We start from the raw sequence: 63,469 nt of genomic DNA, 5'->3' as shown, positions 1-63,469 counted from the left end.
CGTCCTCATCGTTTCAAAGGGGGCAGGGGATCAAAAGAAAAAGGCAAATAGCCAGAAATTAGGGGTCAAAAATAACTCCAAGAAAGGAAACTTTTATTGTTCGTAGAGGATGACATGGGGGACCCATGAGCCAGCAGCTTACTCAACGTTTCAAAGGCGGCATTTTGCATCACTATTTTATATCATAATTTGTTGTTATTCATTGATATATTTCATATTTAGAGATGATACTTATGTTATTTCACCTATTTTGCATGTTTCATGATGATTGGAGAATTATTCACCGGAGTCAGGATTCTGCTGGAAAAAGCACCGTCGGGACACCATATTTCTGAAGATCAACAATTGACGGAAATTACACAGAACATCTTATTTTTCCAGAAGACGAAGCCAGCCAAAAGGAGGGACCGAGGAGGGCAGCCATGGGCCCCCCATAGGCCGGCGCGGGCCTAGGCCTGGCTGCGCCGCCTTGTGGGGAGGGGGCCCACAGCCCCCTTCGGCCGCCTCTCCTTCGCGTACTTCTTCGTCCCGAAAACCTAAGGCACGGGGGATAAGCGAGAATAGACACAGCCGCCTCGCGCGGGCGGAGAAACACCAGAGAGAAAAGAGCTCTCCGGCGGGCAGGAATCCGCCGAGGAAATTCCCTCCCGGAGGGGGAAATCGTCGTCATCGCCACCATCATCGAGCTGGACTTCATTGGGATCATCATCATCATCTCCACCATCTACACCGCCATCTCCACCGCTGCACCTCGTCACCGCTGTAACATCTAGGGTTGAATCTTGATTGTTTGATAGGGAAAACTCTCCCGGTATTGATTACTACTTGTTATTGATGCTATTGAGTGAAACTATTGGATCAAGGTTTATGTTCAGATTGTTATTCATCATCATATCACCTCTCGATTATGTTCCATATGATGTCTCGTGAGTAGTTCGTTTAGTTCTTGAGGACATGGGTGAAGTCTAAATGTTAGTAGTGAACTATGTTGAGTAATATTTAATAGTTTGATATTTAAGTTGTGGTGTTATTCTTCTAGTGGTGTCATGTGAACGTCGACTACATGATACTTCGCCTTTATGGGCCTAGGGGAGTACATCTTGTATTCGTTTGCTAATTGTGGGGTTGCCGGAGTGACAACGAACTCGAACCCCCGTTGGTATATCGATGCAGGGAGGGATAGTGGGATCTCGAGTTTAAGGTCGTGGTTAGATTTATCTTAATTACTTTCTTGTATTTGCGGATGCTTGCAAGGGGTATAATCACAAGTATGTATTAGTCCTAGGAAGGGCGGTGCATTAGCATAGGTTCACCCACACAACACTTATCAAAACAATGAAGATTAATCAGCTATATGAAGCGAAAGCACTAGACTAAAATCCCCATGTGTCCTCAAGAACGTTTGGTCATTATAAGTAAACAAATCGGCTTGTCCTTTGTGCTAAAAAGGATTGGGCCACTTGCTGCAATTATTACTCTCGCATTTTACTTACTTGTACTTTATTTATCTGCTATATCAAAACCCCCTGAAAACTTGTCTGTGAGCATTTACAGTGAATCCTTCATCGAAACTGCTTGTCAACACCTTCTGCTCCTCGTTGGGTTCGACACTCTTATTTATCGAAAGTACTACGATACAACCCCTATACTTGTGGGTCATCAGTTGGTTCAGGTGTAGTCCAATCATCATGATTTTGGCTTATTTTAGCCAATAATTCTTCAGCTTCGTCCGGAGTTCTTTTCCTGAAAACACAATCAGCACAACTATCCAGGTATGCCCTAGACTCAATGGTTAGTCCACTATAAAAATATATCAAGTAAATCATGCTTTTCCAAATCATGTCCAGGCCGAGCTCTAATAAGAGAGCAAAATCTTGCCCAAGCTTCGAGCAATTTCTCTCCATCTTCTTGATCAAAACTATAAATTTTCTGCAAAGCAATATGTTGAGCACTAGCAGGAAAATATTTTCGAAAGAAAACATCAAGCAAACAACTTGGACTATCAATAGAATCAGGAGGCAAACTATTATACCAAATCTTAGCATCATCCTTTAATGAGAAAGGAAAAAATTTAGCAACAAAATAAGTACGTATCTTAACATCATCAGAAAACAAGCTACTTAAAGTAGAAAGCTCATTCATGTGCTCTACAACACTTTCTTTTTCAGTACCACAGAAAGGTGTTTTCTCAACAATAGATATATGAGATAAATCAAGAGAAAAATCATAATCCTTATCCTTAATGTTTATAGGAGATGTGGCAAATTTAGGATCGGAGACAGCTTTATATCTAACAACATGTTGTGCAAGAAGCTTTTTAAGGTTACTTGTACCAGTAGTAGCATTACATTTATCAATAAAATCATCATCAAGTTCCACATAATCTTCATCGAGATCATCGGACTCGGGTGAATTAACAGTGTAACGAGTATTTTCATTAGGGATTTCAAGTATTTTCAATTTGTCTAGACCTAGCAATTGTAGCATCTAGAAAATGACCTAATGAACCATTTTCATCAAGCACGATAGAAGCATCATCAAAATTATCGGAGGAATTTTCAGATTCAGCAGAAGTACCAACACGTGAAGCTTGTGGTGGTGAAACAAGTTGACTTATCACGAGATGGTGAATCAAGAGCAACGAGAGGTACTCGTAGTTGTACCTTTTCTTGTAGTGGATGGTAATATGGCGACTTTAGCATCGCGAGTTTTACCCATGATGGAGGATTTGCAGCGAACAATATCAATTCAGGTGAACTTGCAAATAAAGCTATGCTCCCCGGCAACGGCGCCAGAAAATAGTCTTGATGACCCACAAGTATAGGGGATCGCAACAGTCTTCGAGGGAAGTAAAACCCAATTTATTGATTCGACACAAGGGGAGCCAAAGAATATTTGTAAGCCTTAACAGCGGAGTTGTCAATTCAGCTGCACCTGAAACAAACTTGCTCGCAGTAGTTTATCAGTAGCAACAGTTTTATGGCAGTAGCAGTAGTAAAATATAAGCAGCAGTGTAATAAAGACAGCAATAGTGATTATAGTAAACAACAGGATTAAAATACTGTAGGCATAGGGATGGATGAACGGGCGTTGCATGGATAAGAGAACTCATGTAATAATCAAGGCAGGGCATTTGCAGATAATAATAAAGCGGTATCCAAGTACTAAACAATCCATAGGCATGTGTTCCGTATATAGTCGTACGTGCTCGCAATGAGAAACTTGCACAACATCTTTTGTCCTACCAGCCGGTGGCAGCCGGGCCTCTAGGGAAACTACTGGCAATTAAGGTACTCCTTTTAATAGAGTACCGGAGCAAAGCATTAACACTCCGTGAACACATGTGATCCTCACATCACAGCCTTCCCCTCCGGTTGTCCCAAGTTCTGTTACTTTGGGGCCTCGGGTTCCGGACAGCAACATGTGTATACAACTTGCAGGTAAGATCATAAAACAATGAATATCAACATGAATCAATAACATGTTCAGATCTGAAATCATGGCACTCGGGCCCTAGTGACAAGGATTAAGCATAACAAGTTGCAACAATATCATAAAAGTACCAACTACGGATACTAGGCACTATGCCCTAACAATCTTATGACTATTACATGATCAATCTCATCCAATCCCTACCATCCCCTTCAGCCTACAGCGGGGGAATTACTCACACATGGATGGGGAAATCATGGATGGTCGATGGAGAGGCGTCGGTGGTGATGATGGCGATGATCTCCTCCAATTCCCCGTCCCGGCAGGGTGCCAGAACGGAGTTTCTGGTCCCGAGGCGGAGTTTCGCGATGGCGGCGGAGTTCTGGACATCTTCTGGAAATATGGTCGAACCCCCTGGCGTTTTTAGGTCGAAACCCTTAAGTAGTCGAAAGGAGGGCGTCGGAGGCTGGCCGAGGCGCCGCCACCATAGGCCGGCGCGGCCCAGGGGCCCACCGCGCCGCCTTGTGGGGTGGGCGCCACGTGGCCCCCCTCCTTCTGGTCTTCTGGCTCCGTCCATCTTCTGTGAAAATAGGCCCGCTGGAATTAATCCCGGGGATTTTTCTGAAAGTTGAGTTTCTGCACAAAAACAAGACACCAGTGCAATTCTGCTGAAAACAGCGTTGGTCCGTGTTAGTTGTATCCAAAATACACAAATTAGAGGCAAAACAATAGCAAAAGTGTTCGGGAAAGTAGATACGTTTTGGACGTATCACGGTACTACCGCTCTGAAGCGGCACTACCGCTCGAGGTACCGCAATGGTACCGTAACATGTTCTGTGGGTCAAATCCCGTGCATATCACCAGAGCGGTACCGTAGGGCGGTACTAGTAGACGTAGCGGTACTACCGCTACTAGTACCGGTAGTACCGGCCTGACGAAAACTGTTTTCTTCTCTTTTCCTCTCCAACCATGTTGCCTCGCGATACACACACAAAACCAGAAAACCTAAGCTACGCTTCAGTCCTCGATCTTGACGCGTCCCGCGAGGTCACCGTGCACTTGCACAACGACACTTTTGCACCCGGTGAGATAATTCAAGTGTTGTCATCAAACACACAAAACACGGGTCTTAGACTTTGCTCTTTCAGCCGCCTCCACCGTCGAACCCAAGGCTGCTGCCCCGGGCGACCTCGTACCGCGGGAGAAGCCCAAGATCATCGCCCCTTACCAGCGAGAGGCGGAGGGAATGGCGCTGTCCGCCACCACCAGCCACCACCGGCGTGCCGCCGATGGGAGGCGGGGAGGCCGCAGCGCAGGCTCTGGCCACCGTCCCCGTCCATCCATGCGGGAGGCGGGAGGGCCGCCGTCGCCCCTCCATCCTCGTCAGGCAGCCACCGCCCCGGGAGGCGGAAGGAGGAACTACATGGCCGCCATCCCCGACGCGTCACAAGGGAAGGCCCCCGCCGCCGCCACGCTCGAGGTCTTTGCCCCGGCGGCGCTGCCGGCGGCGAGAGGAGGGTTGGGGGTGCGGGCGGCTAGGGTTGGGAGGGTGGGGAGGGTTGGGGAGGGTGGTCTCAGATCAGCCAAGCTAGGGTTTACAAGAGTCCTAGTAGGATTCGTATTGGAGTCTTCTTTCTTGTTATTCAAGTTGATATGCATTGTGGGTCCAGCTTGTTGAGTCCTTGTGCTGGTCCATCTTTATAATCTCGGGTATAGCAATGTCGGGCACCCGAAGGGTAATGCCCACATCAACCGAGTTCCGGAAGATTCCATCGGTGAATTCCAAATGGATGACATGTCTGGAGTGTGCTGATTCTGATGGTGCTTCGGTCGCGCACAACCAAGTTTTTTTTTACCGTTTGGTTTCAGTGGGTATTGTGAATCTCTGCGGTCTGTTGCCAGCATGGAACATGCCTCAGTTCACGGTGAAGTCAAACGCAGACTGAGAATGGAAGTTTTAGTCGTTGGGGGGGGGGGGGTGTTGAGATTCTCCATTGGAGCAGCGGAATTGGCAAGTGGGGGCGAAAATTCACTGTCTAAACCTGCCCTATACGACAGTCTATAAGATGATACCGGCCGGCGGTCTACTAGCATCCATCGAGTAGGAATTATAATTGTGTGTCCATCTTAATTTCTTTTAGCAGTGGACCAGGGCCTTGTGTACTTTTAGGAGACGAACATGCGTGTGTCCTCCATGTGCGTGCTTACTTGAAGCTGGCTCGGGCAGAATCAAAATTCTTAAATTCAGAATTAAAGGGTGTGAAAGAAAGAAAAATCTGTGTCAGCGCGCGATCGAGAAGAAGAGAAGCAGGCGTCTCCGTCGCCTATATATTCGCACGGTGGTCGGATGATGCAGCACACTCGCTCCTGCAACAACATACATACACACTTACCCGCAAAAAAAAACATACATACACACCAAGCAGAATGGCTAGAATCAGGCTGGATGTAATTATTATCGTCGCAATATTAATATATTCCCTTTAGTAAAAAATGTTTAGCTTGAATGTAATTGAAACAATAATATTATTTCTAACTCATAGATTTCAATAATACTGCCCAACATAATAAAAAATAATAGTTCAAGTTTAGATTCCGTTAGCCTTTTTTCTCAACCAGGTCTGGAAACTGCATTAGTCAAGTGGTGGGCACTTACATTGAGGACCTCAAAGAAAATAACAGTATGGATCCATCCTTAAGCTTTGCAAACAGACCTCTCAGGAAAATCTGGAAAAGCTATCAGGTCCATCGCCTTCACCGCCGGCCGTCAAAGATCTCAAGGCGCAAGCACCGGTAGCACCAATGGGGACAAGACCACTTAGGATGAATCATCGATGATCCTTGGCCTGAGATAGAAGATCCCCCGGATGAGCATATTAGCATGGAGGAAGACTAATCTCGGTCCTAACAATACCCGAGCGTGGAGTGATCTTTCTTGCCGGAGATTGCGTCAGCAAATAAGCCTCCATGGACGGCCGTCGGGAAGCAGAGCCAGCGGGCACAAGTCGGCGCTTACATACGCCAAGGCCCAGCTCCATACTACGTACCTTCATAAAGGCAACATCATCTCTAAAGCTTGCCCTAAAACTACTCTAGAGAGGGAGTCTAGCATCCTAATCCATCTCTACACCATGCAATGCAACCGAGTGATCGGATCTGCCAATTTTTGTTTGACTCCCAACGGGGTTTGGAAGGAGGTTTCGGGAGAGGTGGAGGATGCGACCGAGGTGGTGGTGCATCTAAAAATGATATTTGGAGAGAAAAAAAAGAAGGTTAGAGCATACTATTAAAACAATCTCTAGTTCAATTTTGACCTACTTTCTATGAAATTGAAAGAAACTCACAAAAAACTAGAAATTGAGCAATAACAATAATAATAATAATAATAATATTATTATTATTATTATTATTATTATTATTATTATTATTACGGTGTATTGGGAAGAATTCGTCCATCTTTGGACTTACATTTTTTTTTTGTCTTGTGTGGTCTGTTTGAAAGTGATTTCTACTTTGAACTGAGAAAGTCCAGACTGGGAGTAGAGATTTAGGCATGCTAGCTAGTTGGGCCAGGCCCTAGTAGTAGCGATCTAGGCCGTTTGGTTGTGCCCCTACCCCTAGACGACAGTCTATAAGATGATACCGGCGGGTGGTCTACTAGTATAATTGTGTACTCTCAAAAAAAAAAGGTAATATAATTGTGTGTCCATCTTAATTTCCTTTAGCAGTGGAGCAGGGTCTCTTGTACTTTTAGGAGCCGAACATGCGTGTGTCCTCCATGTGCGTGCTTACTTGAGGCTGGCTCGGGCAGAATCAAAATCTTGAAATTCAGAATTAAAGGGTGTGAAAGAAAGAAAGAAAAATCCGTGTCACCGCGCGATCGAGAAGAAGAGAAGCAGGCGTCGCCGTCGCCTATATATTCGCACAGTAGTCGGATGAGGCAACACACTCGCTCCTGCAACAACATACATACAGACCAAGCAGAATGGGTAGAAGCTGCTCTCTTGCGCTTGCCCTTGCCCTTGCCCATGTCCTGCTGGCGCTCACCGAAGCCTCAGCGGTGGCATGGAGCACGGCGCCGCTGTGGGTGCGAGCCGGGGACAGGAAGCTGTTGGACTTGGGGGTCCGCGACATCAAAGTGGACGTGGTGGTCGCCAAGGACGGCAGCGGCAACTACACCAGCCTTCAGGCGGCCCTGCTGCATGCAGCCCGGCCGGTGAAAGGTCAGCGACTGGTCATCCACATCAGAGCCGGCCTGTACCGAGAGGACGTGGAGGTAGCCATCAACAAGGTGCTCCTGATCGGCGACGGCGTGGGCAAGACAGTCATCAGCGGCAACCGCAGCAAAGAAGGCGGCCTGGAATCTGACAACACACCTGTGCTTTGTAAGTTTCCTTGCTCTAACGATACACCTGTGTTCTTCAGATATATACACACACGCACAGTACCTGCCTCGATCTCTAGCTAGCTTGTGTTGCTACATAAGTAGAGTACTACGTACGTATGTTGCCTGCTCGGCTCGCATTGATCAGCAGCTCTTGATATGTTTAGATATGTTGGTTGCCTGGTTGCAGATGCGAAAGGCAACTACTTCATGGCCCGTGACATAACAATAGAGAATACGGCGGGCAAGGAAGCGGGTGCAGCCGTAGCTCTCAGATCAGACTCGAAGCAGTCCGTGTTCTACCGCTGCGAGTTCATAGGTTACGAGGACACGCTCCTCGCTAAAACCGGCCGCCAGTTCTACCGGGAGTGCACCATATCGGGGACAGTCGACTTCATCTTCGGAAATGCTAAAGCCGTCTTCCAGAACTGCCTCCTACTCGCGCGCAGCCCGGTGATAGGAAAGTATAACGTGGTAACTGCTCAGGGCAAGGACGGTGGCAGATCTGACGCAGGCTTTGCGTTCCAAAACTGCGAAGATCTCCATGGCGCCGAGACTTACCTAGGAAGGCCCTGGAGGAAGCACTCGCATGTGGTCTTCCTTCAGTCCTTCATGGACACCATCGTCCATCCCAGGTTGGATGCATATACTAATTGTTTATTTTGTCTAGCAACTCGATCTGCCTTAATTTAGGATATTATATTGCTGTAATGCATGTTTTGCTCACAACCTTGAATGAAATATGAACCGCAGGGGCTGGGTTGCGTGGGACAGAGCAGACTACCGCGTCCCCTCTACGGTGTACTATGGCGAGTACGCCAATAGAGGCCCGGGGGCGAACACCAGCGCGCGCGTCAGCTGGTTCCACGCCATGAACTCCACTGAGGCTGAAACCTACACTGTGCAGCGTTTCATCAGCGGCCACAAGTGGCTCAACGCCACGGGGGTGGAGTACCAGCCCGGCCTGATCTAAATCGAGATCAGGCCTAGCTTGCTATTCTATATAGCTATCCGATATATCGAAGCTACTGCATCATGCATGCAGTCCAAATAAAGCCCCGTCTCACGCGCAGTTCTTGAGTATGCATGTATGCATGTGTGTATGCATGCATGTATGCTTGGTGAGGAAATGATTGTGTGTATCTCTAGCAGTTCCACTTGCATTCGTGATTTGCCTTTTTGTCTACTTGTAATTTTTCTGTCTTAATTAATTAGCAATTATGCATGCTCTTGCTGAAATGGACAAACACATCTACTTGTAAAGTATTGACGATTAACTAGCTAGAATTAATTAGTAGTACATTTCTAGTATCTACACAAATTAAGACATGGAGACATTCGGTCGTGTCTCCTGAACACGCACTCTGCTAAGTAGTACTTACTCTTAGACTAGTTATAATGGGAACTATCGTACACTAGTGTTTTAAAATTTTGTATGCAATAAATAGATTTTTGACATAAATGGTGGACACGGTGTGTGAATCCCTAGCCCCACCCCAGTTCCTCTCGCTGAATCGGACTTAGGGACGTGACAAACCCTAGCTAGCTAGCAGCAGCGGCGGCGCAGCCATGTCTAAGGCGACGGGAAAGCTTCGGCAGGACAAGTTCTACCGCCTCGCCAAGGAGCAAGGTTACCGTAGTCGCGCGGCCATGAAGCTGCTCCAGCTCGACAGAAGCTTCAGCTTCCTCCCGACGGCGCGCGCCGTGCTTGACCTTGGGGCCGCGCCTGGAGGGTGGGTCCAGGTGGCCGTGACCGACGCCACCGCCGGGGCCCTCGTCGTCGGCGTCGACCTCAAGCCCATCTGGCCCATCCGTGGCGCGCGCCTCCTCAGGGAGGACATCACCGCCACCGCCAGGTGCAGCGCAGCCGTGCGGAGGCTCATGGACTCCAAGGGCGTTACCGCGTTCGACGTCGTTCTCCACGATGGGATAGGACGAAATAACAAGAGAAAGCGCGATGGGGCTCACAAGACAACCAGGCAGTCAGCGCTCGTCATCGATGCCGTACGCCTAGCAACCATGTTCCTCGCTCCCAAAGGCACCTTCATCACCAAGGTATTCAGTTCAGGGTGTATTTGTTTCTGTTTCAGCGGGGCATACTAATGAGGTCAATATATATTAGGCGTTCATATTACTTCTCGCGATCTAAACAAAATGTTCTGGTGACTTCTTGGACAGTTTATTACTTCTCGCTATCTAAACAAAATGTTCTGGTGACTTCTTGGGCAGTTCATTGCCTTCTTGCAACACTCATGTGCTATATATATATATCTCGTATAGTTCTTCAGTCCCCTATGCCATGTACTATTCATTAACTGCTCAACTCTGGCTCTTGATGTTTTTGTTCACCTATCTGAAGTACACGTCTCAGATCAGTTTCTTTTTCTCTTCAACAGAGTTCATTGGGCCTCATGATTTCACAGCTATCATGTTCTGTCTCAATCAGGTCTGCTTTCATCACAGGCTTTTTAAGTGTTTGTTATGCTTGTTATTTGATACTAGTCAATTAATGTATCAGATGCACCTACTTGCAGCTATTTGAGAAGGTCCAGGTGGCTAAACTTGAGGCAAGTCGGTCCATGTTGCCTGAACATTATTTTGTCTGTCTGGAATATAAAGCCCCCGCAAAGATTCAACTAGTACTTTTTGATCTAAATCACATGTTAAATGCGAGTCTAAAAAACAAGGTCCATTGAAACATTCGCCGCAGCTATCTCTGCCCTGTTTCTCTTCTTTTTTACTAGGTGTTAGCATTAACATTGCAGTTTTTTTTTTTGAATCTGCAGCCCAGGGATGAAGTTCGTAATTCTATGGAGACCAAATCGAGGGGGTACATGTTCCTTCTTACATCAGATAGTCGTTGGACTTTGCCTGTTCTTTTCATTCTTTTCTTGGTAGCTCCAGTTGCTAATGTGATTACTATTTTTGCAGGGGAATTGGGAATCTTAGCTTAAAATCAAATAAACACTTTAGATGTTTAACATTTCAAAATTTAGGATGGTAAATTCATACCCATTATCCCTTTTAGAGTAGTAATTTAAATTAAAATTAGCTGGTTTTTGCTTGCAGGATCACTATGCATGGAAGCTTTCCATCCTGGAAAGCTTGGAACGCTGGTCGAGCTTTAGATTTCATATGGTCTGAGGCCCAGACAATGCAGGAGTTACTTGTTTCTTTTATGGGAGTTTCATTTGAGGATCCAGAATCTCTGCCTATCAAGAATCATGAGCTTACAACTGAAGAGGTGGTGGAGTAATGCCTTCCTAGCTTCTCTTCTATCCCAGTTTTATCTTCTTAGTTATGACCTTGTCTGCTTGTATTCCATGCTTTCTATCAGATACAGATGTTCTGTGAGAATTTGGATATCCAGGATAAAAAAAACCTTAAATCATATCTGGGAGTAAGTATCTTTCTCATATTCTATCTAAGATTTATAAACATGTCTATTTAGTTAGTGCAGAGATTAGCCTGTCATCCTCATATGAACCTGATTTACAAATGTTAGATGGCGGCATGGCGCATGCGCATAAGGAAAGCACTGTCTTCATGTTCACCAGTGATACCAAAGCCTGATGTTACTGCGGTGGATGCTAAGGTCAAAGATGATGGCCAACCTGTAGACAAAACGGAAGAATTTACAAGCATCATTGATAGAAAGACAAGGGAGAAGTGTGAATCAAGCTGTCGTGCAAAGGTATTTCCATTATGAAATGTGTATGGATTATTTGCTGCATGCATGCATGTTGTGGCATTAACTTGAATCGTGCACTAATATATAAGTCTTGGTTCCAGGATGAAGCACACAAGACACCGGGAATGCAAATCGACGCTACAGAAGATGCTTATTGCGGTGCTGACTTAGAGCATGTCTAACAGACCCCTTAAATTTCTGCCCCGTATAACACGAGTAGAGGGCCCTGTATTCAATTTCGATCGGCCGAAAATTTGTCCGAGCTAGCAGACCCCGTATCCCTAAACTGTAAAAGAGAATATTCTAGGAATATACCAAATTAATTTTCTTTTCTTTTTTTTCTCTTCTTCCTCCTCTCCTTCTTCCTCCTCCAGCCACTCCCAAACTATGATGTAGCATCAAATTGAACAGAGAGCAATTGACCGAAATTAACAGTAGAACAAAAGAGGGCTGGGTACGTGTTGCTCTGACTCCCAGAGATTTGTTTGCTCCCAGAGACGAGCTGAATTGAGAGCAATTGGAGAGCTAGCGGAAGCCACACGCGCATGTGGATTGTGGAGAGCTAGCTGAATCGAGAGATAGCGGAGAGTAGCTGAATCGCGGGCTAGCTGAATCGAGAGCTAGCGGAATCGGCAGATCGGCGTGTTCAACGACGCCTTACGCGCCGCGCTCAGCGACACCTACGCCGCCATGTCCGGCTGGGTCGCCGCCTCCTGCTCCGCGCCCTGCTCCCGGCGCAGCGTCGCCTGCTCGCCCACCGGCGCAGCCGGCCGCGTCATCGAGCTGCAGCTCCCGCGCCTCCGCCTTGCGGGCTCGCAGGATCTCGATCTGGTGCGATTGACTGCGTGCAGGAGAGTCAACGAGGCGAAAGCAGTTGCGATTTCCTGAAACTTCAGCGCGCCACGAGTGGGGGGTTGGCCCTGTATTCAGCCTCCCACCCCGCACAAGTAAGGGGCGAAAGCCCGCCCCGTAATCGAAAACAGCAAAAATCGGAGCGGGGGCCGTTTTTACGGGGTCTGCTAGACGGCCGGGTAGAGCCGAAACCCGTATAATGACGGTTATTATACGGGTTTGCCCCTTTTACGGGGTCTGTTAGACCTGCTCTTAGCTTCTCTTAGTTTTATCAAGGTATCCTCCTGTTTCCATAGTCTGTATCTGCCTATCTTTGCGTTGTTGCACCCCAGAAAATGCAAGCTTTCTGCTCCAGAGTAGTCCCATCTACCTATCTTTGCTTTGCACCTGCAAGATTCGAGCATCCCGTAAGATAGTTTTCTGTTAATTGGGAGAGAGAAGTCCTTGCTTTCATAATCGGTAATTTCCTTGTTGTTTATTCTTTATTTTTTATTATTAGGCAAACGCATCACTTTTTAAAGTTGTTTTGGTTCTGTTAGTATTTCTTGAATTTATCTTCATAGGACGATATGACTGTTTTGGCTTGTACTACTTATTATAGTAATTAGTTCTTGTTATTTTCATGTGTGTTTTTTTTGAGGACTTTTACAGTACCCCGAAGTAAACATGGGCCATCCATTTTAGCCTATCGGGCGGCTAAGGAGCCTCCGTACTCCACTACCTGGACATAGAGTAGAGCAAAAATCAAATCAGATCTGAAACACGCGGAGTAGTACCTCCACCGGAGGGTCAAAAGATAATTTCTCATACAGTAGTTATTTCCTCCCGGTAGGGGTGTTGGCATGTACTATATTTCTTTGTGTGAGGGTGTTTTTGCATTTTCTACCTAATTCGTCTCAAACTACATCTGGGCATTCCTCGGGCCGGGCCGGGTTTCGGGCCAGGCCCGAAAAAGCCCGAACCTTAATTCCCAAGCCCGAGCCCGGCCCGGCCCGACCTTCGGGCTTACAAATCGGGCCCAAACCCGGCCCGAATAGAGAAAAGCCCGATCCGGCCCGACAAGCCCGGCCTGAACTAGGCTTAAATCTCATTTTCTGCAAGCCTGAACCCGACCCGGCCCGACGTTCGGGCTCCGAAATCAGGCCCGAACCCGGCCCGACGTGCAAGCCCGACCTGGCCCGGCCCGGGATTTTCGGGCCAGATCGGGCCGGGCCGTCCGGGCCGGGCTTCCCATGCCCAGCTGTATCTCAAACACTCAAACCATCTGATTTCCTGGCGGCGGCGGGGCAAATGGAGGTGGAGCCGACCAGGAGGGGCCGTGGCTTGGATGCGCGCAGGAGGAGGCGACCTGGTAGGGCGACGAGGCTCCGTCCGGGCGTCGCATCCAGGCCGTGGAGGTGGGCGAGGCGCCGCGCGGCTGTTCAGCCTTCGGCTCCCAAACGAGGCGCCACTGGGGCTTGGCATCCAGGTTAGCCGCCGAGGAGGTGGGCAAGGCGACGCCCGACAGTTCCGTCGTCGGCTCCCTGCGGCGGGGGCAAAGAAAGGAGATTAGCCGGCCTGGAATGTGGGCGAGGCGTCCGGCCCTCAGCTCCTAGCGGCGATGGGTGGGCGGGAGTGTTGGTTGGCTCTCAGCGCCAGCGAGGATGGGGAAAGGGAGCAGCGGCCGTGGCAGCACCTCTTCGAGCTGAAAATGTGAGGATCTTCCCAATCCCAATCCCAATCCCTCTTTTTTTTTCCGTACGTATTGCTACCTGTCAATTGCTTAGCTATGGAGTTCGAATTCACTACCTCAGGTGCTAGGATTGCCGGCACTTTGGTGCCCGGCACTTTCCTATTCTGCCTCCAATAATAACTTTTAGCGGCACTTTTCAGTTAGTGCCACTAATTACTACTTAATTAACGGCAAATTAGTAAAGTGCCTCTAATGTTTTGGTAATTAACGGCAGAGCTGGAAAGGTGCCGCTAATAATAATGCAAATTAGCGGCAGTTTAGCAAAAAAGTGCCGGCAATATTTCACTGATTACTGTTTGCACATAAACCCTCGGAATACTTAGATTCTCCGTGTGTGGTCCTCAGCCCGACCCCCTCTCGGTCATTCTCTCTCATCTCACGCGCACGCACACGACCTCAAATGCCGCCGGCCGCCTCCGCCTCCGCCGGCCGACTGTCCCCGTCTCCCTCTGCCGCTCGCCGTCCCAACTCCGCTCGGATATTCTCCCTCGATTTCCCGCCACTGCGAGGCTGCTCTCCTCCCGTTCTCGCCCCCACGGCAAACCCTAGCCGTCGCCGCTCGGGTTCGGCCGGCGTGTCCCGGATGCCGTCGGCGAGGACGGCGAGGCCGTAGAGCTCGGCGGCGCGGGTGGAGGCGATGGCGGCCGTGTCGCGGAGGCCCCGCGCGGCCACGTGCCGCGCGGCGCCGGCCGTGTCGTCGTGCGCCTTGCGCGCCACGTCGAGGCCCATCCGGGCCGGCGTGGTGGCGTCCGGCCGGCGCCGGCTTGGTGGTCCGGCCGTTCACCTTGGGAGCCGGCGCCCGGTTGTCGGTGGTCGCCGGAGAGGATGGCGCGAGTGGTCCGCCGGTCCCCGCGGGCCGGAGGGCCGGCGCGCGCGGCCGCGGAGGCGGATCTCGCCGCGCGGATCCGCGGCGCCGGTGAGGCGAAGGACGCCGTGCTCCGGATGGCCGCGGCCGCGGCTTCCATGGCCGGCCGGGGGTAGCTAGCGAACTCGCCTCCGGGCCGCCGATTTGGTTCTTCCGGCTGGCGGTGGAGGGTGGGTGGCTGGTGGCGAGCGTGGTGGGGTGCGGTGCGGCTGAGCTCCGCTGTTCGGCACCTCCAGCTGCTCCCCTCCAACCACTACGACTCCTAACATTGTATTCGACCCTTCTCCGACCTCCGGTACCATAGCTGGTCCAGCCCGACATGTCTTTGAGTTCATAGTCTCGTTGCAACTTACTTTGACTAGGATAATTAATCCTAGCAGTGTTTGTAGTTGGTTGGCTTAGCTGCTTCATAGTTACGATTACTGTAAATTGCAGGATCTGCTACTTGAGTTGCTGGTTTAGCAACTACATATTTATAGGTGACATGTCATATTGTTTGACCGGTGCTTACCTAGAGAACCAAAATAAGCAAACACTTGGTATTCGGATGAAGAATTAACAAGTTTACTAAGCAGTTTCGTGTTTCCAGTTTCCCTAGCCATATTTCATTAGCTTAGTACGAAACTATATTTTTTATTTTCCTAGAAGTATTTGCTCCTTAATTGGGCCATATTATGATGAATCTATCCCATTTTCCTCATTCTCACTACCTTATTTTCGCTGAACCATCCTAGCAGGGCAAACAACTTTTTGGTTGGACAGATACCTCCCTTTCTACTTCCCCGTCGAACCATTGATTGATCATAATTGATCCTTTCTTAGCTTCATGCCGCTGTTGCTGATCCAATCGATGTGAGGGAGCCGGTTCCTCTTCGAGCAGTGGAGAGTTTTCATGCTCAATGAGAGTTGTCGCAAATAGAATCAAGCGTACTCTCTTCAAACTCAACGAGCTCACTGTATGTTCTTTGCACGCTATCAGTTTTCACCTCACGATTTTTCTTGCCTTGATTAAGTAACATGGAGTTGTTTATGAAATTAAACATGACCTCTTCGTTGCTGTAGTGGATGAACCACTAATTCATGCTTCTCTATATGTTTTAGATTCAGACCCTAAGAGAAATTCTCATACTTCGTCTAATTCTAGGACATCTTCACACTCATGGACTCGGTGCATCCAGGATAGAAGACCGATATGCTTCAGTACCGACATTGATCTACAAGTAATTAGTTCTTTCAGCAACAAATGCAAATGCTTACATGGTAAAACATGGACATGCATTGGACCATTCTAGAGATGTCTCATTGCTTCAGCTTTTCTTTCTAGGTATCCTTTAATTGCTGGCCATTCTCAATTAGTTTATTAACAAATTAATTAGTATGTGAAGTATTCCTATTCCTTACAGAGTACCTTGGTTCTGCTCCTTTGTCCAATTGTACTGTGCTTGCATACATAGCTGAAAACCCCCAAAACTATTCCATGTAATTTGCAAGCAGTTCAGAGACTCTTTGAGCATGTGCATTGTTCAGAGCATGTGTCCTTAGGTCTCCCATACTTGAACTGCATGATATGCATCTTGATGCTGAAAAGAAGATGATGTACATATGTGTGTGGCTCTTCTGAGCAAGTTTATTAATATCTGGGAGGCTACTGTTAGTTATATTTTCCTGGTAGGTGCCTACATATGATTTTGTGCAGCGTATCTACTGATGTAAAACTATTTTATCGGTTTTCGCATGAGGATATGTGTAATGTTCAGTGAATAGATTTTAGAAGGCTCTATCTATTGCCTAGCTCATACTGAAATTGCATAAATGATCAGTGGGGAGATTTTAGAAGGCACTATCTATCTATTGCTAATAGTATGATAAGACACAACATGGTAAATATATTAGCATCCCGTTCAAATGACTGGAGGTCTTCCTAAAGGGACTCTTTTCTAGCAAAAAGTTAATCACACTAACAATACATCTATACAATGTGATATCCAGTCAGAAGCATCACTACCCACACCCAGTTGTTGCTTTAGTATCAAATAGAACTGCAATTTCTAAACTTCCACGTCTTTTTTTTGTCAAGAGCTACTAAACTTGCCTCTTATTTTTTGGATGAGGTGCTCAGTTCTTTCTTGGTTGGGATTGACACCGAGCACTACCCAGAAAGTTTCCTAATATTATCGTACTAACTGGCCTTATAAGTTGAGAACGTCAAGGTGTACTGTATCTTGTGAAGATGCATCTCTTGCCAACGTTGTGCATTTCTGGAACAAGGTTCACACCCATGTCCATATTGTTTCACTTGCCTTTTTTTCTGTCCAATCTCTTATAATTTTAATGCATGATCATGTTGCCATGTTGGATTAAAACCTCACTATAATGAGTGCGTTGTTTTGAATTTCCTGGAAGTTTTAAAAGATGCATGAAATAATCAATGGCAGTTCTTAATGGATTCCATAGCATCATTAAAAAATGCCTAAGAAAATAATCAGTGGCACTAGAATTAAAAGCCTGAAAAAGTAATTGGAGACATCCTCTAAAAGAAGTGCCGGCAAAAGGTTTGGACGGCATTTTTTTAGAAAAGTGCCGCTAAAGAGATTTTGTGGCATCTTCGGAAAAGTGCCGACAAAAAGTTTTCGCGGCGTCTCTAGCTTGTGCCAGAAAAAGATTCCGCGGCATCTTCAAAAAGTGCCGGCAAAAACCTTCCACGGCACATACAAAAAGTGCCGACAAAACTCTTAACAGGCACAAACTGATCTGCCTCAAATAGTTATTACTGGCACCAGTAATTGTGCCTTAATTTACATACGGCGGCATTTCTCGAAAAGTGCCGGCAAAGACCTACCTCGACTGGAATAAACGCAGCACTTTTTTTTGTGCCTTGAAAAATCTTTGCCGGCACTTTTTTGTGCCGGCAAACTGGGTACCTGACGCAGTGATTGTTGTTAGAGGCCGTCTCTGTTTTGTTTTGGTCATCGAAATTTCTCCCAACAGACAATTTTGAGTTGCACAAAATTCAGAGTAACCAACTCAAGTTCTGGCACAAGAAGTAGAACAAAAGCGCCTCCACCTTAAACACACTGTCCACGAGTAGATCAGCAATTCTCCTGAATGGCTGTTCTGAGACCAAATGCAGACGAACAAAGTCAAGTTAATAGAACATAAGCGCATTCAGCATAAACGGACTGTCCACCACAACTTTACCCCGCAAAATCATTTCGTTTTAGCTGTCCAAATAAACCAAGCAATAACAACAAGTATCGACAGCGCAACATGATTCAATCTGGATATACAATGTTAGACCCAGATCCCCACATTGGTCATATTTGCTGAGACCACGTTATAGGAAGTGAGGAAGCAAGCTAGACACGAAAACTCAGGATAGACGCGCTGCTCTTCTAGCTTAATACAATGAATTTCGGGCTGATTTTTTGCACACTAGTAGACTTTATTATTATATACATCAAGAATTTTTGTTCCGATTATTTTGAAACTTTCAAATGCTGTTCTCAAATTTCTCCAAAAATGGGCTACATGTAGCTCAGGAGCCATTTGGCCGCTCTCGAGTCTCGGCTGGGGTCTGATATTTCACTGGCACCACCCACACCTAGCCTACACTTTGCACTGTTTCTAGCCCTCAGCATCCTGGCTCTCCTTTGCCGCATTGTTCTTCTTGTCCCTATGGATGCAGCATCGGCTAGGAAACTTTCAAATGTTTGTACTACCTCCGTTTCACGGAATAAGGCGCCCTTGTTTTACGTGATTTTTGTTTGACCAAGATTTACTTCAAATAGATAAAGATTGTTTGTATGAAATTATTATCATTAAAAAGTGCTTTTCAATACGAATCCAATGATACTAATTACATATAATATAATCAAGATTTTGTTGCTCAATTTTTATGGTCAAAGTTCGTCTTAAATATGCGTCGCCTTATTCTTTGAAACGGATGTAGTAGTAAACTGCTTTGTTGTGCCGTCAGGCTGATCTACTTTTCAGGACTTGAACTCCCGGAAACATGTTCTTATGAAGTTTTTCTTTTTCTGCGAGAAGGTTGTCGAGCAGGAACCACGTCTGTTTTTTTGACATCTTTCGTACTTTGATCTTGTTCCTCACAATATTTTGACATATCCTCTTGAATTGCATTGTACTAACTTTTCTCTGGTCTGATGTGACATGCAGGGTTGTAGTTTGTCAATCTGGACCTTCTCACCAAGTATGCTGCACTGTGGCTTCAAACAGTAGTCTGCATGATGCAATGGATTCATCTTTATATCTTGTGAACGAGAAGGAATAACACATTTTACAATTGTAATCACAACTGTCTGATTACAAGTAGAAGCACATAGCACATGACAAGAGACTCGGAGACAGGAGACTTGAAGACGAGAAATGCAAATCTAGGAAATACTGTACACTTTTCTGGTTAATGCTAATATTGTATGTAGCTAGTGTAATGATTCCTACTGTGTAGAGTAGTCACTATCTATGATGTAACCCTTTCTTTTCATGCAATATTCATTTGATTCTAATACAGCTGAAGATTCAAAAAAATTGAACTGAAACGTGTCTCACTATCAACACAATGAACAAACAGGCAGTATGCATTTGTCCATAAGCTTGACTCGATGAAAACACTCAGGCTGAAGGTTGAAGAATTTCAAACTGAAACATGTCTCACTGCCAATACAAGAAACAAACAGACAGTATATATCATCTTGTCCATAAACTTGACAGAGCACATAGGCTGAAGGAGAAACGGGTCAACTGTGCCATCTTAAGCAACCAAACTGAATGTAGAAGGAACCTCTCTTATAATTCCTCTGATCAACCTCTCCTGTAATACAAAAGTAAGGTAGATAAGGTTCAACTAGAGCTCGTATGAGAAACAAGTCAATTTTCTATGGGCATGGCATTTCCTCTAAGTTGAAGCTGCTACTGCAGAGCAGTTCTTATGTAGAGCTCGTATGAGATGGTCTCACGTTTAGTTAGATGTACTTAGATTTTCTGTAATGAAGTAAATTCATTTGGTATTTCGCACGAGCAAAAAAGTTGTTAGCAGTAAATCTAGCTTGATAAGCCACAATCTGAACATCTAATCAAATCTAGCTTCATAAGCCACAAAGTTGATTCATATTGTTGCAGGAGCCACATTCTGAACATCTAAATAAATCTAGCTTCATGATATGTATGCATCATTGAGATTAACGTTGTAGTAATCTAATTGTTACCAATAAGCAAAAAAATGTTAACCTGATGCAAGCAGCAAATACATGATTAAAGCCACCAAATTAGTTAAACTATGTCCTGCTATGTGCAAAAGATCTATATATTCCAAACTGCTGGCTTTTTCAACACTTATTTAGTTCAAATATCAAAACCAAGTACACCCAAGCTTAATTCCATGCGAAAATATGAATTTATACAAGTTGATGCCTGCCTTTCAACTACATTTAATTCTGCACACAACTATTCAAGAGGCAGTAGTGAACTGAATGGAATTCATGAGCCAACACTCCCAGCGTGGTACGAGAATTAATTATGCTAGTCTATAGAAGGAATCAACAATACGAATATGGCTATGCAAATCTACAAACTACACACAAGGTCACCGTCTCTACCAGATTACCCAAGTCGAGGAAGTACTTACAGCTTACAGCGCCCTGGAGGTCGGGGCTGCCGGCGGCGAGCTGCTGGTTCAAGAACGCCAGTGCGGAGGCTTGTATCGTGCGGCGACGACGTCCAGCTGCACTTGTGCGGCAGGATGTGGCTCACGGGTACCGGGGCCGAGTAGGGCTGGGAGACGTGCGTGGGCGAAGCAGCGCTGGGTGGACGTCATCGACGTGGCGCGAGGCGGGCGATAATGGCGGCACAGTGGATGGCCACGCGAGGGTTTGAGCGGCGCCGGAGGCAGGGCCGCGAGGGTTGCCGATCGCGGCAGACGCAGGGGCGCAGAACAGGGAGAAGGGAGGCGGCGCTGCTCTGTTCTAGGCTATCGTCACGGGGTTGAGGGTAAACATGCAGATTGACCTTTTAGCAATTTCAAAAATTTATATTAACTCTTATATATTTACATTACACACTTGTCCCTGATCACGGACGGCCAGATCGTCTTGGTACTCCATCCTAGAGTTTTTGGAGTACCGGGTACTGTAAAATTCCTCGTTTTTAATAGCATGGGAAGGACCTTCGAGCTTTTGATTCAGCAGAGCAAGATATGGAATATGGTATTGGAGACGGTGGGCAGGAGGAAACTCAAACTCACGAGGGCTCTAATGAGGAAGTGGATTTGGATGAAGAACAACATAGGTATTTCAGACACCAACACCAGCAAAATTACAATAAGCCAGTCATAAATTCCTACCATTTTCAAAATTTCTGGTTAATCTCATATGTAGCATGGTATCATCCAAAGTAGGTACGAGGGGATGCTGGATGAAACTCGTGAGGGTTTCATGATTAAAAACGACAAAGTAAAACGGCAACGCAAACATGTGAATCCAATCAATCCCTATGCTAATGCAGATTTGTTAGAGGTAATATCTGAATCTAATACAAGTGAATGTTAACTCGAAGAAGGATTGGTGATAATAGATGTTCTTGTTATGCCTCAGAAGCCCAGTGAGTATGTCGTTGCCAAGAAGAGGGTCCATGCCAGGGAGCCATTGGTGAATCCACTGATGAAGGACAAGAATACCGGTGGGGTTGGTGGAGAAGGGGCCAAACGCCGAAGGGGAAGGGCGCCACAGGCCAGAAACAGGTGTATTCCAGGAAAAGCTGACAAGAAGGCTGGATCCAATCATGTCGACATGACTCGTGCTGAAATTTCGAGCTAGCTGTTCTGTTGTTGTATGCATTGCACAATCTATTGCACGCTGGGTTGACATTAACTATGTTTTTTTCTCACATTAATCTATGTTTTAGTTTTCGTTCAAGTTAATTGTATCGTGTAAGATTGTTATTTAAATCACTTGAGTAGGAGTGACGAATGTCAGAGTGAATTAATTTGTGTATTATGAGCTGCTTTCAGATTGTTTTTTTTTTGACAACTTGCTTTCAGATTGTTACTTGCTACTTCCTCCATATTTGGTTTATTAAATCGCCAATTTGATCGATATCATATAAATTAGAGTGAATTTCATTTTTACCTCTAGTTATACATTTGTGAGACTAATTGCTTCCTGTGGGGAAACATTGTCTAAATTTCCTGTTTTGGACCCCTATATTGAGATGTGTGTTCATTGGGAAAGTTGTGAGATGATGACCAGTGTTTGAAAATATAAGACAGATTGATGAGAGAAGTTTGTATATCGTCGATGATGACCTCCGATCTTTACACATTTTATTGTCTAAATTTCCTGTTTTAGAAGCGTTGGACCCCTATTTTGAGCTGTGTGTTCATTGGGAAAGGTGTGAGATGATGACCAGTGTTCAAAAATATCAGGAAGCAGGATAGAGGAACAAATGGATGAGAGAAGTTTGTACACGATTGCTGAGGATGAACTCCGATCTTTACACATTTTGTGGTGTCACAGTGTCATAATATGGTAGTTCCATCTAGTAACAAAAACAAGTAAATGCTAAACTAGGATAAAACTATGTTTGGAGTCTCTTAGATGAAATATTTCGGTGCAAGTACCACTAAATAGGGTAATATGTTCCCCGCAAAAAAAGGGTAACATTTGTCACAAATACACGATTGCAGGGTTATAAATTATATAGAACAAATATTACACTATTAAAAATATATAATATACAAAGTTCTTAGTGATTTTTTAAAATATATATACCTGTCAGATTGATAACCTAACTAATAAACATATATGGAGGACAGATATGGATGGAGTACTTGCGTCCTGTGGCCTTGCGTAGATGGGCTTGGACGGTGCCTAGCATTGTCTCACTCCTACCCTTTCTCCTCTCTCTCCCTGCCCCCGTCGGTGACGGGAAAAACAATGGGGCAAAGCCAGGCGTCCTCTCCACGCTCTCTTCCTGCCCCCCCCTCTCCTCTCCTCTGGACAAGATCCACCGCCCCATTCTTCACCAGCGACGGCTGTCGCGCGCGACTGATGGGTGGGGAGGAGAGGCACGGCGAGATCCCCGTAGAGCAACTGATATTGGCGGCGTAGACGACGTGCCGCTGCTCCGCGCTGCTGCTCTCCCTGATTTCGCCACGGCGCTGCTCCCCCTTGCAGATGCCACGCCGCTGCTCCGACCTACAGGCTCGACGCTGCTTGATCCCACTTCAGATGACACGCTGCAGCCTCGCGGCGCCCCAACCTTGCGTCGCTGCGTTGGGTTTTGTCCCATGGCCCTGCCTGCCTTCGCCGTTCGACCTGGCCCTTTCCATGCCCCGCGCCCCCGCCACTCCGCCGCTCATCCCCGTCCTCATACTACCCGTGTGTTTTAGGATAAAAAAGGAAGTCGCATGTGTTCTTCATAGTATTTCATATTATCTGTTGAATATGGTTGGCCCCTACTCAGCTTCCTGAATGTCTGATATGCCTGAACTATTTGCTGTTGATTTCCACTTTCCTAAGATACTGAACTTTTTTTTCCTGTGATCATTGGATGGCACGTAACATGCTTTGCCGAAGCAGGTGGGCAGTATGTTTCAGAAATGGCACGGGCACTGGAATTGCCTTGGATTGGGTGCATGCTTGACAGCGTCAATAATGGATTGTGGTGATGGGTTACCCCCAAATTGGAGTTCTTGACTGCATTCAGGTTTTTCTTGCCATTGGGACTACTTTTCTTGCACATAGGTCTGGTCTTTATAATTATCTCTGTGTTTCATTTCCTTTGTTATTAGTTTTATTTCTGATTAAGTACATATCATGGTATTGTGACCAAATTTAACAAGAAATGTGATTTTCTTAGTGAAATCTCTCGAAAGCTCATGTTGTAAGCATGCTTTACACTTCGATTGCATTGGTTGCCGGAGAATTTTCTATCTACCTACTATTGTTTAGTTTGGTAGTTCAGAAGAAGGCAGTACAAGCCATGGTAAGGTGAGCAAATTTTATGGGGAATCAGAACAATTTTCATTATTGACACAGAGGAAAATTACAATGTTTGAAAATATAAAGATATTCCAGATATAGGAAGTTCATTACTGGTAAACTCATGATTCTCCTGGGTTTCTGAGATGAATGCCTTTTTTGCTGCAAGGTGCACATGCTCCAAATTAAAGGAGGGCATGATTCAATTATGTCCACCGCACTAAATGGTTTGAGGAAAGGGAAAGAATTATTCAATTATGTATCACTGTACTGATAGTTTGAACTGCTAGGACTTCCCACCACTTACTGATATAGGGGTTAGGAACCAAGTTCTATCGTTTTATGCTTGAACATAGAACTATTTTCATGTCCAGCTGATATAGGAGGTATTGGTATTCAATCTAATTCTTTATGGCATTCAGATAAATACCTGAAGGGAGTGTGCGGTCTTATAAAGGAAGTTTCTTCAAGATATTTGTTTTAGTGCATTTGTTAAACATGAAAACCTCTTGAGATGGTGAGGGTGCGCAATATAGTGCAACTGAGTGCATCATAGGCCAAAGTTGCATCCAATGTTCTTACACTATAATATCCGATAACATGAAGTGTTATGCAAAGTACTAAAGTTGGTCCTTTCTATTGAGCATAACAAGAACTCACTTCTAAATTATTATGTTTCAGGATTGCGTCTTTTTTTGTTCCCTACTTGATTAGAAGTATTTCATTGGTAGCATGACTATAGGATACATCTGTTGAAGCTATGTTGTTTTCAACACTGTAATATGATTTGTTAGTGTTTTTGACATAATAAAAAATGATACTTTTTTGCATAATAAAATGAATTATTCGGAGTGCTAATTTGCAACGTCGGAGAGAGAACATTGTGTATGGTCACAAACATGTGCTAATGTTCCGTCCATCATCATTGTGCATATTTTCAAAGAACCAGCAGGTCACGTGTATGAAGTTGGCTGATAGGACGATTAAATTGCTAGATTAATTGTTTAGAGTTAGATAGTGCATTTGTATGTAAAGAATTCGCCTTCACAACTCTTAAGTGCATTTTGTTCTTCCTTGCAATGTTGACAATGTACAGTTTCAAGGTTCTCTTGTTTGTTCTGCTTTTAGGTTGCTCGCGGAAAGGGAGCATCTTTGTTAGGCATTTCTACAAGATGCTGGCGCCAGATTCTCCAGATAATCGGGGGAGAAAAATGTCAAATTTCTTCCGGGCCTTCAGGTTTATATTGTTACATGAGTTGCACGCTTCTTTGTTTCCCTGATTCTGTTTCTTGATCTTCAATCTCACGAGTGCATGCACCGAAACAAAGTCACTATGTACTGTACTAGATGAAAATATATGTTCAAACTTGTTTATATTATCTTTAATATAGAAGAGACATATTATAGTGTAGTCCTCTTTCCAGAATTGTGTCCTTAAGCATCCTAAATATCTACTTATCACATAATTATTTGGCTAGCATGCATTACAACTGTTTTGTTAACATAAATGCCAAAATGTTCATATCAGCACAATTCCTTCTTTTTTCTGGCTTCCAGTACTAATTTAGATTGTGATCTTACAACAAGCTTCCTAATTTGGCTAGCATGCATTACAACTGTTTTGTTAACATAAATGTCAAACTGTTCATATCGGCACAATTCCTTCTTTTTTCTGGCTTCCGGTACTAATTTAGATTGTGATCTTACAACAAGCTTCCTAAGATGTTTGTAGACTGCTATCTTAACATAAATGTTAAAGTGGTTTCCTAACATAAATGCCAAATTCTTCATATGGGCATTATTATAGAGTTTCTCCGCTTTTCTTTTTGTGGGACTCTGTTATTAACTTCAGTTACAAGTTTGAATTGGTGTGTAAGATAGTATAAGACTATGCATCTACCGCACTGCAGTTTCAAGCTAGCAGTATACTGTTCAATGTTGGGACGAATTGCTTAATGGAAAAAACTTGATGGAAAAACTTGCATGAGATATGCCTAATTTCAGAAATATGCTGGAATATTGTCCGAGGGTTGTTAGCGTTTGTCCTAAAACTGTTAGCTCATATAAGTAATTCATTACACCTGCTTATAATAATTGATGTACAAGCCCTTATTGTGTAGATGGTATACTATTCTGAGAAAATATAGTGCTTGAATTTTTAGTTAGAATAATTTGTAAATATTGTTGCAATGAACTGCACGGCTTATGTTGGATGCATGCTCCAGGGAGAATGTTGAGCTGCAGAAGGTTACACTATCACATATTCGAAGCTTATACCATCAAAGTGACATCCCAAAAATCCAAACGATCAAGACCACTGTCACCAGCGCTCCGTGCTCCCTTCCTGTTGCAGCACTTGAACTCAACCGGCACTGGGCCTCTCTGAGCTGGCCACAGGCACTGGAACTGGGTTCGGTGGACGGTGTCCTCTTGGCTGCTCTTCGCCAGCTCACTCGTGAAACCTGTTTCGCTGCATGAGCCATGTTCATGTATGAATACTATTTTTATCATTTTGGTACACCCGCCCTATTTGGATTTCAGCTTGTTCAGTTATTTGCCTATGTTGTTTCCTTCACTGACAAGTCAGGTTCACTACTATTTGTGCAAAATAACTGCTACAATTTCATCAGCAACCAGCAAAATGTACAGGTAGTGTTGTCGATCACCATGTGGATCTCTTTTCTATGATTGTAATGTGTGCTGCATATTTATCTTAACTATGGTTGGATGCTTCCTTGTTGTGATCTCAGTCTCATATCTTTTATATATGCATAGGACTGGTGTTAATTAAGCTGGTTGTTTAAGTTATCTGCATCTGATTATTCAGTGACTATAACTAACTATAACAGCTGGGAAATTCTATTTTGTCCTCCGGTCAGCTATGTAGATCGCAGTTGGAGCAGACGCCATGGACAGTGACACTAAAAACATAGACTATGTAATAAATCAAAGCATCCAAGAGTGTACTTATGTTTTTAATGAAAAGCACGAGTGTGCTGCAATGGCCACATCGTGTATCCCCGGAGGAAAATGTGTGGCCGGTTTCAGTGGGCCACGGTTGCCATAGGTTTGAAATAGTCAAACACGTCCCAAGGGCGTTGTATGCGCAGAAACATATCCATTGGCAATGCGCTTCAGTTTGCCTTTTTCCCAGCCGCGCGAGGTCGTCTCCTCAAGTTATGCATCATTGATCCAGTTTAATTCACTTACCAATCCACTATTCATTATTAGTTGATCAGTATTACACATGTGTGGTGTCATGCGATGTGTGCTAACCCATCGAAACCGTAGAACCCGTCCAAACCAGCCGTATGAAACCGGTAATTTAATGTTGGTTTTGGTAACCCGTCCCTCCCTAGCTAAACCGGTGATGCTTAACGTTGTGTGACAATGGTATGCAGGCGGCGAGGCGAAGCTCGCCTGTTCATCTAGTCTAATTTTAGGGCGCTTTAGGGCATGTACAACCCTGGACTCTTGTACAAGCGCTTGAGTACCAAAAAGAAAATCGTTTATCCTAAAATATATAGATAAGCGTCTTCTTTTTTTTTGAACAAGTAAAGGCGCCGGAGGCGCCAATTTCATTCAGCTGAAGTACAGAATACATCGTGCAGTACAAAGTCTAGTAAAGCTGAGCTTTGAAGAGCTAGAGCTGTAGGACATAGCCTATTGACATGAGCTGAGTTAAGACAACTAAAAATAGGCCCAGATGCTAAACTTCTGGTGGCCTGTTGTGCACAGTTGTGTGCTACTCCATTTAGATCCCTGGCAATATGGTATACCTTCGGTTGAAGCAAGTAAGAGACCTGCTTGAAAGTAGCAACCTGCTGACGAATTTCCCAGAGGGAAAGTGGATCTGTTTGTGAGTTGGCTGCAGCTGCTCCCGCAAGCGAAAGGTTGTCCGTGAGAAAAGTGACTTGCTGGAGCTTGAATTTGGTTGCTACATTTGCAGCCAAGACAAGCGCTGCTGCTTCTGCCTGGAGAGGGGATTGAGTCATCACCGTTGAGGCTTGAATGAAGATTTTCGTGGTGTGATTGCCTTCCTGGAATTGGCAGAAAATACCGAGTCCTGTCCTTGTGCTTCCGTGAGTGTCAGGAGATTTTTTCGCCTTCCATGCCGCGTCAGAGTAGATCTTGGGTCCTGTAATTGCAAGGTCCGTCTTGATTGTGCTTCCTGGAGGTTGAGCAAGATTAGTTGAGGAGGCTTGGACCTGATTCTGTACCTGAAAGACAGAATCAGAAGAAGCATACAATTCTAAATTGTTGCAAATTGCTTGCGCATTAATATAGATCTGATGAGGCATTCCTTTTTTTCTATCGAAGAGGCAGTCATTCCTAGATTTCCAAATGCACCACATGAAGGTTAAAATATTTGGAAGGGAAGCATGTGGATGATTCATATTTTGCAAGTTCAAAATAATTTGAGTCAGAGAGTTGCAATTTTGAGCAATAATCTCAGTACGTATAAACCAAGGAGCACTGAACCACGCAATCCTGACAAAGTGACATGTGAAGAATAGATGGATGTCATCTTCCTCCATTCCACACCTGCAACAAAATTTACTAATGTGCTTTGAGTACTTACCAGCCCGCGCTCCTGTTGGAATAGCTCTGCGAAGAAAACGCCAAGCAAAAGTTTGTATTCTTGGAATGATTTGCTTACTCTTCCAAATCTGATTAAGGAGCTGAGAAGTAGCCGGTGGCAGCTGGGTTGGAGTAGGCTCCCCTAGTTCTTGTAATCTCTGCAAGCAAGCACAATAGGCACTCTTGGAATTGCACTTACCATTTGGTGTCAGTTTCAGCAGAGAATGTCTTGTTCCTGCACTTCGATGATTGGAGTTTGCTTGATGTCTTGAGCAGTAGGCTGCTGAAATAACTTGTCAATAAGCTGGTTATTCCAAGTACGCTGGTTAGGCAGCCAAAGATCTCTAACTGAAGCTGGATAGACAAAAGTATGGTCCTGGATGTTCAAATCATCATAAATTCTTTTCCAGCTCTGACACCATGGAGAGCTCCAAATAGAAATATTACCTTGTGTTACCTGATAGAAGGAGTGGTCGTGTAAAATAGGAAGAACTTTGAGAACGGATGCCCAAAAGGCAGATTTGGGAATGTTTGGATTAGGGCGCCAAATGGAAGTATCATGAAAATATTTGGCCTTGACCACCTTGTGGAGGAGATCGTTGGGATTGTCAGCAATGCGCCAAGCTGCCATAAGAATAAGACCCTGATTCACAGCCTGGAAATTTCTAATACCTAAACCTCCATCTTTTTTTGGAGCGCAGATGTCTTTCCATGCCCTTAAGTACATGGCACGGCTAGAAGCTTCTTCTCTGACCCCCGTCCACCAAAAGTTCCGAATGACTGCATTAAGTTTAGCAATGAATTTTTTTGTGAACAGGATATTGGACATGTAATAAACCGGGATAGAGGCAAAAACAGATTGGATGAGAGTAAGTCTAGCAGCATGAGATAGCTTGTCCGCCTTGTAGGTGCTTAATTTGGATTTGAATATTTCAAGAACAAAATTGTACGCTGCGGATCTGTCTTTCCCTGGAAGAATTAGAGGGTGCCCAAGGTGAGTAAAGGAAGCATCAATGTTTGGCACCTGAAAGATTTGTTTGATCGCCATGGATGTGTTTGGATGAACATGTTTGCTGAAAATAATACCTGATTTGGACCAGTTGGGAGTTTGACCAGAGGCATTACAAAAAGAAAGAAGAATATCTCTCATAGTTGAGGCCTCCTGCAGATTAGCCTTGCCACATACTACCTCCGTTTCAAGGAATAAGGCGCGCACGTATTCCAAGATGAACTTTGACCATAAAAATTGAGCAACAAAATCTTGATTATATTATATGTAATTAGTATCATTGGATTCGTATTGAAAATCACTTTTTAATGATATTAATTTTATACAAATAATCTTTATCTATTTGAAATATTTCTTGGTCAAACAAAAAGCTCGTAGAACGAGGGCGCCTTATTCCTTGAAACGGAGGTAGTATGAGAAGGTCATCAGCAAATAAAAGCGAGTGGATGGAGGGACAGTTTGGTCCTAAGGTAATGCCGTCTAGAGAGCTATGAGCCATGGCTTCCTGCAGCGCAATGGAGAGCTCATTTATTGCTAGAACAAAAAGATATGGAGAGAGTGGACAGCCCTGCCTTATTCCTCTAGCACTTCGAAATTTCGCGAAAGGTTGGCCATTAATGACGACAGAGAAAGTCGGTGAAGAAATGCATGCATGAATTAGATTGATGAAATGATTGTGTAAACCTTTGCGTGAAAGAGCTGCGACGATGAAGTTCCACTCCAAACGATCAAAAGCTTTTGCAAGATCAATTTTTAGCATAAAAGCTTGGTCTTTCCATGAGCTAAGAGCGAAGGAGTGGGTTATTTCTTGGGCAGTGATGATGTTGTTACTTATTCGGCGGCCCTCTATGAAAGCTTGCTGGGAGGGGTGGATATAATTTGGCAGGTGAGGTTTTAGCCTATTGGCTAAAGATTTTGCAATAAGCTTATAAATAACGTTGCAGAGACTGATGGGTCTATAATCAGACGGAACAAGGGCGACCAACTTCTTAGGAATTAAAGCAATATGAGTGTCATTTATATGCGAAGGAAGGACACCAGATTCAAAGAACGATCTTACCAGCATAGTGACATCATCTCCAATCCAGCTCCATGTGGCCAAGTAAAATTCTACGTTGAAACCATCTGGTCCTGGCGATGCATTCCTTTTCATGTCATTGAGCGTTTCCAAAAGTTCTTGCTTTTCCGGTATGGTGTAAGTGTAGTCCTGGCTGTGCGATGGTAGCTGAGACCCCAAGAATGGCCTGCCAAAATTAGTATTCGAAGAACCAAAGATATGCCTGAAATAATTTACAAAAGTATTGCTGATTTTATCACGCATGAAGTGAACAACATCATTCTCATCTTTTAATGAAACAATTGTGTTCCGTCTCCTGCGTTTTACAATTGCATTGTGAAAGTAGGATGTATTCCCGTCGCCATGTTTAATCCACTGCTTTTTAGCCCTCTGCATATAGTAATCCGTCAGTTTAGTCATATTTTGCTCATACCTGTTGACCAACTGAGTTTCAAGGTTATGATCCTGAAGGTGCGCTGGTTGCATTTGTACTTGTTTAATCTTCTCTTCGAGTGCATTGAGTTCTTGCTGCAAGGGTTTCTTTTTCCTACACCAAATTCTTAGAGCTCCTGCAAGGTGGTTAGTTCTGGAATAGAAAGAACGTTTCGAACTAGTGGACCAAACAGCCTGAGCATGAGATTGGAAGTCTTGCTCTTTGAGCCACCAATTTTCAAATTTGAAAGAGCGCTTTATTTTGCGGACCGGACCATCGGTGGATAATAAAATAGCAGCATGATCACTAAGGCTATGAATGATAGGCATGTTGTAAACATTGGAAATGGGATAGGCATCACACCATTCCGCATTGACTAAACACCTATCTAGTCGTTCGAAAACAGGGTTCGAGGAGAAGCGTTTATTTGTCCAAGTGTACGCCGGACCACTAAAACCAAGATCAAAAAACCCACATTGTTTAACCAACGAGCGGAACACATTCATCCGAGCGCGATTAACATTTGGGGAATTTTTGTCCATATCGTACAAAAGTTCATTCATATCCCCGATACATAAAATAGGTAAACTACAATTATCATACACAAAAGAAGCCACCTGGTCCCAGATTTGATTAGTTTGACGGTGGTAAGGATCACCATAAATACAAACAAGACCAAACTTAAGATTAGAAATACTATGAACAACCCTAGCTAGGATGATATGGAAACTAGCAGTATGTACAGAAACTTGGAGATCATCATTCCACATAAGCCAAAGACCACCGGAACGCCGTCGAGAGGGAACTACAATACTATCAGCCATACTAAACCGGGTGACGAGATCGGCAGCATTAACTTTGGAGGATTTGATTTCAGAGACAAAAATTACCTGAGCTTTTGTGGAGTGTATCATCCTGGCAAAATGGCACATTTTCTCACTGTCAAGGCTCTTGCCCATGCCTTGGCAGTTCCATCCTAGGGCCTTCATGGCGCCCGTGGCGCCTTGTAGGCTGGCGCCGCTGCCTTGTAGTCCGTATATATGCTGTTTATCCCAGCAACACTATAGGAAACATCCACTCCCTGGTGGAACTCCTGGGGTTTCATTGGTACAGGCTCGAACCAATGAGCAGCATCAGCTCCTGTGTGCCTCAGCAGAGCAGCCAACCGGACACCTCTGGTCAGCGCGGGTGGGGTCAACAACACCACGTCCATCTTCCAATCTCCGGGTAGAGGAGAGGGAGAGGCCTCTGTGTAACACGGTTCATCGCTTTGACTATTAGCACCACCAGGGTCAGGGGCATGGAGTTGCACAGGAAGAGCTACTAGAATCCCTGATTCATCCGCTAAGCCGTGCCGCTGGCAATCAGGAATTCGAGAACCCCCTCCAGGTCGAGCTCCTCCGCTATAAGGGATTTCTTCTTCGACTTCAGCCCACAGGGTAGTCCGAACATGGGATTTGGTTGGGGGATTTTGATTTTGAATAAGTGGTGCTGGGGTCACATTGGGGATTGACTTGAGGCGAGGGATGGCATGGGACACGGATTGGTGAGGTCGGCGTGATGGATTGGGGCTAGAACATGCTAGATCTAGAGAGGAGTAGGGGTGAGGGAGCTCAGATAAAGGCAAGGGGAAGAAGGGAACGGAAGGGAAGCGCTTGGGAGTGGAGGAGATTGAAGGAGCTGCCATGGAGATGGGGAAGGACGGGGAAGGTGGAACCTTGGAAGGTTCTAGAAACGGCATACCACCAGTCGCCACCAGGGAACAAACTTCATCGAGAAGACCGGGCTCTGTCGCTATAGATAAGCGTCTTGAATTGCCCCAACAGCTGGTATATGGGAAATAGCGAAGCGCCCGACTCATACTTAAAATAGAAGGCCACGGTGAACCCGTCTTTGAATTAACAAAACCGTCAACCGACTAGAAGTACGGCAATTACAACAACAAAAAGAAAAAAAGGCTAGGGATACCAGCTATAGATACAAGCACTGGGTGGGTGCAGAGCTAAAGCCTAAAAAAGAAGAGAATAGGCAGAACGAACTACAAGTTCCAACATGGCACCCGAGACTACAGCTAAACACCGACGACTTTACTGGCCCCATCCAGCACCAAGGCGTCGCTCCACGAAAATGCACCAGACCGGAATGGCTCACAGAAGAACACTGAGGAACTACCTACTAGTGAGCACACGAACCTCCAGAGTTCAAAGGGAGGAAGCTTCACAACAACGCGTCCAGGAAGGGAAGCGGCGCTCAAAAGCATTGTCGTTGTTAGCACGGGACCGTGCAATGCTTTCGCGGTAGCTTCAGCACACACCTTCAGGAAAAGCCTATGTTTTTTCACCTACCACCAGGACCGCCACCAGCCGGTGAAGAACACCGGTGCCCCCTTGCGACGACACCAACTCCGACAGCCACCCTAGGCTCGAGAGTGGCCACGCTAAAGCGGAAGAGCACCGTTTATATGAAGCCGGTCAAAGCTTGACACAAGGCATCAATGGGTAGGGATTCCTAGGAGTAACTCCGAGAACTCGCAAGTCAGTAGTGCAGCAGACAATGGCAACCAACAAGAGGATGGGTGAGATAGCTACACCTCCAAGAAGGTAAACGGCGTGCAAAAACGTTGTCGTCGCCGGCATTGGCTGAAGCCTCACACACCATCAAGTTCGCTAGCATCCCTGGAAGCCAAGAACCCGGCGGAATCCGCCGGTTCTGCCGGAGCAAATAGGACGAACAAAGAGGAGAACACAACACCAAATTCTCCAAGTTGTGGAGAGGGCATACTCCATTGTCAACGTGATCTCCGGGCCATCCGACTTGGTCATCCTTTTTGTCGCTGCCGGCTCACTAGTAGAAACAAGGGCTTTGGTTTTTTGCCCCAAAGAGCTTTTGCACCGAATTTGTCACGAACCGGTGCTAAAGGGGGTCATTAGCACCGGTTCGTGTTTCGAGGGACCTTTAGCACCAGTTCGTGTTACGAACCGGTGCAAATGAGCTATTTTTTGCACCGGTTCGTAACACGAACCGGTGCAAAAGGGTTGGCGTCAGCCGCGAACCCTTTACGAATCGGTGCAAAAGGTTTTTCTGCTCCCCACGCACCTCCACACACCCCCCGTGGATCGCCTTTTTTAGCACTGTAAAATAGAAAAGAAAGTGATAGAAAATTCAAAAAATAAAATCTTTTGAGATTCCTGTATGTTACGCAACCTACTATTAGGGAAAATTAAAAAATTTCAATTTCAATTTTCTTGCAATAAAAGTTTGAAAAATTGTAAAACCGCATTAACTTTTGCATACGACGTCGAAAAAAAACGTATAATATATCAAAATCATCGTGGGAAAAAGTTACATCCGAATTCACCCGGGTTTACCCGGTTAGCCAATTTTTAGATTCTCAAAATTCCAAATTAAAATATGAAAGCATGAAGATTTTTTAGTTTTTTCTAGAAATTTAGGATTTTATATTTTTTTATTTTTCAAAATTAAAATTAATAATTGCATCCTGCATAAATATTACTATTAATTTTAGCAAATTATAAGTTTTTTAAAATTTCAGGTTTTAGGTTTGGCAAAAAAATTAAAAAATGAAAATAATTATAAATAATTATAAATAATACAAATTATAAAGTTAATGTTTATTTATTTATTCAAGATTATTATTATATCATTACTTTTGTTTATTAAAAGAATTATTTGAAATTCGAACAATAAAGAAATATGACATCGACTGATATGTTAATAGGATCTGATATGATACTAGTATCACATACATGCGCGCGAAGCACTTGGATGCGGGATGGAAAGGAACTTGGAAGTTAAGCGTGCTAGTGCTAGAGTAGTGGGAGGATGGGTGACCGAGCGGGAAGTCTGAGCATGAGTAAGTAATTAAACTAGAGATGATGGTAGTTAGAGACTAAACTTGTGAAATAACTAAAATATTAGAAATTCAGAAAAAAATAAAAAAAAGGGAGTGAAAAATAATTTGAATTTTTTTTACCGCGGTAGCGTTTTGGGCTAAAGGTCCTCTCGCTCGGACGCCCGACAACCGCCACGTGGTGCCCCCTTTAGCAGGGGTTCGTAACTAAACCGGTGCAAAAGGAGGGGCCTTTTGCACCGAATTGTTTGCACCGGTTCACAATCCGGTGCATATGGCCCTAATGAACCGGTGCAAAAGGGCCGTTTTCCACTAGTGGCTGGTAATCGTGTGTTATCTGTGTTACTAGAAGGTTTCATCGTCCCATCTTTTTTCCCATCGTCCTCGTCTTAGATTTGTTTCTTACTAGTAAAATACGGATGTTGCCTAGTTTCGTTTTAAATCGGCAGCCGGCGGGGCTGGGGCTGGGGCGGATCGGAGGTTTACCGGCGGAGGAGGCGCGGCGTGGATGAAGGAAGGTTTTCAAGGGGTAAAAAATCGTCATCATTTTTCTTCCTTTTCGTTTGGAATCCCGCACACGTACGTATTAATCACTTTCTCTATATATCGTATTCGTTTGGAGCGGGGCAAGCAATGATCCTGCACGATCACCGTCCCTCTACCGACAGCGTGTGGTACTAAGACACCAGTGTAAGCAGACATACCTGAGTATTGATGATTCTTATACCAACAGTTTGTTTTCTATGCTTCCTAGGAGGTACATTCATGATATGGTGGACCTAGAATTTGACTACATCGCCGAGGCCGCTCAAAAGTCCCCTGTTGCCGGTGCTGTGGCATGTGCATTATACCACAAAAAAATCATTTATGTCCGAACTTCTGTAAGAATTTTCCTCTATGATCGTTAGTTGATTACCTAATTTTGAAACACAATTATGTAAAATTGTCTATTTTGCAGATGCATGTTCTGTTATACAGTTTTTATTACTTTGCAAAGTTTTATTTGAGAGATTTTGAGAACCTGCCTCATCTTTTTGCAAGCATGAAACGGACAAGTATTTCAACTGTTTATGTACCTTCTTACCTGATCCTGTCAAATTCACTACTCTATTGCACATTATGAGGAAAAATAAAAAAGGTCATCTATGGCAATCGCTTCAAGGTCAGATTTATGATGTTGAATCTGCTAGAGAAACTAGAGTTGAAGGACACTCCCAATGAATATGGATGAAGTACAGATGAAGTACTCTAAGACGGAGGAAACCTACAGATTTAAGAGATCAGCTTTCCTCCATCCGAGTGTCCAGGCATAATTTTAAATCATTAAAAGAGGACATGTGACACTGGTGGAAAATGGGGCATCCATCTAAGCCATTGGTACCGGTTCCCTTACGAACCGGTACCAATGGGGTCATGTGCACCGGTTTGGGGGCTCAGGCGGACGAGGAGTTCTGGCACCGGTTCGTGAGGGGCTTTCGTACCGGTTCGTGTTAGGAACCGGTACGAAAGGTCTTCGGCCAAAATTCAGACGCGTGGTGGGGCCCGGGCTGTACCTTTGGTACCGGTTCGTAACACGAACCGGTACCAAAGGGTGCCCCCTATATCATCAAGTCGAGTCCGCGTCCCTGGCTCTTCTTCATCTCATTTTTCTCTTCTTCCTCTCACATAATTTTTTTTTGCACCTCTCACACACCAACAAATCTCTATTTTTTCTCCACCATTTTAACAAGATTAAGGGCATACATCTATCCAAGGGTTAGCAATATCATCCTTTCTTCCGGCGTTCCTAATTTAGCACATTTCTTTGGTAGTTTTAACTCGTACTATTTTTCTAGTGCTAGCAAGGTGTTCGATGAAATGCCTAAGTTAGGGATTTTATTTTTTTATACGCAATTTGAGCTGAAATAATGGTATATTTTGTAGGTTTTAATTAGTATCATCCCCGTCCTCACCGCCGTCGATCCCCAGCGTCGTCCCCTAGCCGGCATCGTACAACCTCGGTGAGCCTCTTCTTTTTTATAAAAAAAAACTTAGTTTTATGTGATGAACTTAAATATTAATTAAGTTGGTCACTCATATATCCACGATGTTGTGTAATTAATGATTTTTGATATACATATACAATGCAGATGAGTCGACAATGGATGTACGGTGACCGGTGCCATCCCGACTTCATTAATGGCATGCATTATTTTCTCAACGTGGTCTGAGGCAAACAGGCAGTCGAATGGTTTCATCTATTGTCCATGTAGTTCCTGTAAGAATATGACGTATTACTCTACCTCAAAGACCATTCACGTCCACCTGCTGGAGAACGGTTTCATGCCCAGCTATAATTGTTGGACCAAGCACGGAGAAAGAGGGGTTATATTGGAAGACAACGAAGAAGAAGAGGATAGTGACAACTATCCTATGTTCACTGAAGACGGTGATAGTAGAATGGGGGAAGACGAAGCTGAAGAAGAGCCCATTTTTTATGAGCCGATTTTTGATGACCCCGATGACGATTTGGGTCGGGCCATTCTTGATGCGAAGATAAGCTGCGGAAGTGAAAAGGAGAGGTTGAAGTTGGAGAAAATGTTAGAGGATCACAAGACACTGTTGTACCCAAATTGCGAAGATGGCCAGAAAAAGCTGGGTACCACGCTGGAATCCTTTCGGTGAGCAGAGCTCCAGTCATAGCACCTGGCCAGTGACTCTATGTATCTATAACCTTCCTCCTTGGTTGTGCATGAAGCGGAAGTTCATTATGATGCCAGTGCTCATCCAGGGCCCGAGGCAACCCGGCAACGACATTGATGTGTACCTAAGGCCATTGGTTGAAGAACTTTTACAGTTGTGGCGTAATGAAGGTGTACCTGTGTGGGATGAGCACGAACAAAAGGAATTTAACCTACGGGCGTTGTTGTTTGTAACCATCAATGATTGGCCTGCTCTAAGTAACATTTCAGGGCAGTCAAACAAGGGATACAATGCATGCACACACTCGTTTAGGTGAGACCGACGAGTATATATTTGGGAAACAAGAATGTGTACCTGGGGCATCGTCGATTTCTTCCAAAACAACATCACGTAAGAAAGAGAGGAAAGCATTTCGGAGGTGAGGAAGATAACCGAACGAAGCCTACCCGCCCCACTGGGGAAGTTATATATGATGTGGTCAAGGATTTAAAAGTGATCTTTGGAAAGGGTCCTGGCGGACAATCTGTTCCGCATGATGTTGACGGACATGTACCCATGTGGAAGAAGAAGTCGATATTTTGGGAGCTACCCTACTGGAAATTCTTAGAGGTTCACTATGCAATCGACGTGATGCACGTGACGAAAAATCTTTGCGTGAACCTGCTAAACTTCTTGGGCGTGTATGGGAAGACAAAACATACACCGGATGCACGGTAGGACCAGCAAAGTATCCACGAAGGAAACAACACTGAATCCGAGAGAAGTATCAAGGTCCCGCCGGCTACGCTCTTACCAAAGAAGAGAAGGAGATCTTTTTTGAAGTCCCGAGTAGCATCAAGGTCCCGTCCGGCTTCTCGTCGAATATAAAGGGAATAATAAACATGTCTAAGAAAAAGTTTCAAAACCTAAAGTCTCATGACTGCCACGTGATTATGACACAATTACTTCCGGTTGCATTGAGGGGACTTCTGCCTCAAAATGTTCGAGTACCCATTGTGAAGCTATGTGCGTTTCTCAATGCAATTTCTCAGAAGGTGATCAATCCACTTACTCTACAAAATTTACAGAAGGATGTGGTCCAATGTCTAGTCAGCTTCGAGTTGGTATTCCCACAATCCTTCTTCAATATTATGACACATCTCCTAGTTCACCTGGTCGAAGAGATTGGCATTCTCGGTCCTGTATTTCTACACAACATGTTCCCCTTTGAGAGATTCATGGGAGTCTTAAAGAAGTACGTTCATAACCGTGCTAGGCCAGAAGGAAGCATCTCTAAGGGCTATGGAACAGAGGAGGTCATTGAGTTTTGTGTTGACTTTATTTCTGACCTTAAGCCGATTGGTGTTCCTGAATCGCGCTATGAGGGGAGACTGCATGGAAGTGTACCCCTTGTATTTGCTTCTCCTGATGGTTGGTCAAATAATAAAAACGTTGTATTTTCCGGTACATCATTATGGATTGGACTAGTCTTTCTCGTAGCTATTCTAAATTCTCTCATTTCTTAAATTTGTTTAGTATTTAGTAGCCCGATACAAAATAAATAAAAAGGCCATTTCTTGAAAAAAAAATCGGTCCGAGGGAGGCGCCGGAGAATGATCCGCCTACGTCACTGCCTAGAGGAGCTGCTGTTGGGACCGAACGCGTCCCTGGACCACCTCGAGTCGCCGCCCTCCCGCCCCAACCGCCACCAGGGACCGCTGCTCTCTGCCAGCAAGTCCCCGGCCGCTGCTTTCTCTTTTCCGTCTAGCAACGCGCTTGCATGGCATTGGGAGACGATGGCTTCAGGCCGAACTGCCTGGACGTGCGCGTGCATGGCCCTGGGCTACGTCGGCCATGCGCACTAGGCCCCGCCCGGGCCCTCTCTCCCCTTTCTTTTCCTTCTTTTTCTTTTATTTTCCCCTACCTCCACCTAGAGATCCTCCTGGGCCGGCCCAAAACTCCACTCCCGCATGGCCCACTGTTTTCCCGCCCATATAATTCGTTTGAAATTTTGAAATTAGCTGTTAAAATATGATACAAACCAGATAACTTCTTTTGTTAATATCTCCAGATCTACAGTCCCAAATCAAGTTAAAGAAATTGCATTTGATAAGAAATTTCATTATCTTTCAAATGCCACTGGTCCCATAGTTTTAGGATTTTTGTACGATTTTTGGTATATTAAACTTGTTATTTGTGTACTGCAGACTCTAACAAATTCCTAAAATTGTATATTTAACATTTTTGAGTGAATCCAATTTTGGTAGTCTTGTTTTAGTACTTCCCCTTTAGATTAATTACTAATAGTCTTTGTTCATGATAATTTGTTACTGTTATTAATATGTGTGTACCACATGAAATGTTGAACCAAACCCTTTTGTTTATTTAAAATCTTAAACCGAGTGTTTATTTTTTTGCCTAAGATTTCAAATGTTGGGGGTATATGGTTTACTTCCTTTTTTGGTGTAGTGTTTTGTTAACAAAATAAAAGAGGAAAGTGATTTCTACTTCTTCAAAATATTTGAAAATAAAAGATGAATGTTGTTTTCAAGTAACCTTCAGTCCTTAGTATTTTAGCCCTTAGTAGAGTGGTTAGCCATTGGTTGTAGATTTGTTGAATGTTGTTTTGTTGGTACAATGTGTTAATTGTGTTCCTTTTATATTTTCGCGATGATAGATTCGGGCATTGTCGAGTTTGAAGGAGAGGAAGGATTCAAAGACCTTTGGAGAAGTCCAGTGAAAAATAAGCCAACCAAGGCAAGCCATCTGTTGTTCTCTTGCTGTTTATCCTTCTTGTTGTGTTCATTGTTCCATTATATACTTGGTTCCTTGTATCTTGTATCTTCTATGTTGGTCCTCTAATATGCATACTTACTCCCAAGTATGTGAAACCCTTGTTGATGCTATGCATGCTCACCCTAAGCATGTATGCCCCCTTGACCACCTATATTATCATCTTCTTAGTGGGATGATGATTAACATCGTGATCTTTGTTGAATCATCCTACTTATGTTGTCCCTATGCATGCTTACTCTAAGTATGTATGATCCCCTTGACACCTCAATTATCATCTCCTTAGTGGTATGATGGTTAGCATCATGCCATTGTGGTGTCATAGTTCCTACATAAAACTATAGGTTGGGAACCCCTTGGAAAAATACCTTGTTGAAAGAATTTCTAAAACCTTGGGTAAGTTGGTTTTATCCCAGTGTATGCTTATGAAAGGAAAGGACTTTGGAAAAACTGATTGGAAGGAAAAATCTTGTTTTCAAAAACTTTGGCGCCTAAGTATTCATCCATGCCAATTAACTAGCGCAACCACATTACCCCAACATGGGCACGAGGCTTAGCTTGTAGTTTGTTCTTCTTAACATGGGACACCGCACAACTATACAAGGGTAAGGTTACCCCCGAGTTCGGGTTGTCGTTGGTGGAGACAATAGTATAACAGGATGCCTTCGGGGCTACCCATCCGGAAGACACTATGGGTCTCCTGGCGTGGCGGTGGAGTCACGCTCAAAGTGAGGTGAGCTCCCATGGTGTCGGGGAGGTACATACTCCATAGGGTATGATCTCGTGCTAAGACGAATAGGCGAAAGGCTATGTACGAGTTTTTGTTATGGCATAGTCGATATGCAGGGATGATGCCCACATGATAGACTCGCAGATCTTGTGGGGAAAGTGTGCAAACTCTGCAGAGTCAAATCTATTCAAATATCCGTGTCCACTGTCATGGACGGTTGGAATGGTTATTGCTCAGCCTGATGAGTTTTGTTTGTGAAAGTGTTTACCAAAGGAAAAAAGAACTTGTTTTCGGTGTACCGGAAGGGTACAGGAATGGTTTGGGTTGGTCATATGGATATGACAAGGAAAGGAAAAACTCAGGGTCACCCATCCTAATGGTTTTATGTCTTATCCTCTTTTGAAGTATCTTCTTCAACAAAGATATAGAGATATCATAGGACCTCTTTTGAAGTATCTTCTTGAACAAAGATATAGAGATGTCATAGGACCTCTTTTGAAGTATCTTCTTCAGCAAAGATATAGAGATGTCATAGAACCCCTTTGAGTATCCCCTTCTACAAAGAGGTAGGGATGCTATATCCACAAGAGAAACTGCTTCTCTTTTACATGCTTTATCCACAAGAGAAACTGCTTCTCTTTTACATGCTATATCCACGAGAGAAACTAGTCTTTCCCTCTTCTCATACTAGATTAGCACTTGTTATCTTGCACTCTTGCAAAGTACCTTCTTGATGGTTTGCGAGTACAATTCCAATGTACTCACGGCTTTGTCCTTGGCTATTTACTTGGCCAGACTTGGAGGAATTCGGCAAATGAAGAAGGATTAGACGACGTCTATGCGAGCTAGGAACGTTCACCCAGTCAGTTGCTTGTAGGGTTATGGCAGACGACTTGGGCTCTGCGCTGTTGAAGTGATTCCGCTACTCTGGTGATTAGGTTAGGCCCTTCGAGGCTAGTATGTATAGATTGGTCATGAGACCTTATTGTAATTTTATTATTCCATTTTGTAATGGATGTTGTAACTTTGATATCAGTTCGGTTTTGTGTTCACGGCGCACTGATCATGGGATCGTGAACCGTATACATAACGGGTATTTCGGACAGCTAGTCCGGGGTCCCAACAATGATCAAGGTTCCGCGTGACGTTCACTCTCATGTGTGTCACTTTGACAAATACACGGACGGAGCTGGTCCTGCGGTAAGTTCCGACTAACCACCATTTCCCTTTTTATGCATGCGAATCTATCTAAGGACTTTATATCTTATTGCTTGAGTCCCTCTAAGAGAAGTACTTAGGGACCCTGACCCGGACTCCGCACACCGGCCCATCGAACCCAGAAGCCGCGTCCGAGGCGAAAAATCCAGAAGCTGCTCAACTTGCCAAGCGGAAAAGAGATGCCGCCTCCAGATCAATGTCCAAGCGCGCACGAAGCCCCCAGCGCCAAGGTTACCAAGAAACTTGAGAAGGAGAAACTCCAACTCAAAGAAATCAACACCGGCAGCAGCAAATAGGGCCTCATCGAGAATTTCTTCTCCAAGCCTGGGTAACATCTTGATTTCTGGCAAAATCTTTCACAAGCTATCTCGAAATATGCTAAGTCTCACATTACTCCTTTCAAGCAGCAAGGTGGCCGGAAACAAGCCGCAAAAGAAGAAACTCAAAACTTCTCCTGCCACCCTGCCTGTTACTCCCCAAGTGGAAGTTCCGCCTAAGCCCAGTTCTTCAGCTATCCCGGATCCCAAGAATATTATCAACCTTGATGATCTTCCGTCGACAGCTGCGAACTCCGGCAAGAGCGCGTCTCCTTTGAAACCTGTACCTGAAGGACCTGAAGCAACCTCGGCTAAAGCTACGGCTAATGATGCCCCAAAGAACTTAACGTTGAGTGGTGCTCATGGTACGCCTGCCATGCACCCCCACTTCTTTCCGGTTCTACGTAGAGGTCCCCTACACCAGCGCCATATGGAAATGACACACCTGATGAATGAAGTGTGGGGAGAGCCGGATCCGGAGCAGGAGAAACTGGCCATCTTCGCAAAGCACAAAGACGTGCGCTAGGTAACACTAGCCCCCAATCACCGGGTTATACACTTTTCCGAGTAAATTTTTTAGGCCGATGCTTCAACAATATTAATTGTAGATCTTGGCGGAAACTTAAAATTTCCTAGCACAAGAATTTTTAACTTCACGTCCAGCCCCCAGATTATAATTTTCCAGCTAATCGTTCCGACAACCTGATTCACAGAACACCCGCAAGCTTCACGAAGACATGCACAAGATGATGTTGGATTAGAAGACGGAGATCGAAAGGCTAAACAAGAAGGAGGCGGAGGACCGGTGGGCGATCGAAATCCTCGAAAACCGTTTAAAGACCAATGAAGCTATGTTTCCGCCATACCGTAGATTCCTCAACACGCCTTTGTTGTTTTTAATATTTTTGTATTTGAACTTTTTCTGCCTTACAGATCTCCTTGCCAAGCGCCCATCCATCAATGACATCTCCGCCAAGCTCAAGGTATTGAAAACTGAGCATGAGTCTCTCCAGGCATCCCTCAAAGAGTCTTATGAAAATGAGACTAAGATGAAGAAAGAGCTGGAGGACAAACATGCAAAGGAGATGTCGGAGATGGCCGAAAAGCTCAAGGACAGCAACAAGCGAGTCAAGACTCTGGCGTCCAAGCTGAAGGCTGCTGAGGCGGAGGCTGGCGAGATTGACCAGATGATCTTCCGTAAGGACTTCATGATTCGGGCATGCATTCGTATATCTCTCTTCCCTATCCGGAGAGTGACCATAAAAATTATTATATGTATCAGCGTTGCTCGGATTTGAATGGAAAGCAGATACCTACATTCCCCGTCTTGATGCATATGAAGAATCTGCGAACTCCGTTGATGATTTACTCAAAGCTTTCCGGAGCATTGCTAAGAAGTTGTCCCTGAATAGGGCCCGCACCACGATCATTGATACAATGACAAAACTGATGCGCCTGGTGCCGGATCTGATCGGGGACTAGCAAGAATCTTCTGCCCGCAGAGCTATTGCCACTGTGTTGGCGATGTGCAAAACACATTTTCCAGCTATGACCTTTGACAGTGTCGCTGCCGGAGTTCCGAAGGCCACCAACATCAAGCCTCTCCTTACGGAAACCCATGGATTTGACATGCTCTTTGCCAACCGAGTGAATCACTCCATGTGGTATGAGAAACATGAGCTTCCGGCTAGATTTGACGATGAGGAGGAAGAGGGCGAAGAAGAAGGATCCGGGTCCAGTGTGCACATGGGTGAGGAGTCTGGTGATGAATCCGGCAAGGATAGCACCTACCAGGCCTCCGAAGAGGACAAGCCGGAGTCATCTGAGTGAAGTCGTGAAAAAACATTATGCTGTATCATTTTGGTCCCTATGAGGGTTTGTAATAATACTTAAGTATTTGAAGTAGCTAGGGACGAAACAGATGCATGTCGTGGGCGGAAAAAACTTATCCTGCTATCCGCTTATTTATATATGCTTGTTTCGTTTGTAAAGATTTGAAAAATCTTTGATACAATTAGGATTAGTTTTGTAGTGAAAATTAGAGAAGAAGCTTAAATAGGATTTTTGGTAAATAAAATATTTTGGGAGAAGTGATCTCAAGGGTAGAGGGTGGCTACATAATGTAACTACCATCTTCACTCTTGGTTTTGTGAGATTAAACATGGATTAAAATAAAAACAAGAGCTAAAAGAGGAAGAAGTGATCTAGTGATGAAACACTGGATAGGGTGCAAGATCAAGTGAATATAAGAGTTGCAAGGACAGAATGAGACATGCAAGACGTGGAAGATGTAGAGGGTATTGCATAGATGAGATCCATGCATTGAGGCCACTAATAACATTTGTGGGTGCTTAAGAGACAACTGCCAAAGTTTGAACATTTTAAGCCTGCCAAAACATCTTATTGACTTGGCTTCAAAACCAACAAGGATAAGTGGGTAAGAGAGTGATCTGGTCCAAGGAAAAGACATGGTTGGGAAGTGCTCATGACAAGGTAGGTCTAGGACCAAGTGAATATCCTTAGATGGCAAGGGGTAGCTTAATCCAGGGGCTCCAAAATGGAACCTGGAAATAGATTTAGGACTTAGTCAAAATGGTGATGTCTTAGGGTTGTTGACTAGGGTATAAGAGACGGATGTATAAAGGGGGTAGATGATCCCAAGTTTTGAATCAAGGATGGGTTGAGCTAAATTATTCCACAAAGATGAATTTTAAGTAGGCACACTCATGTTGCCAAAAGTGGAAAGGTTTGATGTAGTAAAAAGGAAAACATTTTTTCCTAAACCACACATGTGTTTTGTTAGGTGAGTTGCTTGTTTTACCACTAGAGGTGTTGTTCTTTGGGGGTAGCTCAAGTCAAAACTCAACAAGTAAGTCAAGAAAATTCATCCACCAACAGATCAAGGTAATTCATCATAACAAACAGATCAAGGCAATTCATCTAATTAGTCTATAGAAAAAGTTTTTGTTCCCCCGGATTTTTGCACTAAGTACAACTAAACAGGGCTGCGAAAGTTGGGGTGTGACACGAATTCAGTAATCCAAAACTTTGCGTAGTACCAAGCAATCCTCTCCCTCCCTACTCATGAGCTTCCATCGCGTACAAAAATAGCCAGTGAGCCACATGCATGTTCCCTCACCGCTGGTTGATCACTCCATCCTAGTAAGCCTCCTCCGTTGTTTCTTTCCGCCTCACACAAACTTGCGCTACTCCTCCATTGTCGAATCTATATATAGATAGACAACCCAATTAACTAACGGACACCGTCCCCTCCTCTCCCCTACCAGCTATATATATCTGCTCCTCCATGCAATGCATACTTATTAAACCAGCGAGCTTCTCCATCAATTGCCGGCCTGCACAACTTTCACCAGAAAACAACACGCGATCGATCAACAATGAAGAAATCGCCAATGAACATGGCCCTCGCCGTCGCTACCGTGCTTGTGGTGATCCTTGGCAGCGCCAGCGCCAGCGCGGTGGACGTGGTCGCGACCTGCAAGGCAGCGGCGACCAGGATGCACGAGTGAACCTTGAGCTCTGCACGTCGAGGCTTGACAACAACACAGCCTCTGACGCGTGGGGCCTAGCCCAGGTGGCCTGTGACGTGTGCATCAGCAGCAGCATCATCTACCGCGGCGACCTCGTGGACGTCATGCGACAGCTGGAGGCGGGCCACCGGGAACTCAAGCCACTGGTGGAGCCGTTCTCCGCCTGTGGCCCGCATTCAGCCCATACTCGCGATTCCTTTGAGGAGGCCAAGAAGGAGGTCAAGCAGCGCTCGTACGCGGCGGCCATCAAGCAGCTGGACGATGGGATCTCGTGGACGGAAAAGTGCAGCGCGGGGATCACAGCCATCAAGGGGGTAAAGATGCCAGAGCCAGCCGGCCAGCACATCGCCGAGACAATCCAGCTCGCCATCATCACAAAAGCCATCATCACCAGCCACCTCATCAAGTGATATACGATCGGTTCGGAGTATATATGACCTTTACCTGGTCACCTCTCCTTCTACATGTTCACTTCCATGGATGGTACTACTAAGTACAAGCAGGGTCATCTCTGTTTTTGCTGTCCAGGGGCTTTTTTATGCTTTTCACCGGTACCACTTTTACTTCCCTTGAAAGTCATCAAGTCCTACACAGACTACCTAGAAATCTAGGCCCAAGTAGTGAATGTTGTGTAATCCTTACTAATCAAGACAGCCTACAGGTGTGTTAAAAAGTTTCAAAAAACTGAAACGCTCTTCAAGGCCACGCTTTGGCCGTCAAATTTCATAAGTGCTAAAATGAAGTGGAAACAAGAATTGCCTAATGAGGCAAGTAGTGTGCCACCTAATTAAATGGAAGTGCCTGGAGGAAGCCTTGAATGTTCTTCGAGGCGACAGAGTCATATACTCTCTATCATGTCCTAATCAGGCTAGGGAGAAAAGGAGAGATTTGCAGTTCAAATGTTACATCCTGAAATCCACAGATTTTCAAATTCATGCATTGCATCATAGCACCATGGCAAAGTTTCAGTTTTGATAGAGTTTTAATCGTTTTCCTTGCACAAAAACCAAATTCTATTCTATTTTGCTAATAGTCTATTAGTTCAAACGCATAAACTTTATATGTCTATGTGCTTGCCAGACTAGAACAGTGTTCCACAGTGTCCAAGCAGTATACTGGAAATTTTTACGAATTTTACGAATTATATTTGGAGGACTTGGAGATCTGAAGCTAAAACTAAAAAAAATAAAAATAAAAAAGAAATTAGGAAAAGAGGAAGGAGAGAACAACCGGTAGGCAGCCAAACCAGCTCACGCTCGCGTGCATGGACGCGCCCACGCGCGACGTGGCCACGGCCAAGCACGCCCTCGCGCGCAGCAGCAACCGTGTCGCACGCCTATTTTTTTTTTTTTTCCTGATGAGCGGGACCCGCCTAACGGATCGTCCTCAACCTCCAGACGTGAATTCTACTAGATGGTCCGAGCGCGCTCTGCCGCGCCGTCCTCTGCTCATAGCGTTTAGATTTTGCGGGTGACTGCTACTTTGCACTCGTGTATATAATGACCTTTCTACACAGCTTTTACACCATGCTTGTATCTTAAATCTGTAAAGCCAACCATAAAGATAAAGAAGCATACCCATCATATGTGAAGACGGTCAGCATACACTGAGCAATTCCTAGGACTGGCACACTTTAACTGTGCAACTAAATGCATCGCCATCTTCAACAGCTCCACAGCTCCATAGCTACACTGATCACACGAGCGAAACCACGTACCGGCTTCAGTGTGTGTAGAAGCTATGGTTGGACTACACTGGAGGAGGACCCATCCAACAGAAAGTGCATACACAGACCCTCCTTCCGAATAGAACCCATGGAACCTAGAAATATATGGTTTCTCGACGGAAGGAAAATCACGAAATAGCCATCTTAGTAACACATCTCCTTCCAACCAGCCTTTGCTATCTTGGGAAGAATAGTAACATGTCTCATCAAGAACTTAGTCACAAGCACATCAGTCGGCTTTCCAATTAAGTACTTTGCAATGTTACCAAAGAAAACCACATAAACCACTTTAAGAGAGCTTGTACCTGAAATAAGAGGCAACACCGGTCAGGAAGATGAAGTATAGGAAAAACCGGAACGCAGAAACATGTACACACACAACGTCACCAACCAACCGGTATAACCTCTCAAGGAAAAATGAGGAACCCGATATATGCACACAGCTACGCCGGCGGTTGGGCCACAAAAGCAGCCCCCGGTTGGAGAAACCACGACTTGCCATTCATATGGAGCTTAGTGATTTGAGGTGGTGTTGCCAAATAATAGATAATGGTAGGTGGTGTGTGTGAACAGTAGAGCTCCACAACTGTGAGTTTAAATTTACTTCATTTAATATGAGATGGTGATAATTTAGATCGTCATGTGCTGTACATTTTGATATGAAATCTATTATATATTAAAAGTACATTAAGGGCTAACCAGAAATTAGAGAAAGAAGCTAGAAAATCCCACAATAAACAGAAACGTCCGGCCATCTATTTTACGGTCTAAAAATTTACAGCCTCTAGATCAGTAAAATATCAATTTGGTATTAACTAAAAGGAAAATTACCTACCTTTGCCATCATCTCTGTACGAACGTATCTCCTCTCAAAACCTAAACTATCCGACTGCTTTTTTCTCTATTTGAGGCTGGCGGCCCCCGGCGTTGTTGCCGTCCTGGAGCAGTCCACCATTCACGTGATTAAGAGACCCCTCCGTTCCATCATTCACGTGATTAAGAGACCCCTCCATTGTTTGAATAATTTGGCAAACGATCTGACTACTTTTTCCCTGCGCAGAGGCCAGGGCCGTGGAGGTTGTTGCCTTCATGGGCACTTCATTATTCACGTAATTAAGCTACGATCTGATTATGTTTCCACTCCTGCCAGGAGCGCGCCCACGTGATTGTTGATGTTCTGAATCGCTTCATTGTTCAGGTAATTAAGCAACGATGTGGTGCAAAGTTATGCAAGTATTTTCTCCACACGATAGTTCAATCTATATGTTTATTCTAATTAACTGGCCATGTAGTTTTCACTTTCTAGGAGATCGTGCTCAGGCCGATGCATCCCTGCCACCAATTCCAACAATCACAGCCAGGATGACAGCAGAGGTAATACCCGACGCTAACTGCACCTGCAAGCGTGAGTAAATCAACTATAATTTTTTCCTGAGAAACATGACATCAGACTGAAGTACAATGAAGGCATCTCGAGGCGTAATTGTGGCCTTCCTTCAATTTTACCTCAGAATCAAATATGAAGAACACAACTTACAAAAACTTAGCTCAAAACTAATAGTTGGCTAGATATTGCTGTAATTTATGAATTTCTGCACCAAATGAAAAATGAAAAAGAGGGCAAGGAAGCAGAAAAGATTAAGGTGAAGTATAAAGTTCATCTTTATTAGGAGGAACCATGGGACCTATCCCCTTTTTTTTGTAGTGCCAGATTGTCAGTCCCCTATCATCGATTGGAAGTTTGGAACATGCCATAATCTTCAAAGGCCACTACTTGCCAACTGAATTAATTTCATGGAGTTTTTTTACAAAAAAAAAAGTGTTTGTCAGCAACAGAACTGCACTTATATCTAGCTCATGGTTAGTTAAAAAAACTTGAATGTCATTACATGCTAAAGAACTTCAAAATAATCATAATTTTGCAGAATAAGAGTTCATAGTTGAAGAGTAGACTAGATTTATTTTTCTCGAACACACACGAAAGTACGTCACTTGACATTAGAAGAAGGCAGCAAAGCGAGAAAAAATGTACATCTCAGCAGAACCGGAACAAAAACATAAAGAATTGCAAGAGGCAACACAACAACTAAGCAGGCGTCTGGTCTGGTGGCCGAGCATACCATGGAAGGTGTCGTAGAGCCTTGGTGCCAACTACCCATGGTAAGTTGGCTTCAGTGATGACGGCTAAATAATAGTTCTTCATGGGTGATAAAACTTATTGTTTCCACACTTCTCAGGAATATAGTATGCAACAAAAGAACAACCGCTGGCTTGCAGTTCATCGTCCTCAACTGAAAAGATTTTCAGAAATGTTTCCGTGGGGAAAACAGCGGACGACATAGATAGGAACACCATAGTTCACAATCTTCACCTATTTCCACAGAAGCTAGGTCAGAGATCTCCAAGAATAAAAATAAACAATGAGCACCACAAGGTACATCCCAATTTCCTCAAGATAATGATAAAATCACACAGCATACTGCGGACTACTGATACATATATCGAGAGAGTACGCTTTCTTCAAAATCAAGGAATAGTTAAACAAATACAAGGATCGCTAGGACAAAAACAAAAGCACGTGAAAAACAGATATAGTTTTAAATATGATATCCTGAGAAGCCCTGGGAAGAACAAAGCTAACAACCATATATGTGGATTGCAGAGGCTACACTTTTAGCACCTCTTAGGTCCACCCACCGTCCACAGGTCAAGCAAACTCCTGCTGTTAATGCAACATGTGACTTCTATTGCGCAACTCATATCAGTCAGATTTCCATAAATAAGGAACGTCTGGCTGGACAAGGATAAGAACCATTCATTCTTCTAAGGACGATCTTACACAACTTATTTGCAGGGACTGCCCTTTTAACACTTCTTAGGTCCAACTACAGTCCAAGCAAATTCATGTTGTTAATGCAAGATGTGAGGTCAATTGAGTAACTCATACCACTCATGACAGAACTGCCATGGACCTCGCTACAAATCAATGGTGTGTGACCTCTTTAACTACTAGCATTGAGAAAATTGCTACACACAAACATGAAACAATGAAAAATTATAAGCCCTGCAATCTAAATAATACTGGAAACCTGCAGGTAGGCAGTCAAACCTATGATAGAGAATGACTAATATTAACATTTTGGTATCTTTATATGATATGAGCAAAACAAAAGAAAAACAAAAAATAGGCCCGCTAATGCTATGGTTATAGAAGTCATTTACTTTCCGAAACTAATGCTATGGAATGGAAAAAAGTTATGAGAAACGTATACACAAGATCTGATCATGCAAGCTCCCTGAACCTGGGAGCACCATGTGAACATGGCACTGATATTTAATCTACAAAAAAAGATGAGAGCAAGAAGGGAAAAGAGCTTCGTTTGATATCACAACAGAAAATACTGGTTTATCGCAAAGAAGAAACAGAAAATATTGGTACTCTCATTGCAAAATGGAAATTGAAAAAAACAGCAGACTGGTACCAATTCACGGCAGCGTCCTTGCCAGTTCAGAACAACGCCAAGCACCAGGCCTTCTATCTTCTGAAGGGAGACGACCGTCAGGCCGGCGGCCATCAGCCCCAATATGCGGCGCAAGCCTCCAGATCCTGGTCCGGTCGAAGGTGCCTCTCCCTCTTCAGCCCGGCCGTCCGGCATGGTCCTCACAGTCCAACAGCAGTACCTAATTCTCCAATTGAAGCTCCATTTGTACGCGAGGGAGAGAGTCGGCGATCTGATTTTGGTGGATTTGTGGGAACGGAGACTACCATTCTTATTTCAGATGGGAGCGAACACTACCTTAATTGGATATCAGCGGTGGAGAAAAAGAGATAAGTGGAACCGTCAGTTGTGGGGAAAATGATCCGGTTACGAAACGTTTCGTCCCCGCTCCTCTCTCCCAGGCGGCGGCGGCCAGATCCCATCTCCACCGACGTGAGCTCTGGGCCCCTCTCCCTCCGCTTGCCGCTCCCGGCGGCGGGAGGGGAGGCTTCTCCCTCCGCTTGCCGTCGGCTCCGGCAGCGAGGGGTGGGGGCCTCGCTTCTCCTCCGTTTTGTAGTTTGGGCCATGTCCGTCGTGGTGCGTCGTTGGGGTGGTGGGAGCGGCGCCGGGCAAATAACATCTGCCTCAACTCCACTCCCACACCGGCGGCGACCTTCACGGCGGCGTCCTCGGAGTTGTTGGCAACGTGTGCTTGTCGATCTTTCGGGTCGGCAGCTTGGTCTTCTCGCCGTTCTTCGGATCCGGCGAGATCCGTTTCTCGACGTGTCCACCGGCGTTTGTCGTTGTCCACGACGGCGCCGGGGGCCGGGCGAGGTGGTTCTTCCGGAGCGAATATGTTGGTCCCGAGGTGGTGGATATGCCGTTCTTCTCTCGACTTCGTCGACGGGAGGCGGCGTATCTTGGTCCAAGACGAGACGGGGACGTCCCCCGGCCGACGTGCCACGGCGACATGTGCCTCGGCTGCTACGAAGAGGCCTCGTTCATCGACTCACAAAGTCTCGTTGGCGATGGTGCTCTTTGGATCTTGCAATGGTGGAGGCTCGGCGTCTCTTCTTGCGTTGCGTCTCGGCGGCGTTGGAATTGGACTCCGGCGGCCGGCTACGGTGGCTGCAGGAAACCCTAGGGATCGTTTTGTATTTTTCAATCTTTTAGGATTTTATCTGCAAATTCAGGATAATCATTTTATCCCGGTTTGTCTTTTAGTTTCCACATGTGTTGCTTCATGTAACTTGATTTTCTATTAATGAAATATGTGGTTGCTCTCAAAAAAAAGTTGTGGGGAAAATGGGGAAGACGTTTCATACTTTCATGGAGTACTAATAATAATGTAAGACATTTCACAATTGACGTAAAAAAGATCGTTGCACAATTAGCATCTGCACTAGGACCCACAAGCGCATAAACTTGCGGAAAACATGCAAGCGAACTAATTTAAAACATATAAACATATATTAATATACGAGCACTAATCTTCTCTTTCTTAATAGATGGCCCCATTTTGCTAGTCTCATAACGAGCCACGTCACCTCATTAACAGTTTTCACCTCCCAGCTTGGTTCCCAGCCGTATCAAAAAAAGTTGAAGCCACCGAAGATGAACCTCTGTTCGTCTTCCTCCGCCGCCGGGACCGTCCGTCCTCCTTCCTACCAATGCGCATTCGCAACTTAATACTCATCAAAACGCAAGATGAATATTGGTATTCAATGAGTGGAAACTGCTAAGGAAGCTCATCCGCCGCCGCCGTCGCCTCGAGGTTAAAAAGTAGGTCACGCTGCCATCCGCATCCGCATCAATCACGTCAGCATGCTCGCGCCGCCACCACTGCAGCGACCTCCACGCTGGTTCCTGGCCGCTCGCCATTGCAAATCCTCCTTTATTTTTCACAATCCCTCAATTTATGTTTCCAATCTGGCAGGTTGAGCTTCTGCTAGAAAATCCGCTCCATGTTTTACCATGCACCCGATTCCATTGAAGTCAGTCTGCTCCTACCTCATGCCCTCCTGAATTCTTTGGATTTCTTGGCTTCTCGGTCAGCTCGCTGAAGATTTCTTTGGGTTCATTGACTTCTTGGTCTCTTCTGGCGCGCCTCTACCTGAAGGACCTCCATCGAGTAGTGTTCGCATTGGTCTTCTTTCTCATCACCTCAGAGACTGCTTTCTGTACTTTACACGATTACCTGCATGTCCTCCTAAGGCCTTCTCTCATGTTGTTATTTCTGCACTAATATGTCTGATTTTGTCCCCTACACGACCAGGGATATCCCGATCCAGGTTGGAACAAAAGAGAAAAGACCAATTCCAATTATACATGGGCACATCGCACAAGCTTCTAATACGGATCTCCGCTGTAGGTAATACATGCCTAGCTCTTGAATTAAGTGATTCCTCCGTTGTAAGTTGCTATATCTATGATTTCAAATTGTGCTCCAATTTTTTGACCCAATATCCGTATCACACTAAAATTTCATTGCTCAATATGTATAAGTAGCATTTTAATATTCCTATTTTCTATGGAGCAAGAGCAATCTCCTTCCAGGCCATGCGTTTCTCTTAAACTAAGTTTGTTTGTTTAATTTCTTGGTTTATCTACTATTCCAGGCTGAAGTTTTTCTCTATATAAATCCCGCCTCGATGATAACGGGAATAGTAGATAAACCAAGCAATTAAGTATTATGCTATATGGAATTCTGGATGCAACAAATGTTTGATGGAAGGAGCTTCTATCGTCAGGTTAGTTCCCACAGTCTCTAAACAACTATATTTGCTACAGTCCGATCAATGAATGTTTTAATCAGATTATGGTATGGTTCATTTGACTGATTGCAACTGAGGTACAAATTGTATTTTTTGCATTATTTAGCCACAAATATATATATCATTCATTGAGCAATATAGGAGAATTGACACACAGGCAACAACTGGAATCTTTAATTTTAGGTACGTGATAATCCTTCCTTCTCCCATGTATTTTGCTGATAAAATATTAGCAATTTGTGACATTTGAACAAAATCTGAGGCGAAAACAAACTGTGTTTGATGACAAGTAGTTTGGGGAATGGTCGTTTGAGGGCTTCATGTGATGTATGTGCCACTCAAAATTTGCCTGCTACAAATTCTACTTCAATATCACAGCCCCCCTCCAGGGTTGAAGTTAGCATGGGCAGATGCATTTATTTTCTCCCTGTAAAATGCAGATATTAAAACGCAGATGATATAGATTGTGGTAGATGGTAATTGCGATATGAAGTAAATATTGCAGCAAGTAAACATGCAGTAGAACAGTAAGTAAGCGGTGTTTGCAGTATTGGAAACAAGGCCTAGGGATCCTACTTTCACTAGTGGACACTCTCAACAATGCAATCATAATTGAATATAAATAAGCACTTCATTATGCTATTCCGAATTACTCTCTGGCGGGATAACGAACACTAATTCACCGTGTAGGGCTGCAAAGCAAACCTTAAAGATGTATTTCCAAGTACTAATGAACACCCCACGCTGTCACTTTGAGCATTCATAGGAGGTACTAACACACTACAATTTCATAGAGACATCCAACTCAAATCATAACCCAGTGAACAAGTATTCTGTGAAATATAGCCTAAGAGATCCACACGGTGCACACACTGTCACCTTTACACACGTGGGACAAGGAGTCTCCGGAGATCACATAAGTAAAATCCACTTGAATAACATAAGACATCTAGATTGCAAAGCTCACGATCACATAGATGAACACATAAGTATTACTCTCAAACACTCTCTTGTTGGATGACAAACACCATTCATTGTGTAGGGCTACAAGAGCTCCCTCAAGCCGGAGTTAACAAGCTCCACAACATACGGAGTTCATATTTAAGTAACCTCTAGAGCATAATAGACAAGAGTAACATCTACACATTCATATAAATCACATCATGGGAGAGAGATGAACCACATAGCTACCGGTAGAGCCCTTAGCCTTGGGGGAGAACTACTCCCTCCTCATCATGGGAGACAGCAGCGGCGATGAAGATGGCGGTAGTGTCGATGAAGATGGCTTCCGGGGGCAATTCCCCGTCCCGGCGGCGTACCGAAACAGAGACTTCTGTCCCCCGAACTTGACTTCGCGATGGCGGCGGCTGCGTAACTTTTCTCGTCCCGTGGCTTATTTTTTTAGGGTTTTCGAGGCGGAGAGATTATATAGGCGGAAGGGCAGCCTCGGAGGGGTCCTGGTGGTCCCACACTATAGGGGCCCCCCCTTGGCCGCGCCGCCTTGTGGGGTGGGGCCCCCAGGGCTCCCCTCTGGTGCCTCTCTGGCTCTCTGGAAGCTTCCGGGGAAAATAAGGTCCTGGGCGTTGATTTCGTCCAATTCCGAGAATATTTCCTTTGTAGGATTTCTGGAACCAAAAACAGCAGAAAACAGGAACTGGCACTTCGGCATCTTGTTAATAGGTTAGTTCCGGAAAATGCATAAAAACGATATAAAGTATGAACAAAACATGTAGGTATTATCATAAAACTAGCATGGAACATAAGAAATTATAGATACGTTTGAGACGTATCAAGGAACTCTTTGACTCGGTAGTTGAGAAGCTAGGAATTGAGTGTACCAAGAAGCCCTCATTAGATGTTGCATCTAGGTGGAACTCAACATATTTGATGATTGAGTCAGTTTTCCCCTACCAGGAAGCATTTGTGGAGTTAGGAAAACAAGACAAGCAGTTTAAATTTGCGCCTTCAGAAAAAGAGTGGTCTTTGGCTGAAGAACTCCGGAAGTTACTACAGACCTTCTTTGCAGCAACAAAGGTGGTGTCAGGTACAAAATATCCTACATCAAACAGATATTTCCATGAAATATGGAATGTGAAGGTGTTGTTAGATAGACAAGCCAAGAATAAGAATGTCGTCATTGCATCAATGGTACATGAAATGCAAGAAAAATTTGATAAGTACTGGAAAGAATCCTATTTAGCAAATTGCATACCCCTTATCTTGGATCCAAGGTACAAGCGTGGGTTTGTTAAGTTTAGACTGGAACAAGCTTTTGGAAAGAAGGATTCAGAACATCATATTGCAAAAGTGGACGAGGTCATGCATAAGCTCTCCAAAGAATATTCTCTTCAAATAGGAGAATCTCCTGCTGATAGCTCGGAAGAAGAAGATGACGCGGATGCAGAGCTAGGAACTGAGAATCCTTTGGCTGATTGGGAAGCCCATCTCAAAGTGCAAAAGAAACAGGTAGCATCAGAGCTTGATACGTACCTCAATGAAGATCTATTTTGGGATGGTGGAAAATAAATGCACCCAAGTTTCCTATCCTATCTTGTATTGCACGTGACCTTCTAGCTGTGCAAGCGTCTACTGTGGCATCTGAATCAGCCTTTAGCATTGGTGGGAGAGTTGTTAGTGATTATAGGAGTAGGCTGAAAAGTGGTACAGTGGAGGGCTTGATTTGCTTGCATGACTGGCTACGAGCTGCCGGTGAGTTTTCCACTACATTAGGACACCAAATTGTTGTCATATTTGCATTGGTAAAATGCTTTTTGGTGGAAATATAATGCTGCTTTGTTTTGAATATTGTAGACCCTTCATACATGAACAAAAAAAACAACACTGATGATGATGAGGATGAAGAGTGTCAGGTAACAAGTTCCATCATATTACAATCCTTTGAGCTTAGCAATAGAGTACGACAGCTAGGTATTTCTTTTTGAGCTTAGCAATAGAGTACTGAAACAATATCATGCTGCAGTTGTATAAATTTTCCTGAATAGTCATCAGACCCCAATAGATCCATTGCCTATGGATACTTTTTAGTAGCCACACATTCTCGCCTTTTTAACTCGGGTGTATCAAATTAAATAGGATTGTATCAAATTTTGAAACTGTACATTCTGAATATAATGAAGTCATTGTACAATAATTTTTAAGACTGGAGTTTGCTCTTTCAGCTTGTACATTTGTTTTTTTGAATTTGTGTGACTATGTGCTTAGGTGCCAGTGTTCAGCAAATAGTTGCGACCCAAAGCTGAATTTTCCATCGTTGCTTGCTTGCTTGAAATTGTTCCTCCCCACAAACCACCTATTTGATCATTATGGTTCTCTATGTTCAGCAAATCAATAGGAACCTTAGCTGCTGCAAGAATGTGTAATGCAATCTGACTGATTTGCAGCAAGATAGAACACAAGGTCGCCTCGTGCGGAGAAAGATGGGTGTGATGGAAGAGAAGAGTCCAGCAGAGGAGGAGGAAGACAAGAACCGGGCAGAGGAGGAGGACAAGAACCAGGCAATTTGTTAGTTCAGAACGGACTATAGATGGTTGTTATGGTCACGGATAAAATATTTCTGTTTGCAATTGCAAGAAATTAGAATGTAGACAGAGGCATAAATTGCTGCTTCATTTACCTGCATGTCTGTATGTTCCTGCAGCCCTGCATCGTCCAGTTATGACCACTATGTCTTGTTTGTGCTCTATTTTTTCTCATCACAGTTTTGTGCTCTGTTTTTTAGACGGAATGCACATGTGCCTGGCTTTAAATTAATTAATTCCTTTTTGAGTATATATTATGTGAAAATACGTGAATAACTTCGTGTATATATAAGATAGTTCACAAGTTGTTGATCAATGTAGCTAGTGTGCAGGGCAGCAGCTCAGCTAGTGTACACATGTTGTGGCATTCCTAGCGCGTGGAGGATCCGATGGGCAGCAGCAGCGCTCGAGCGCGCGTCGGCTGAGGGTGGGACACTGCGTCGGCATGTCCGTATTTGTCCGGCGGACGCAGCGGGCAGCTGAAATGTGCGTACGCGGATTCCACGGACAAACTAACCAGCTTATGCGGCTCAGGCGGTACAGGCTATGGATTCCACGGACATGTCCGCTTGCATCCGGAGTTCCTAGCGACGATTCGTGGAGCTGCACTCCATTGTCCACCCGATCTGCTGTGCACACCTGCGCGAGCGGCCGACTACACTGCGCGCAGGCCGCAAGCCATCCTATCGTCTAGGGGCCTCGAGCCAACTAAAACAGCTCCGCGTGCACCAACAGGAAGATCCAAGCGAGGGAGAGAGGTGGCACCACAAGAGATCAATCGGGTGGCGACGGGTCGGTGGCGGGGAAGAACGAACCCTAGGCGTGGCTTTTGTTCGCTCGGCTTGGCCCGCCGGATATATATGCACGACGGAAAGTAGGGAGGACTCGAGAGTCGAGAGATCGTATCCAGTCCAGTTAAGATACGATTCAATCGGCAGAGCGCGTACGTACGAACCGTTGTGTTCCGAGCCTAAACCTGCGGGCGTCGGTTGCTAATTGGGCCAGGCCTAGTAGAGCGACGGACACGGTGTAAAACCCGACAGATCGTTTCCTCGTATGACCGGTGGCAAATCCTGTAATTTCGATTGAAAAATAGGGGTAGTTTTAAAACGGACGAAAAAAGTGGGGAGAAACCTTACTTCCTTTATTAGTAGGTATATATATATATATATATATATATGGGAAATAGTGGGCTACCATGGTGCATAGCTATGCACACCAATCTAACCATTAGATCATCTATAGGGAGCACAAAGAGAGCACACGGTGTCAGTCCATTACACATGCATGGCATGATTCTCCGTTATATTCAAATCACTTCCATCCATTTGATTCATGATTGCAATATTATTTTTTATTGAGACCATCCCATAGCTGGCATAGGCTGCCGACGATAATTTCACTTCCCTTTTGATACCAAAACAACAAGCCATTTGTAAAGAAACCTAATAAAATAAGTACATCCATGGAACGTTTCTACCACATTTTGATACCAAAACAACAAGGCATATGCGCTGGAAGGAAAACACGTACGCACCTGACCATGGAACGTTTCTACCACATTTTGATACCAAAACAACAAGGCATATGTGCTGGAAGGAAAACACGTACGCACCTGACCATGGAATGTTTCTACCACATTTTGTACCAAAATGACAACCAAAATGAGACACACATTCCCAACCAATTTGACAACGAAGGAACGGTACGGTCCGTTACAAAACAACAATTTGCCATGGTATGGTCGGTTTTTATTATTCAGCGTCCAGCTAGCAAAGTGAGAAAATCCATGGTTGCCCATTAGGCCAAGGTTTTGAATGGTAAGAAGAAAAAAGGAGTCGCCCCCCAAAACACACACATGATTTATGCAATTCAATAGCCATTTACCCATTTTCTCTCGTTTTCATCCAATAGCAATGAGCAGCCTAAGCACATGTGCGGCAGATTCAGACGCTAGCTTCGACAACATGCCGGATGACATCGTTTACGTCGTTCTTGGGGCCGTAGCAGTTTCTGCTAGGTTCCCGTCGGATTTTCTATCCGCTACCATGGTGTAAGTCATCGGTGCTTTATTCATCTCCTCACGGCCAGTCCACAATTCTATCCGCTCTGCTGCTTGCCATTGAAGCCTCCCATGTGCCATGTACGAATGTATCGGTTCATCTTGTTTGATCCATCACCACTTGGCTTTCACATATTCTTGTTGTTTTCAATCCATCATCGATCTGTGGTACATTTGACTTGTGTGGATCGATGCAGTGCCTGGCAAAGCACGCGGCATGCACCGACTGCGGTGCGAGCCGCTCGACCAAGTGTGCGTCCTGCGTCGACGGCGTGTACGAGCACATCCACTGGCTGGACACCTATGTCCTGGCGGCTAAGGTCAGGTGCCCCAACAACGAGGCCTACGGCTGCCGGCGCTCGGTCCCCTACTGCTTGGCCGGCGACCACCAGCTGGTGTGCGCGCACGCGCCTTGCTGCTGCCCGAAGCCCGGCTGCATCTTCCTCGGCTCGCCACCGACGCTCCGAGACCACCTCGCCTCGCACCACAATTGGGTCGTCACACCCATCACCTGCGGCAAGTGCATCGTGGTCGAGATGCAGCTCGCGGAGCAGCGGCGCCTGCTGGCCGCCGACGAAGGGGACAACGTCTTCCTCATCGTCGCGAGCGAGCGCGGCGGCGCCGGAGAGCGCCACGTCAAGGTGGTGCGCGTCCGGGCCAGCGCGGAGGAAGGGACGGCGTGGTACAGCTGCAAGGTGTGGACGCCCGCGCCCGTGGACGCGGAGACGGGATGCAAGGACGTCCTCAACCCCATAATGGAGGACGAGGTGAGGAGCTGCGCTAAGCCCTCCGAGGACGCGGCGATGGAGGTCGAGGGCCGGTGCCTGCATGTGCCGTCCGACACGCCACCGGCCGCTGAAGGGATCGTCCTGCTCGTGCGCATCGACAAGCTAGAAGTCCGAGCTCCCGTTCTTCTAGCAGCTGATAAGTTTAGTAACCATACTAAGCGCGTGCTCATCGGCAGCTGATTACAAGTCCGAGCTCCCGTTCTTGTTAGCACAGATTAGGTTAGTCACCATATTAAACATGGACAGCCGTTTAGTGAGTACAACTGCCACGGATGAAGGAGTAGTACGGAGTATCTATTCTATTTTGGCTATCCTTTGATTTTGTCCATCATGCTAAGTGTTGCCAATCAATCTATCACTATACAGACGCGGACGATTTGCACCGTGCATGTGCATCCTATTTTGAAAAATTCTAAAAAATGATATTTCAAAGTAACATACTGGGAAGAATTCAATGGCGCACTGGGATTTATACTGGGAAGAATTCATGTGTAGTGCAGATTTTAGTTCTGTCATTTGTTTTTCAAAATGACAAAACTCTACGGCATGCATGGCTGCCACTCCGAACCAAGGTTGTCACTCTGAACCGGACATTGATTGTCAAAACAGCATTGAAGTGAAAAAAAAAATCTTGGCTGAAACTGAGGCAGCCTCCACACGACCATCAAAGACTTAAAGTGTCGAAAAAAATACAAAACTTCAAGTTAACGTTGGCCGGATATCATGTTGAGTCTCTTCCTGACAGCTACATGCGAACAGGTACCAAACCATACCATGGTATTTTATCATTTTGGAAGAAAAACGACAAGCAAAGATATGTACCGTGGCATTTTGTCATTTTGGAAGAAAAACGACAAGCAAAGATATGCGCCGTCGGACAAAAAATTGTCATTACAATCCCAAAACAACAAACCATCATCGGTACGGCACCATGGCGTCGACTTTTTTTTGGTTAACCGTCACCACGCTAACTTGCCAAAAAAAACGTAAACAACAACCAAATATCTCCACGGATTACCGTGTAGCAAACTGCTTGTTTATTTTTTTACAAAACGACAAGCATGATGTGTCACGGTCGATAGCTCGTAAAAAAAAATCTAACCCGTCGACCATTCGATTTTGTGGTTTAAATAATGGTTCACCGTGAAAGATTTTAATTTATACATGTTAGTCTAGGCTAGCAATGAACATTATGCGATAAATTCTATATCGCATGCAAAAAAGATTAAATTGGAAGTTTTTGGGATTGCTTGGTGCAGCCACAACGAATATAGGTTAAAGATTTGGAAAAGAATAAACGAAAACTAAATTTAATAATGGAACATGCACCTATCTGCACCGTCAAGCAAAAAAGCGTTGTTTCATTTCCAAAATGACAACTAAACCGTCCCTACCGTCAAGCAAAAAAACGCTGTTTCATTTCCAAAATGACAACTAAACCGTTTCTACACCACCTAGGTGGGACGGCATTGTTGCTACGCTGGAAAAAATAATTCAACCATGCATGGGGGAACTGCAAACGGCCGTTAAACTACAAGACTACCGGATCAGTTTGATGTGAACCTGGGAAGAATTGGAGCCACACTATCCAACGGTTGGTAGGCTATGCACAGCTATCACCCTAGGTAGAAAATCCGCATCGATATATATATATATATATATATATATATATATATAGATATAGATTTTTATTTTTTTATTACATATGCGCTGCGTCCGTGCGTTGGGCGCAGCGTGCGACCCAAATGGACACGCGGGCCGCTGTCCGGGTGTCCGTTCGGCCACCCAAACGGCCCAGCTCGTCCATTTGGATCGCTCGGTTGGAGATGCCCTTACTTTGTTAAAAAAAAAGAAGACAACGGTGAAAATTGAAGATTCGGCACGCTAGAAAAAAAGTTTTGCCCTCACGCAGGATCGAACTACGGACCTTCAGTTTACAAGACTGACGCTCTACCACTGAGCTATAAGGGCTGTTGTTGTTTACTTAATTGTAAGTACAATACTATACGTATCGCAGCGCAGTATCGGATTCCAACTCTAAAATCACGCCTGCCACGTGCCAACGGACCTTTCTTCCAGAAACACCCCTCTGCGGTGCCGAAATCACGATATGCCCCTCTCCCGAGTCCTGGAAAAAATAGCAAACACTCATCGTCCTCGTCTCCATCCCCAACTCTCTCTCTCTCGCGACCCGCCGCCCGAGCCCAAACCCTAACCCTCGCTCCCGCTCGCCGCCGCCGAGGTCGGCATGTCCGGGAGGCTGGTCCGTCGCGTCCTCCAGGAGAGGGAGGCCTCCCCGCAGGGCCCCGCCGCCGCAGCCGAGGACGGGCTCGTGGTGGTGGAGGAAGAGGAGGAGGAGGAGGAGGCGGCCTCCCCGAGACGCGTCGCCGCCCGGAACCCCTTCGATCTCCTCGACGACGACGACGACGAGGCAGAAGAGGACAAGGTCCGTTCCTCACTTCCTCGCCCCACCGCGCGCTACTCGTTAGGGTTTAATTCGATTCCGGGTTGCTTCCACGGTCTAATCGCCGTAGAGCATGCGTGCTGCGCTCGTGGTGGCATGCCTTATCTTATGACTCTGATAAAATTGGTAGAGTGCAAGCAGATGCCCGCTGATCCTTGTGCTTGTGCTAGAGATGCGATGGTTACTGTTTGTGTGCACATGAGGTTGTTTTCAGGAAGGGCAGAACTCTAGTAGCACTGAGGGAATTTGGAAGGGATAGATGTTGCATCGTGTAATCTGTGTTTGTTACTATTCCTTATTCTTATTGTCTAGAATCATAATTCATCAGTAGTGGTCTTTTGCTGCGGTTTGGTCAGTAGTTTTGACCCCGCTTGAACTGCAACTTGTCTTCCCTTATGGATGGAGTCTGAAAATTGTTCTGTTGATAAGGAGTTGCTTGTCTGTTTGCTTGCTAGGGGATTGTT

General features: G+C 44.9%; 4 protein-coding genes, 1 long non-coding RNA gene and 1 other non-coding gene across 9 annotated transcripts in view; 3 read left to right on the top strand and 3 right to left on the bottom strand.

Moving 5' to 3' along the window:
* Positions 1 to 9,360: 9,360 nt before the first annotated feature.
* Positions 9,361 to 11,505, top strand: LOC124654994 (pre-rRNA 2'-O-ribose RNA methyltransferase FTSJ3-like). The gene is made up of 7 exons (XM_047193965.1): positions 9,361 to 9,871; positions 10,215 to 10,262; positions 10,351 to 10,503; positions 10,603 to 10,646; positions 10,886 to 11,060; positions 11,154 to 11,216; positions 11,330 to 11,505. The coding sequence occupies exons 1-7, from the start codon at positions 9,386 to 9,388 to the stop codon at positions 11,387 to 11,389; spliced, it is 1,029 nt and encodes a 342-aa protein (XP_047049921.1). The 5' UTR covers positions 9,361 to 9,385; the 3' UTR covers positions 11,390 to 11,505.
* A 125-nt stretch (positions 11,506 to 11,630) lies between these two features.
* Positions 11,631 to 21,966, top strand: LOC124654995. 4 transcript variants are annotated; one of them, XM_047193967.1, is made up of 5 exons: positions 11,631 to 11,673; positions 12,611 to 12,635; positions 21,126 to 21,259; positions 21,369 to 21,486; positions 21,568 to 21,966. In XM_047193967.1, exons 1-5 carry the CDS (start codon positions 11,633 to 11,635, stop codon positions 21,784 to 21,786), a joined length of 537 nt encoding a protein of 178 aa, XP_047049923.1. In that variant the 5' UTR covers positions 11,631 to 11,632; the 3' UTR covers positions 21,787 to 21,966. The 4 variants fall into 4 exon arrangements, 2 of the variants coding, with proteins under 2 accessions (XP_047049923.1, XP_047049922.1); XM_047193966.1 differs by having other exon boundaries at positions 21,565 to 21,966; XR_006988541.1 differs by lacking the exon at positions 11,631 to 11,673 and adding an exon at positions 12,754 to 12,818 and having other exon boundaries at positions 21,565 to 21,966.
* Positions 21,967 to 30,636: 8,670 nt separating this feature from the next.
* Positions 30,637 to 32,156, bottom strand: LOC124654187. Its single transcript, XM_047193206.1, has 2 exons — positions 31,033 to 32,156; positions 30,637 to 30,767 (listed from the first exon to the last, which is right to left on the bottom strand). Exons 1-2 carry the CDS (start codon positions 32,019 to 32,021, stop codon positions 30,692 to 30,694), a joined length of 1,065 nt encoding a protein of 354 aa, XP_047049162.1. The 5' UTR covers positions 32,022 to 32,156; the 3' UTR covers positions 30,637 to 30,691.
* Positions 32,157 to 49,839: 17,683 nt separating this feature from the next.
* On the bottom strand, positions 49,840 to 51,748 carry LOC124654440. The gene is made up of 2 exons (XR_006988355.1): positions 51,382 to 51,748; positions 49,840 to 50,270 (listed from the first exon to the last, which is right to left on the bottom strand). It is a non-coding gene; the product is annotated as an uncharacterized LOC124654440 (long non-coding RNA).
* A 10,692-nt stretch (positions 51,749 to 62,440) lies between these two features.
* Positions 62,441 to 62,512, bottom strand: TRNAT-UGU. Its single transcript has one exon. It is a non-coding gene; the product is annotated as a tRNA-Thr (tRNA).
* Positions 62,513 to 62,789: 277 nt separating this feature from the next.
* The window catches only part of LOC124653488 (transcription factor 25-like), a 3,936-nt gene continuing 3,256 nt past the window's right edge, over positions 62,790 to 63,469 (top strand). The window contains exon 1 of the mRNA XM_047192547.1: positions 62,790 to 62,987. Coding sequence (XP_047048503.1) covers positions 62,790 to 62,987 — 198 coding nt within the window. The remainder of the gene's footprint in view (positions 62,988 to 63,469) is intronic.

The sequence above is a fragment of the Lolium rigidum genome, chromosome 5 (genome assembly GCF_022539505.1).
Source record: "Lolium rigidum isolate FL_2022 chromosome 5, APGP_CSIRO_Lrig_0.1, whole genome shotgun sequence".
In the NCBI taxonomy this organism is placed as follows: domain Eukaryota; kingdom Viridiplantae; phylum Streptophyta; class Magnoliopsida; order Poales; family Poaceae; genus Lolium; species Lolium rigidum.
Note: the sequence above shows the minus strand (reverse complement) of the source record. Positions and strands in the feature narration are given on the sequence as shown.

Excerpts from the sequence above, each read along its gene's own strand:
- LOC124654187 (XM_047193206.1), bottom strand. The coding sequence starts at position 32,021 with ATGAAGGCCCTAGGATGGAACTGCCAAGGCATGGGCAAGAGCCTTGAC. Across the intron at positions 30,768-31,032 it reads GAAACTCAGTTGGTCAACAG|CTACCATCGCACAGCCAGGA; the intron begins GTATGAGCAAAA and ends TTGGGGTCTCAG.
- LOC124654995 (XM_047193966.1), top strand. The coding sequence starts at position 11,633 with ATGCAAATCGACGCTACAGAAGATGCTTATTGCGGTGCTGA. Across the intron at positions 21,260-21,368 it reads TTGGATGAAGAACAACATAG|GTACGAGGGGATGCTGGATG; the intron begins GTATTTCAGACA and ends CATCCAAAGTAG. Across the intron at positions 21,487-21,564 it reads CTAATGCAGATTTGTTAGAG|AAGCCCAGTGAGTATGTCGT; the intron begins GTAATATCTGAA and ends GTTATGCCTCAG.
- LOC124654994 (XM_047193965.1), top strand. The coding sequence starts at position 9,386 with ATGTCTAAGGCGACGGGAAAGCTTCGGCAGGACAAGTTCTACCGCCTC. Across the intron at positions 9,872-10,214 it reads AAGGCACCTTCATCACCAAG|TTCATTGGGCCTCATGATTT; the intron begins GTATTCAGTTCA and ends TCTTCAACAGAG. Across the intron at positions 11,217-11,329 it reads ACCTTAAATCATATCTGGGA|ATGGCGCATGCGCATAAGGA; the intron begins GTAAGTATCTTT and ends TTAGATGGCGGC.